Source organism: Cynocephalus volans, chromosome 16 (genome assembly GCF_027409185.1).
Source record: "Cynocephalus volans isolate mCynVol1 chromosome 16, mCynVol1.pri, whole genome shotgun sequence".
Classification (NCBI taxonomy): domain Eukaryota; kingdom Metazoa; phylum Chordata; class Mammalia; order Dermoptera; family Cynocephalidae; genus Cynocephalus; species Cynocephalus volans.
The window spans coordinates 42044045-42116133 of record NC_084475.1 but is presented as its reverse complement, the minus strand read 5'-3'; the positions used below and the strand labels follow the sequence as shown (position 1 = coordinate 42116133).

The 72089-nt window shown below is 42.7% G+C and overlaps 1 protein-coding gene and 1 pseudogene across 4 annotated transcripts; both read left to right on the top strand.

The window, feature by feature from the left end:
- Positions 1–12001: 12001 nt before the first annotated feature.
- Positions 12002–34043, top strand: FXN (frataxin). 4 transcript variants are annotated; one of them, XM_063080996.1, is made up of 6 exons: positions 12002–12183; positions 20101–20198; positions 21845–21991; positions 23919–24039; positions 29629–29726; positions 32743–34043. In XM_063080996.1, the coding sequence occupies exons 1-6, from the start codon at positions 12016–12018 to the stop codon at positions 32891–32893; spliced, it is 783 nt and encodes a 260-aa protein (XP_062937066.1). In that variant the 5' UTR covers positions 12002–12015; the 3' UTR covers positions 32894–34043. The 4 variants fall into 4 exon arrangements, with proteins under 4 accessions (XP_062937066.1, XP_062937067.1, XP_062937068.1 ...); XM_063080997.1 differs by lacking the exon at positions 32743–34043 and adding an exon at positions 30902–31258; XM_063080998.1 differs by lacking the exon at positions 21845–21991.
- A 5488-nt stretch (positions 34044–39531) lies between these two features.
- On the top strand, positions 39532–39863 carry LOC134365228 (large ribosomal subunit protein eL33-like; annotated as a pseudogene).
- Positions 39864–72089: the final 32226 nt, after the last annotated feature.

Below are 72089 nucleotides of genomic sequence, written 5' to 3'. Positions count from 1 at the left end.
ACACAGTCACATTCTGAATATACTGGGGGTTACGACTTCAACATATGAATTTTGGAGGAACACAATTGGGTCCATAACACCTCTCTGTTGCTTTACCTCACACAGAGATGCAAAAAGGATGACTCAAAGCCTGTTTCTTCTGAGCAGTGAGAGACCCCAAAGGGGTTAATTTCCTGGAACCCTCAAGAGAGAGGCATTCCTTCCTTGGGAAATTAACCCCAAACTGGGGTTCTCTCCCCATATTTATTCTCCAGACCAGAAAGTTACAGAAAAGGAACATAAGTGGAGTTATGGCTAAGTATAGTTTAACAGTAGAGGCTGGTAACATCAGTGAGATAACAAAGTGACATTCCATAATGCAATTTGCAAAAGGTTAAGTCAATCCACCAACAAAAGCTTGATCTTAGCAAACATTTTTCTTTCCCTACAACAGTTTCCTTAGTATGTTTACATAACAATCAAATAACTTGTCTGTCCTTGAGCCAGCAACTTTGCTGTGTTACAATTCTTTATCTTTTTTTAGCCTGGGGAAAGTTTTCCTGTCTTTTGCAAGGTTAACATTTCTATATGTAATTTTTAAGAGTTAGACTAAACCTGAAACTACAGGGCTTTGGAAACTAGGCCCTGTGAAATACATTTGCTTTCTAAATGTGAGTGCTCTCTACACCTCTCTAATTAATCAGTCTTTGACACATGCTCACTACGTATGTGTATGAGAATTATGCTTGTAATCTTTGAAAATTATGCTTTGGAAATGCATCTGTCTAAGCCCACAAATTCTACATTTTTCTACTACACAAGGCTGCTTCCTTGAGGGCTATTAGATATATTAGTGCAAATTCCTTAATCGACATGAATGACTGTACAGGTGATATTTCAGGTACATCACATGCTTCTTTCCTCTTCTTCCTTCAGTCTCCAAGAGTTTTTTTGTACAAGTGAGAGGACTCTGGCTGAAGCTCTCTTAATCTGTCAGATCAAGGATCAAACGCTATCACACATGGCCCCAAGGGACCCTGTAAGGAGCCACTCTCAGCAAATAAATCCAAGCCTTCTTTTCTATGGCCACTGAAATTTTCGATAATTAGCACGTTATTCAAATTATTCACATGTTTAATATTTATTGTCAAAAATATTTTGGAATTATTGATCGATTAGTTTGCTGAATAGTTTATAAACTAAATGTGTATTAAGTTCAAGGCAATATATCAAATTGCATTTCAGAGTTTGGATTCAGACTCTGCAGCCACAATCAGTCTCCTGCTGTCTCTCATTCCTCATTATAGAAAAATTTGCCCTTGGCAAATGTCAGAGATGAAATCCACAGCAACTCCCATATCAATCGATTCAAGTGAATGCAATGAGCTTGCTTTTTCCCCAGCTGAAGTCACCTCCAGGCAGGAAGTTAAGTCTTTAGGCTCTTAGAATACTGAGCTGAAGCCCAAGGCCAAGCAAGAATGAGTGAAAATTTGGAAACTTAAGCTTTTATCACCTGTGGTAGACTGGGTAGCTCTCATTTTTTGAGCACCCTGGAAGCCTTCCCATCCCACTTCATTGCTGATCTGCCCTGCTCCCTGAACTGACTGCTATGGTTTGAATGTTTTCATCCCCTCCAAAAATTCTTGCCAAGGGTTTCTGGGGGATTTTTTTGGTTTGGGCAGCTGGCAGGGCTGGCCAGCATGGGGATCCAAACACTTGACCTTGCTGTTATAAGGCTGTGCTCTAAACAACTGAGTGCACTGGCCAAACCCTCCCTCCAAAATCCTTGTTGAAACTTTGATCCTCAGTGCAACGATGTGACAGTATTGAGAGGTGTGGTCTTTTGGGAGGTGTTTAGGTCAGGAGGGTGGTATAAAATGCCACTATAAAAAGGGCTTGAAGAAGTAGGTCTTCTTCTGCCATGTGAGGAACAGCTTTCCTCCCCTCCAGAGTATTCAGCCTTCAAAGCACCATCATGGAAGCAGAGCCCAGGCCCTTACCAGACACCAAATATGTCAACACCTTGGCCTTAGACTTTCCAGCTTCCAGAATTGTGAGAAATACATTTCTGCTCTTTATAAATAAGCCAGGCTCAGGAATTCTGTTACAGCAGCACAAAATGGACTAAGACATTGGCCAATCGTGTTACTCTTAGCAACAGTGATTGCTCCAAGGGGTAGGCACATGATCTCAGCAGAGCTAATCAGAGCCCTTCCCTGGGACTGATATACTACAACTAGGGAAACTTGTTGTCTATGACTTTGATAGGGTAAGAGCACTGAACTAGAAATTAGGGGACCTGGATTCTAGTCCCATTTTAGTCATGGGCATGTCACTTAAACTCTCTGGGCCTGCATTTCCTCATCATGTGCAGATCTAAGAGAATTGTATCAGTACTTGCCATAAACCCATATGTGCACACAGCACTTTCCTTTGGCCCAAGAATGCATTTCTGTAAGAATTCTGGTTTTATTTCTCAGCAAGAGAAATGCAGGAAGGTTTTCTGTGGGAAATCAGAAGAAATGCTATCCCAAGGCAGATGGGACCCCTTGGATGCTGTCACCATGTGTGCTGCCCTCTTCCCCTAACCCTCTCAAGACCCTCCGGGCAGAAGGCTCTCCTGGCAGTCCCTAACTCCTTGAATTCTGATGTGTTCTCAGTATGAAAAACTGCAGTGACAACCCCAGACACTGTGACATGTCAGCCAGACTGCCTCTCAAACATGCACTGTAGGGAGGAGATCTGCCAAATAGCTTGAGAAGCCTGCTGGAGCCAGATATAATAGAGCTAATGACCAGACCCCAACTGTCAAGCTCAGTCATTCTTCATTCCCCCATCTAATCAAAACTCAGCCAGATCATTTCAGTCCCTAAGTGACACATAATTCGAGAGAAAATATTAGGCCACTGGAGATCTTAGACATAAGTTCCAAGAGAGCAAGAATTTTTGTTTATTTTGTTCGTCGCCATATCTTCAGTACTAGAATTGTGCATGGGCACTTGATAAATACAGTCGGCCGTCCTTATCTGTGTGTTGCTCGGTTCCTCCTTATTCTTGAATCTATGGGTCAAAATCATTCAGAAAAAAATATATATATTGCATCTGTCCTGAGCAAGTACAGACTTGTTTTCTTATCATTATTTCCTAAACAATATTGTATAGCAACTATTTACAGAGCATTTACATTGCATTGGGTATTACAAGTAATCTAGAGGTGATTTAAAGTATACAGAAGGGGCTGGCGGTTAGCTTAGTTTGTTAGAACACAGTATTATGACCCCAACGTCAAGGGTTCAGTGCCGGAGACCAGCTCCAGTTGAGTTGGGGGCCCTTGAAAAGGGAATGAGGCGTCGGCGAAAATAACAAACACAGGCAGAGACCTCGGTTCCTTTGAAGCACATTCTCGCTCTGCGGGCTGTCAGCGCTGTCCCAGCCAAAGCAGCTAAAGCAGCTGAAGCAGCCTTCAGGCTGAAAACAGCATTTTTATTTGTTACACAACACGGGGGGGTTAATGTGGGCATTTTAACTACATAAACCTTTAAAATTATTAAACCAATAGTTAAACGGAAACTTTTCTTAAAATTATGTCAGTTCTCATAAAATTAATAATGCACAAGATTAGGTAAAACTCGGTGGTCAGCCAATTCTTTCTGGTGATTATATCTGTTGTGGCCGATTAGTCCGTGACTCGCTGTTCTTGACCTTTTTCACCATTGTGTTTCTTTTCTTCTTGTCCTCGTATTAACCTTAAACTTATTACTACCAGCAAGCATAAATTATATGTCTGACTCAAAATTGAGACGGCAGCGATTGTGGTTACAAAGTGTTAAACAAACCTTATACATATATTTTTAACTTTGATTTAATGATTCTCATATTTCTATAGGCATGAACCTATTGTTCATTTGGAAGAGGAATAAAGGATATTTGAACAGCTTTATCATGCATGTATTTAATATAATGGCTGTGTGGCCCAATGTAAAGTGTCAAAGTGCACAGCACCATCCCTCACAAAACCAGGTGCATTCAAAATTCCATCTATAATCTTTATCTTTAGGAGGGAAAGTTGTGCATCATATGTTTTTGTCCCAATATCTTACTAAGATGTTTTTATTTAACTTAGGACACCAATGAGTAACAGGGTTTCTACGAATTCTTTCTCAGAAACTTAATTCTTCCTATAGTATCTTTTTCTATTAATTCCAACCATTCTCTTACCATTAATGTAATCCCCTGTAAATGACGTTTGCCAACTTAAGTCATATTTAGGACGTCCCCTAGGAGGGTACCAAATTTTTCCTTTTCCCATTTTATAACACATATAACCATTTACCCAGATGGTTGGAAGAGGATGGGAATTTCTATTGTTTATTAATTTTCTTCGGTAAAAACAATTGCTCATGGCTACTCATAAGGTGTTTTTAAAACATCCAGGGCCAAGCCCGTGGCGCACTTGGGAGAGTGCTGCACTGGGAGTGCGGCGACGCTCCTGCCGCGGGTTCGGATCCTATATAGGAATGGCCGGTGCACTCACTGGCTGAGTGCCGGTCATGAAAAAGACCAAAAAAAAAAAAAAAAGAAGTTTAAAACATCTGTTGGTGTAATAAATTGACTCAAAAGGGACAATTTGGAATTGTTCAATCTTCCTGGATCTTTTGTGGGATAATCTAATTTTATGACAACAACTATTTGTGTGTCATTTTTTGCACCTTTTGGAAACTCAGGAAACTGCCACGCTGACCAAAACATCAAAAGAGAAAGCAAAAGCAGCACCACTATGCCAAGGCAGAGATCTTTACAGTGAAAGCAAGTGCTCGTAGCCATGGCCCTGCCAGCAGCTCTCCCTCCGGGGCCTTGCCAACTCGGAAAGGGCAGCCCAAGCTATTCTTTTCAAGACCCCGCCATGGCGTGGACCGCACCAGTTCAGATCCCTGTACTGGTCAGCACCACCCAAAAAAAAAAAAGTATAGAGGAGGATGTGCATAGGTTATATGCAAATATTATGCCATTTTATATCAACGACTTTAGCATCTCTATAAGTCCATTTCTGTTGCTTGTAACAAAATACATGGGACTGGGTATTTTATAAAGAAAAACAAAATTTATTGCTTATAGTTTGTGAGGCTTGGAAGTCCAAAGTCCATCTGGTGGTGGTAACAGTTACCCAGGGGTCTCACATTGCAAGATGGTGGAAGCAGAGAAAGCAGAGTGAGAGAGAAAGACAGACTCTCTTCTTTTAAAGCCCTCAGAACCACACTCCTGACCACCGTTTTTAATCCATCCACTACTGCACAGTCCTGCAATTCAATCACCTCTTCAAGGCTCCACCTTTCAATTAGCATAATAGGATTTCCCACCCTCTTAACAGACACAGTGGGGGCTAAATTTCTAATACATAAAACATGGGGGATATAATTCAAGCTTCAAGGAGTTTGGGGGGAACATAATTCAATCCACTACAGCATCCATGAATTTTGGTATGCACACGAGGGTCCTGGAACCAGTATCCCACAGATACCAAACGACTGTACTTGTTGAGGGAATAAATTCTGCCAGCCCAAGAGGCTCAATGACTAACACAAGTTTTCTCAAGCTCAGGGTCAGAGTTGAGCTTAGAGCTCAGGGACAGAGAAAGAGAAGAGAATACAAACTGCTGAGAGCTTACTATGTACCAGGTGTCATTCCAGAAAATTTTATACGTTATTTCATTTAATTCCTACAATACTATGGCGGGTACCACTATTGTCCCCTTTCTACAGATAAGGCTTATCTAGTAGGTAACAGAGCAAGATTATTTATCCATCCATTCATTCGGCAAATAGTTAACCTACTATCTACGCAGCAGCATGTCTAGCATTGGCGATACAATGGTGAATAGGACAGACATCGAGCTTATATCCTGGTGTAGGAGACATGCAATTAACAAGTAGAAAACAAATAAAAAACAAGATATTTGCCTGGTGGGATACGCACTATGAAGGAAACTGATGAAGAGAGGTGTGGAGGGAAACAAGGAGTAGAAGGAGGAGACGCTTTTAAGCACAAGGGTCAGGGAAAGGTTCTTTAAGGAGGGGACACGAAGAAGAGCAAGTGCAAAGGCCTGAGGGAGAGAAGGGCAGGGCACCAGGAAGCGTGGCAGGAGCGGGTGGAGCCAGGAAGAGCGTGTGCAGGATGAACTGGGAGGGGCAAACAGAGGTCACATCAATATATACATTTATGTCTATTATATCTTCTATACATACAATTTTTATATAATTATTACATATATCTTTGTATAATTTTTATAACATATATAATTACTGTTCCTCAAGGCTAAGATAAAAAAGATAATTCTGGAACAGAAGATAATTTTTTTCTAATCTAGAATTTTTAGAAAGAGTACAAGACAAAAACAAAATGCTGTGAGAAACAAAGAAATAATCACAGAAAAAAATAACTTTTAGAAATTAAAAATATGACTGCTGAAATGTTGAAAGATTCCAATAAAAGAACTGGGACATGTATAAGTCAGTGAAGCCTCCCAGAAAAAGAACAAAATATGAAAAGGATAAAAATGAAAGAAAAGTTTCCCCCTCTGATTAAAAATGGTTGCAGAAAGAGAAAATGAGGGGTGGGGGATCAGAGGTAGGAAATTATAAACCATAATAACAGCACCACAAACAGATTTGCAAGACCTGATGAACATTCATCTGTAGATGGAAAGGATTTACCTAATGCTCAGAAAAATTAATTTTACCAGATTAATTTTACCTGGAAATTATTGTGAAATTTCAGATCACCAAGTATAAAGGGGAGATCCTAAAAACTTTCAGACCAGGAAACAAAACCATTTTCCCATGAAAGAATATGAAAGAAACTGGCCTCAGCCTTCTCCTTTACAATACTGGATGCTAGAAGGCTGTAGGCAAAGTTTTCAAAGTTCTGAGGGAAAATGATTTTGAACCTAGAACATTATTGCTCCCAAACTGTCATCCCTTTGAGACATTCACATATATTTTCCTTTCACATATACTTTCTTAGGAAGTTTCTTGAGCTTGTTCTCCACCCAAACAAGGGAGTAGCCCCAGGAAAAGGAAAGTAAGGAGTTCAGATGGGAAGTTCTAGAATGAAAATCTGTGCTCCAGTCCTAAAGAAAGTCATTCCAGATTGGAGCAGGAGGAAGGAGCCTTCCGAGGGGGATCTCTATGGGACAAGGGGGATTCCAGAAATTTCAAATAATCCCAGGGAGTTGATGAATATAAGGATGCAGTTAAGGCAGACAAGAAAGAGGAGGCAGTTAAAAATTCTACGAAAAACACTTAACTGTCCAAGAAAAAAAAGTGTTAAATATAAAAATAGGTATGCAGAGGGTAATATTTGCATAGTAATAATTTATTTATTCAACAGATGTTTGTTGGAGGCCTTCTAAATGCCAGGTACTGCTCTAGGCTCTGGGGACATATCAGGGAACAAACAAGGACAGACAAGCTCCTTCCTCTAATGTAACTTGTATTCTAGTCAGTACAGTCATGCATTAAATAAAGAATAAGAGTGGGTTTGGCCTGCATCCTTCTGAGACCAGCTTATTCAATAAACCAAATAAATATTCTTGGTGAACTGTATGGAAAGATGTACATCACATGTTTACTGTGGTAATTTCTAATAACATGGGTGATTTATTTTCTTTTTAATGCATTTTTTATTTCTTGAATTTTTATAAATATAGATCATTTGTGCAAAACATTAATCATTGCTTTAAAAAAGAACTGGCAAAAAATCAAAATTTCAAAAAATTGAGTTTAATGATCTAATTGACTTTTATTAGCCATTCATGAATCAGGCAGCATCCCATCTATGAAACAGAAGGGTGCTCCACTGAACTAGGCAGAGGGGGTTGGCTTTACAAGCAGACAAGTGCTAAACAAGGAACAAAGAGCAGACCAGTCATTTCAAAGTTACTTTCCTTATGGGGTTAAATCAGAGAGGACTTTATTATGTGGCTGTGGTAGACTGGACCCTTTATGATTGGTTGCTGTGACTCTCCTGTTTTTTGGAAAACTGGCCCATTTTAAAGTTCAGTTTGATTACGTGGTACCTAGCATGAGTGACTGCATTCTGGTCTGGTCTGTTGAGGCCTCCTGCAGAAACAAAACAATAGCCTCCCATATATTTTATTTAACAGAAGTCACACTGCCTTCTTTGTGAAGAAAGGACAGGGGAGGGGGAGAAGGGATACCAGATAGACTAGTTATGAGGCTTTACAGTTATAAAAGTCCAAGGGAATGGCCTTGGACTGCGGAATTAGAGATAGAGAAATTGGACCGATTCAGCACATATTTTGGAGTTGGAATTGACTCAGAACTCATTGGTGGGTTGGGTGTGAAGAGTGAGGAAAAGGAATGGAAAGGGTGACAAGAACTATTTGATGTTTAAAGATATTATTTACTGAGATGGTGTAGAAGTATTATTTACTGAAATGGTTTGGAAATGACGTATTATTTGTTGAGATGGAGAAATTTCAGGTTCAGCGGTAATAAGATTTTAAAAATCCATTCTTTGGGTCTTAAAAGCTTTGAGACTCCAGGTAAAATGCAAATAAATACCTCAAGGGGGATGTTACTCTGAAAATCTTTCTTGGCCAGTATCCATTAATTCCACACTATTCCTTGGTGGTGAGCCACAAGACAAGAAAGTCACTACTGAAGAAGTAGGAGGTCAACAAAGAACATCATTTATTCATTCATAGAGTGTCTATTATGTGTCAGGGATATTTGATAAACAGGAAAACTAATAATTGCACTGCAGTCTGGAAACAGAGAGAGGTTCCTAAGACACATTTGTGAGGATATGGAAGTTTGGTTGTCATAAGTTTAAGCCAGTATGTTTTGGGGTGATTTGTTACAAACCCATAGTAACTGGAACACCTGGGGCTACCTCCACTCATTCTCTAGGACTCAGGTGTCAGGTGTGACTTCCTCCAGAATCCTTCCATGAAATTCAACTTTAGAGCACATTGGAATCCCCTAGACGACTTGTTAAAACACAGCTTGCGGGGTGCCACCCTCAGAGATTCTGATTCAGGTCTGGATAGGGCCTAAGAATATGCATTTCCAACAAAATCCCAGGTGGCACTGATGCTGCTGGGGGGCCACATTTTGAGAATCACTGTCCCAGAATAAGTCCTATCAAAATACGCTAAGGGCAAAGAATGTGAATTTCTGGGAAAATTCTCCCCCACCCATAACCTGATAGGCCTGCCTACAGACCACAACCTGGCACCTGCCTTGGAGCTGAAAGCAACCAAGGGGGGTGCTGATTACCACAGGGTACCTCAACATCTTTCTCTGCACAGGCCATGGTGCCCCAGCTTCTCACCAGGTCAGTATTCCTGGCTCTCTGTGACCACCTCCAACAACTGGAGAAGGACAGGTTCTCATGAGGCCTTAAAAGTCTCTGCTCTGCTGCTCTGAGCCTGTTTCCTTGGCCAAATGATAGTGATACCAACTTTGAAGGGAGCTGGGGCATGTGCCAGCACTCTCTACACCAGGACTTGCTAAGTGCACTGGTTAATAATCAGGGAAGTCTCCAAGCACATAATGAAGTTCTGAGGATGGCAGGAAAGGCGGGCCTGTTAGTCTAGCAGGGTTTGGGGACACAGCTGGTAATCAAAATACTCCTCTGATGCCAGCTGGGAAATGATTTCTCCATGCCTGGCATATACATAACAGTGCTTAATAAACAGTTGCTTAGAACTAATTGAGGAGGATGTCTCTCATCCAGAAGAATGCCCTAGACCACCTGTCTGACAGCCAATCAGATCCTACCTCTTCTACCCTATTTTTCAAGACCCTGTGCAAATGCCACTTCTTCCATGAGGACTTCCTTGAGTCCTCTCACCCTAATAGTTGCATATAATCTCCCATTCAATGCTAATACCCAGTAGTTTGTCGGGTTTTTTGGTAAGATTTATTTTATTACACCAATGAGATTTCCTTGCCCATAAGGTGTCCCATATTTATTGCATCTTTTCTCCCCATAACTTAATTTTCCCATAAACCGACTTTAGTATAAAAGGTAACAACGCAGCTTTCTTTTCTGTGCAAATCTTTTGATATACAAGGACTGATAACTTCTCTCAAAAAGTTCATAAAGTCAATTAGCTACAGTGGACTGGTTGTGCTGTAATGCAAACAGATCACACATAAAATAGCTCAACAGAGTAAGTATTTCTGTCACATAAAGTACAAATAGAGGTTTTGAGAAAGAGGTGGGAAGATCTCTGGTTTCTTCAATTCTCTCTGTATTAAATCATGGTGACCTTCTCCCAACTATGACTCCCAAGGCCACAGTGGGGGGTCATCTGCACTTCAGTCCCAGAGGGCATGAGAAGTCAGGGGAAACTGCGCAGACATTTTTTTTTTTTTTGGCCAGGCCTGGAAGTAATGGTCACCACTTGTATTCATACTCCCCTGAACAGAGCTCAATTACATGGTCCCCCACACAATAGTGGAAGGCTGAGAATGCAGACTGTTGTGTACAAGAGAAAAGAGAGTGCGAAAATATCTTGTTTTTTTAATTTTTAGGCAGCTGGCCAGTACCAGGATCTGAACCCGTGACCTTGGTTTTATGAGGCTGCACTCTAACCACTAGCCAGCCTAATACCCATTAGTTTGTACTTCTCTTTGACACTTGTCATTTTGTGTACTAAGTATTTATTTATTTATTTATTTGTTGTTGTTGTTGAATTGGCAGTTGTGTACTAAGTATTTAAACATGTGTCTCTTCTCCACTATTCATAAAGTTAACTCACTACCCACAAAGATGGCTTTGGAAGAACTTTAGCACCCTCTCCTCTCCTCTGCCTACCATCTCCCCGATAAAAAGTAAGTACATCTGACATTTTCTAAAGAATATATAAAATGTGAAGAAATTTTCATAATTTGTACTCCTTTGCAACATGCAACCTAACTAAAATTTTCTTTTAAAATCTATTAGCAATAGCTAACATTTACTTTTTCAAGGACTAGGAGTCATCTTTTTGAATGCAAATAAGGGAGATAGCACCCCTATCTCCCAGTGTTTGTGGGAAGAGGGAACCTAACTTTGGTGGGAGCCTTGCTCCAAGTTGCAAAACTACCACCTCCCATAAAGATACGAGAAGTTTTTGTTTGTTTGGATAAAGCCACTTAGCTAACACAGATGGTGACCCGAATTACCAGGTAAAGCTAGGATAAACTATGTATGACAAATGGTACTGTCAGGTCTTCTCATTTGAGGACTAGTTATTGTTTGTATTGAAACCATGTTTGTAATGGGTTGTGTCTGCTTGGCTGTGTAAGGGGGTGAGATTTTTTTCTATCATTGCAATCTCTTAGTAGATGCCCTGTCATGCACATCACATTCTGGTTGAATGCATATTCAGTTTTTAAAAATGGTTTATTTTCCTAAAACAAAACAGAAAAAATAGCTAACATTTATTGTGCACTTAAAAGGAACCAGACCTTATCCAAAAAACTTTACAGGGGTTAACTCATTTTATCCTTGTAACAACCTTACGAAGTAGAAACTTTTATAAACTCCATTTTACTGGTAAGTCACAGAGAGTTTAATCAACATGCCCACTAGTAGCACAACTAGGAAGCTGACGGAACCCGAACTGCCGTGACCTATACCGGCAGCCAAGCAGCTTCAAAGCCCGCACCCCACCCAGTTCCCAAGGAGACTGAGTCTCCCAAACCTCTCCTGTATACAACCTCTGCAGCAGCGGTGAGTCACTAGGCTAGTGTCCCTGAGGTCAGGGGTCTCGGTTATATATTCATTATGTTGCCGAAGGATAAGCTCCGCGCTTTGCACAAAGCAGGCTCTCCACTTTTGTCAAATGCACGCATAGTGCATTGCGGGGAAGTCCTTCCTGAAGTCTAACCTCTGGCTATTTCCCCACAGAGGAGGGGACCTGAGTGTAGGAGCCGAGCCGGGGAGCCTGCGGCCCATGGCCACCAGGTGTCGCCGCAGGGTCCCCGCGCAGGTGGGCGGAGCGGGCGGCAGACCCGGAGCAGCATGTGGACACTCGGGCGCCGCGCGGCCGCCGGCTTCCTGCCCCGGTCGGCATCCCCGGGCCCGTCCCAGGCCCTCACTCGGGCCTCGCGGCCTGCGGGACTCGCCCCGCTCTGCAGCCGCCGGGGCCTGCGCGTCGGCACCGCCGCGGCCTGCGCGCCCCGCTACGCCGTGAGTATCCGCGCCGGGTCGCCGCGGGCCGCACGCCGCGGGAGGAGGTGCCGCGCACGCCGAGACGCCTCGGAACGCGCGCCGGGCACGCTCGCCCCGCGCAGGCGCCGACGGGACCCGGGACGCGCCGGACGGCGGAGGGGCCTGCGGCGTGTGGCGGTCGCTCCTTCTCTGCGGCGTGTGGCGGTCGCTCCTTCTCTGCGGCGGACCCACCGGCCTCGCAGCCCCCTCTCTGGTCCTCCTGGCTTCGCCGCGGTGGCTTCTGCTTTCTGAGGGGAAGACAGATGTTGTGTCCTGCGGAACGGCCGCGGGGACCGGGCGGGCGGGCGGGGATCGGTTCGAAGGGGTCCGCGGCTGCCTCGAAGCTCGTCACTTCTCTTTGCGAGAAGGTCATGTAATGTCACTGTATGATAGGTACTGTCATACGCATACACATGGATGTATATCGTGTGTGGATGCTGTGTGCGCCGCATGTATACACACGCACACACGTCATGGTTTCAAGTTTGGGGTTTTGTGGGCCAAATGCTCTTTGTCCAAGCGAGGTGACACTGGCAGGGCTGCGGACGGCTAGGGCCGCAGAGGCTCCTGCTTTGGGAACATGGCCTGAGCTTGGTTCCACATTCTGATCCCCACTCGGCAGAGCTCTGTGACCTCGGGGGGACGCCCCCCCCAACCTCCCTGAGGCGCGACTTCGTTTTCTGTGAAGAGGAGATAAAGGGTGACACCCATTTTGCGGACCTGCTATGAGGATTAAACTGGATTAACAAATATATCTTCCAGCATTTAAAGTTAGCTCCCCTTTCTTCCCTTGGGGATGCGAAGAAATATCTGGCCAAAGAGGGCCGTGGGGTGGAGGAGCACTTCCAGCGGGAGGGACGGGATACTGAGTCAGGGCCTGGGACAAGCCAAGGGAGCGGTGGAGGACTGGGGAGGCGGGGACGGCGCGGGCAGAGGCCGGAGGCGCACGGGAATCGGTTCCGAGTGGCCGGTACTGGAGGCGAAGGAGGCGTCCAGCCCAGATTGTGTGTGGAGCTCCGGAGTTTGGACTTTAGGCTCACACTTGTCACTGACACGTGTTATTTGGCCCACACTATGTTTGAAGAAACTTTGGGATTGGTTGCTAAAGCTCATAAATTTGGACCTAGAAAATGGATTTCCCAGCTTCTCTGGAAAAATAAGCAGCTGTGGCCATGATGGTTACACTATCCCCCCTGCAGAACTAGACCTTTAGGAGGATATTTCAAAAAGTTCTTGGAAGGATTCGTATTATCTTTTAATTCTACTTTTCCACGAACTTTTAAAAATACCCTCCTATTCCTGGGCTCCTGTGCTGTTCTCACCTGGAGCTGCAGCACTTGGGATCCCACCCCTGCCTGTGTGAGCACCACGGGTTGTCAGCAGGGTTTTTAATTAAGGAGAGTGACAAGATGTGGTGCAGTTTACTGGACGGTACCTAGTGACTGTTGACTCAGAAGCACACCCAACTTGATCTTGGCACCCGCATGAGGTGACACAGGGCGCAGACTGGGTTTAGGGATTGTTCATTCACCCACTGGGCCTAAATTAATCATATTTGTTTAACCTGTCTGTTCCAGTTTCCTTGCACATCTGGGTGCTTGTGGAGTTGGGCGCGTGACAGTGGCAACTGGGACCACCATCTTGTTTAATTATTTTATAGTCTTCACTGTCCTCAGGTTGTTCCCTAAGGTCCCCTCATACTCCAAAGTTCATCAGGACCTGAGTTCACTTGGAGACCTCTTCCCCACCCTTATGTTCTCTACTTGCTGCTTCTATGTATTCTAGGGCAGCTGTCCTGTGGAAATAGAATGGGAGCCACATACATAATTCTAAATTTCCCAGTAGCTACATTGAAGTAAAAAGCAGGCGAAATCAATTCCAACAATATATTTAACATGTAATCAATATTTTAAAAATCTTTAATGACATATCTTACATTCTTTTTTTCTTACTCATAACGCTTCCACCATATCTCAATTCAGATGGTGCATTTCCATGGAAATATTCCATCTGTATTTAGATTTTATAAAATTCACAATTGAAAATGAAATTTCACATAGTCAGGTTTCAGGTTGTTCTAAACATACTTAAAAGTTTTCCAATAACTTTATTACCATTTTAAATTAGTTAAAGTGAAATGAAGTTTAGAATTTAGCTCCCCAGTCACACTAGCCGCATTTCTACTGGGTAGTAGCCACATGTGGCAGTGGCCACCACATTGGACAGCTCTGCAGTGATGGGTCCCAGCTCTAGCTTCTCATCAGAACCTGGAATCAACAGAAATGGCTTTTAAGAGCGCATCTCTGCAGCCCCTGCCCCCAGCCTTACACTGGAATGGACTCTGGTTCCACGAGGCAGCTTCTGATCCTGATAGAAGTGGGGACAGGGGCTGCATCTTTAATGTTCACCTTTAATGTTGGAGACAGCTTCAAGGAGGAAATAACCTGGTTAGATATCTCGTCCTCTTAAATATCTTCATAAGCTTCTGCTGCAGCCACTTCTGCGTACTATGGATAGCTTTTAGATAGACACCCATCCATTTTTCTAGAGGGACACGATCATCACCTATATAACCCCATGACCTTTTTGGCTTTAGACCTGACAAGTGCTTTAATTCATTTTTAACGTCTTCCACAGATAATATGCACAGGTTTTTACACATGAAAGTGTATATAAAATATCTGTATTGCTTAAAGATTGATAACAAATGCTAGGGTCTGAATGTTTGTGTACCCCTGCTCCAATTCATGTTGAAGCCTAATCACCAAAGTGTTGGTATTAGCAGGTGGGGACTTTGGAAGGTGATTAGGTCATGAGGGTGGTACCCTCATGATTGGAACTAATGCCCTTATAAAATAGCCCAAGAGAGTTCATTCACCCCTTCCACCATGTCACCAAGTGAAGACACGACAGGAAGGCACCCATTGTGAACCAGGAAGTACGCCCTAAGCAGACACATGATCTATCTGTGCCTTGATCTTGGACTTAGCCTCCAGAGCTGTGAGGAATAAACTTCTGTTGTTTATAAGCCACCCAGCCTCTGGAATTTGTTATAGCAGCATGAGTGGACTGAGGCAATAAACAAACACCCATGTTCCTGACCCCAGGTTAGGAGATAGAATTTGCTTGTTCCTAGAAGACCCTGCATGTGTCCCATCACTGCCCTGTCCTCCCTGGAGGAATCAGCTATCCTGAATTCTGTTCACCGTCCCCTCCTTTTCTTAGAGTTTTACCTCCTGTGCATGTCTCCCTAAACCATGTATTGTTTATATGAAAGGCATTCTGCTGTGTTTCTTCTGCGCATTGCCCCTTTTGTTCAGCATTGGTTTTTTTTGTTTGTTTTTTTGTTTTTTTGTTTTTTTTTAAAAGATGACCGGTAAGGGGATCTTAACCCTTGACTTGGTGTTGTCAGCACCAAGTTCACCGAGTGAGCTAACCAGCCATCCCTATATGAGATCCGAACCCGTGGCCTTGGTGTTATCAGCACCACACTCTCCAGAGTGAGCCACGGGCCAGCCCGTTCAGCATTGTTTTTGAGCACCATCGGCATTGATGCATGCAGTTGTCATTTATTTCTTTTCACTGCTGGCTAGTATTCCCTTGCGTGAATGAATCACACTGAATCCAGTCTCCTTTGGTGACCTTCGGTTGACTGCAGGGTTCTGCTGTAAGGATTGTGCTGCTGTGAGCCTTCTTGTGCATGGACAGAATTCCTTTTGGGCGAATTCCTCAGAATGGGATTGCTGGAGAAAGGCCAGCCAATAGTCAACCCATTGGTGCCAAAAGTGGTTGTAGCAGTTCACCCTCCCCCAGCAAGGGATGAGTACACTCTTCAAGTGTCATGGTTTGACAGGGCCCAAGCACCTGTCAGGGACACCTAGGGATGGAGGCTGTGCCTCCCTGCTGGCCACCCAAGCCAGCTTCACCAGAGGGTGGGCAATCATTGGGTCATGTGGTTCCTGACTCGAGCCTGAGACTTTAGGCCTAGAAACTATCTGGTATTTGCTCAAATACATCCCATGACCTGACCCTGGGCTGAGCGCACAAATTGACTGAATGATGGAGATACGAGCTAGGCAAACCCGCCATGACATATAATCCAGGGGCTCCTGGGTGAGCTGGGATTAGAAGGAGCGGTGGCTGCTGGGAGTGCAGGGGGAGCACGGGTAGGGGGCAATGGAAAGCTTCCTCTTCACCCCTGAAGGTTCACTAAAAATCACTGACAGGTTCAGATTAATATGAAGAAATGGAGTAACAAATTTTACTTTAATGAGCTGGGAAGGGACAATGCATGGGGACTCACTAGACAGGAGGGAAGGGTGCAGAAAGGAGATGTAGACAGTTCCGTGGAGGGACAGTAAATGATTAATAGGGGATGAGCGAGAGGCAGATACTATCTTGTGGAAAGGTCTGTCCCCCTGTGATGCCTTCCCAGTCTCTCTAGTCTCTCTGGGGGTGTTTCTTTCCTGGTTATCTGATGAGATGCCTAGGGAGGGGATCTTCAGACAATTGTATTCCTTTTGGAACTCTTTCTTAGTCAGGTAAGGAAATTCTAGACAAAGCCCCTCCCTGTGCTTGAGTTGAGGGCAACATGACAAGGTGAGAGGGAACTTGATTCTGAGGCTTATTTTTGAGGCCTTTTAACTTTCTAAGCACTCGCATGCCAGAGTACCATATTTGGGGGAATAGTTTTCTGCACCCCAACACACTCATAATACGACCCTCACCACTGCGAATTCTGTTTGCCTCCCAGAGCAGAGTAGAGCAGATTCTGCCTTGCTTTGGGGCTGTAGTTTACCTCTCTGACCTCCTGGGTCTCCACACTTGTGTTGATGTCTCCAAACAGAGATTTATTAAACACCCTCAGGCCCTGTATTTGGGGTATTCCTGTTCTCTTGTTTAATCCTCATAACCAGTCTGCAAGGAGGGTACCGTGATCTCAGCCTTCAAAAGAGGAAACTGAGGTTCCAAACTGTTTAGCAGTTGCTCAGGGAATGTTAAATTGGCACAAACAGGTAAGACAAGAGGCAAGGAGTAATTATGTTAGGGGTTCTTTTTTATGATTACAAACAGCAGAATAAAGAGTTCCACTTCTGGCTGTGAATGAGTAATTTGTATTTGACAAAACCTCTCACCAAAAACAACCACCAAAGTTTTATAAAGTTAAAAAGAAAAAAACAGAAAAACAGTTGTGAGAGACTGTCCACCTAAAGGCAAGAACTAAGGCAAAAATATAAAACAGTTTATTTGGGCCAAGTTTTAGGACTTCAGCCCAGGAGACACAGATTCAGGTTGTCCCGAATATGTGTTACGGCACACAAAAGAGAAGTCAATAGTATTTACGGGGGGGGGGGGGGGGGGGGGGCGTATTGTAAAAGGGCAAGTCCAAAGTTGTTTGCCAAGAATTTACATTGGTTTGCTAAAATAACATGAGCTACTGATTGGCTATGCATTGCTATTTGCATCATAAATGCCAGACTTTGCAACTAAGAAAGAATGAAGGTCACATTCTACAACTTTAGGGTCATCTATACCTGATGGTGGTGGCGCCTGTCTACTAAAAACACGCCTATCAGCAGTTACTCCAGACGAAGGACGTGACTGGAGCTCCATGCTCATTTCTCTCCGGGCCTGGTAAATGTAGCAGACCTTCCATAACACAGATTGCTCTGAGTTGCTTTCTTTCTCAACACTAAGAGGCTAAGATCCTAGAGAGAAGGGAAATTCCCTGAGGCGAGCCCAATATTCTCAAACGCTCTTCCCTCAGTGATTTGAACCCTGTTCTAATTCCCACGTATGTGATTCTTTCCTTTATAACATGGACTCGGGGGCCAGACAGCTTGGGTTCAATTCAATCTCAGCTTCCCCACTTTGTGTCTTTGTATCTCTGTGACTTTGTGCCAGGTAACCCTTTGGTGCCTCAGTTTCCTCATGTGTAAAATACAAATACAGTTGATCCTCTTTGTTTGTACTTGTAAATTCGCCTACTTGCTAAAATGTATTTGTTACCCCAAAATCAATACTCTGGTGCGTTTGGGGTTGTTTCACAGACACGTGGAGAGCTGCAAAAAGTGTGAGTCCCTCCATGCACATGCTCCCAGCCAAAGTCAAACAAGACTACCCTGTAGTTTCAGCTCTCATAGTGTAAACAAGCGTGCTTTTCACGGTCTGTTAGGTGCCACATTATTCACAGGTTTGTGCTTTTTGTTGGTGATTTTGCTGTTTAAAATCGTTCACAAGTGTAGTGTTGAAAGAAGCAAAAGAAGGCCGGGGTATGACTTAAGGAGAAAGTATGTGGATTAGATGAGCTTCATGCAGGCATGAGCTGTCGTGCTCTTGTCTTGAGTGAAATGTTAGTGAATCAACAATATATGTTACGTAAGGTGTCTGTATTAGTCTGTTTCCTATTGCTTATAACAGAATACCTGAAACTGGGTAATTTGTAAGAAAATGAAATTAATTCTTACAGTTTTGGAGGCTGAGAAATCCACAGTCCAAGGAACACATCTGGTGAGGGTCTTCATCTAGGTGCGAACTCTCTACAGGGTCCCAGTGACCAAGTGTCACATGGCTAGAATCGAAAGAGCAAGAGATAGCTCACCTTCCCACATCAGAACCATGCCCATTACTCCATGAATTTATCCATCTGTTCACGAGGGCACAGCCCTCTCGTCCAATCACCTCTTGAAGGCCCCACCTTTCAAATTCCGTAATAGGACTCCCCACCCTCTTAACACTATTACAAAAGAGATCAAGTTTCCAATACATGAACTTTGGGGGGCACATTTAACCCATAGCAGTGTCTTTAAACAGAAATCTACATAAAGCAAGGTTATGTATTGATCGATTAGTAAAAGTGTTGTGACAAGAGGCTTGCAGAAACCTAACCTTGTATTTCCTCTAGGAATAATTTACTAATTGTTCGTGGCAACTTTATAGAACATAACTATCATGAATAATGACTGTCATAATAGCACTTTCCCCATGGGATTGTAATGGAGACTAAATAAGTTCATATATATAAGATTAAGAACAGTGGCAAGAAGATAGAGAACACTCTAGAATGTGTGATAGCTGTAACTGTGGTTATTATGGCTGGAGGAAGTCCAGCTGAGTTCCTTCACAAGGCCCGCGGCTGTCCCCGCTTCACCCCATCACCTCCACCGGCACCTCCCTGCCCCCTGTCTCCACTGTGGGTGCACCGCTTTTCTCTCCCACTCCCAACTCTCACCGGTTATTTCATCCTCCTCTCCATGGTCAGCAGAGTCTGCACGGCAGAGCTTGTGCTCATCAACTCAGAACCCATCACCTAGACTCTCAGCAGTTAGGCACTGAAAACAATCAACAGGTCACATTCTCTCCTGTACATCATGCTAAAAAGATCTGTCAGACAGCAGTCAGCAGTCAGAGCCAATCTTCTGGATGTCAGCAGACTTCTGTCTCTTGCTATTTTTTGTTGCTTTTCTTAGTGAAATTCTATGAGCGTTGCAGATGCTTCCTAGCCTCCTGCTAACCACCACGTGACCCGAATGGCACTATGCAGGAGAGCTACCTGTGTGATGGAAATGTTCTGTGTCAGAGCCACCAGCCACATGTAGCAACAGGTCACTGGGAACGTGGCTGGTGCAGCTGAGGAACTGACTTTATTTTATTTCAATAAATTTAGATAGCTACATGTGCCTCATGTGCTACCTATTGAACAGCGTAGGCTTAGAGAGAGACTGGAAGAACTCATTGTAATGCATTAAAATAACGGGGGGAAAATTCCTAAGAAATAGCCCTCAAAAACTTCAACATGGTTACTCTCACATGTAGAAGTGGCAGTATATAAACCATGCATTAATGGAGTATAATATGCTGAAAAATGGTAATGTTCTTCTTAACTTTGTCTTTTAGAGTTTGAACCTCCACTACCTCAACCAGATTCTGAATGGAAAAAAGCAGAGCGTCTATTTGATGAATTTGAGGAAATCAGGAACTTTGGGCAACCCGGGGTAAGATAAACACTTTCTACATCAGAGGTCTTGTCCTCCCTTCTCTCTCCTTCTTTTCCCCTCCCATACAGAACCCGTTTTCTCCCTGAGCAGCAACACTCAAAGGCATCTTTCCACATCACTAAGTATTCACCATGTTATTTTAATGAAATGATGTTAAATTATATGGACATACCATAATTCATTTAACCAATTTCTTGTTGGACATTTAGCTTGTTTCCAAAGTTTTGTTATTACTTTCTTCATTATCCTAGTAGTTAGAGTAGGCCATGCTGCTGTAACAAATAGACTCAAAAATGTAATGGCTCAAATCAATGGTGGTTTGTGTCTTGCTCTCTGGCCAGTCCACAGCTGACATTCCTCTGTGACATGAGTCAGGGAGCCAGGTTCCTTCCACCTTCCAGTTTGCCCCTCACCTATCAGTGCCTTACTGTCCTCTTCGCTGTCAAGACCAGGTCATCCTGTCCAATTCCCTTCAGCAGACAGGGCTGGAAGCATAGAAGGGCCAGAAATGGCACTTGTCCCTCACTCACAATTCCAGTGGGAAGGCTTATTCACATTTCCCAAGCTAACAGCAAGGGAGGCTGGGAAAAATAGTGAGTACCCTGGAACTGGTAAGCACTGCTACAGTCTACCCCCTGCCAGTTGGTATCTGCATGGACCCCCCTTCCATGCACAGATACATATACCCCCAGCCCCAATGGAGCCAACCCAAAGGCCCATGTGGTCACTGCCTCCACCTCAAAGTTCAGGGTTTCTGGGTGGCAGCCCTCTCTCTCAAGTGTCCACTCTGATAGCTTCTTCTGAGCTACACACACACACACACACACACACACACACACACACACACACACACACACACACACAAAATGATGGAGAGGGGCAGGACACACACACACACACACACACACACACACACACACACACACACACACACACACACACACAAAATGATGGAGAGGGGCAGGATAGCTGCATCGGTGACCTCCATTCAGAAAAGAGACACGGCCCTGGCACATGGCAGCATTCGAGTCTTGCCAGGCAGCACTGGGACAGCCTCTACCCTGGTAGAGAAGGACAGTCCTCAATGGATCCCTGGTCCAGCCTTCTGGTAGGTTCATCCTTGTCCATGATCCTCTTTGGCAACTTGGGAAGTGTGCCCTCCTTGGTGGTGAGCAGCCTTCATAGCCATTACTTGCCAATAACAGTGTCAGGTTCCAAAGGCTGTTTTAAGACTCCAGTAGGCTATTTTATTTTATTTTCATTTTCCTTTCTGGTTTTTTTTGGCAGCTGGCCAGTATGGGGATCCAATCCAGTAGGCTATTTTAGGCCAGACTCATATTTCTTTAATAATAGGATTTTCCCCAAAACCTAGTAGCTTCTGATCTATTTATTCCCAGTGAGTCCCATGTGCCAGTAACCACATCCAAATTTCTTGCCTGGATGGGAGCCTCAGACTGCCTTATTTTTTGCATGTCCCCATCCCCAGCAGGAACCTGAGGTCATATAAAACAATAAGATTGGGGACCAGCAATATCCTCAGCCTGGTTTTTATAACAGGGTTGGGTCCCCTTATTTGGCTTAACGAGAGGCCTTTATTGTTCAAAGTTTTAAATCCTGCCTTTGACTTTTCTACCTTTGTGCAGCCTGTCCAATTCTGGCCTCTGGGAAGCACATCTTTGTCTTACCATGAGTAGGAGGACAGCTGGACAGCTGCTTCTTCTGTGGCCCAGCTCTCTGCTGTCAGGTAGCACCTGCCAAGCTCTTGACTTTGGACTTTATACCTGTGTCAGGTGTGTCTTTGTGTTCCCCAAATTCCTCAAGACACTTATCAACCAATTTCTCTTCCCCATTCTCTCCAACTCGCTCTCAGAATATCTAGCGCACCCTACCAGGCCACCACTCTCTTTAGAGAGCACCCGTCCCCAATCTGATCAGTCCTGTAGCCTCCTCCACACTGTACCCTTGAAGTGGGTGGTGGGCTGGGTGGGGGAGGGGGTCGTATGGCAGATGTTTATGTCTTGCATTAATTGTACAGTAGCCATGGCAACTTACTTTAGGCACCTTGGACACTCAGATAATGGAGTTGTCTGGTATACATCTAATAACCTAGAGATATATCTTCACAGGGGCACAAAGGGTCTTACAAGGATATTTACTATAGTAGTATTTTTATTGCTATAATGCATATGCCAGAAATTTCACCATTTTAAAATGTAAAATTCAGAAGATTTTAGTATATTCACAAGGTTATGCAACTATCATCACTGATTCCAGAACATTTTTATTACTCCAAAAAGAAAACCCATAACCATTAGTAGTTTCTCTCCATTCCTCTGTTCCCGAACCTCTGGCAACCACTCATCTACTTCCTGTCTCTGAATTTGTGGTCATTTTTTAGAATTAAAAAATAGTATCTATATAGAAATCTCTCCAAGTCATAAGTATACAGCTTCAAAAACTGAACATACCCATGTAACCAGCACCCAGCTCAAGAAACAGAATGTCACCAGGCCCTACAAGCAAGCCTCCTGCTCCCTTCCAGTTCCTGTCCCCTCAGAGTAACTACCATTCCGATTTCCAGCGTAGATTAGTTTTGCCTCTTTTTTACTTTATACAAACTATGTCATTAAGTATAAGTATGTTTATGTGTGGCTTCTTTCCATCACAATTATGTTTGGGAGATGCATCCCTATTGTTCTTATAGCTACAGACAAGTCTATTTTGCTATGTGGTATTTTATTGTATGAATATACCACAGTTTATTCATCTGTTGTGTTACCCATGGGTACTCAGGCAGTTACCAGTTTGGGGCTATAGGATAGTTCTGCTATGAACATTCTAGCATGGCACATGTCTTGGTGAACCTGGGCATGCATCTCTGTTGGGTATACCCCAAGAGTGATGGGTCATATAGCATGTGAATGTGTTCAGTTTTGGTGGATACTGCCTGTCAGTTTTCCAAAGTGATTGTCCAGTTTACTTGCCTATCAGCACTATCTGAAAGCTCTGGTTGCTTCTCCTCCTGGCCAACTCTTGACAGCACCTATCTTTCTTTTGACCATTCTGGCCATTTTTTAAATTTGTATTTTCCTGAAGATTAGCAAAGTTGAGCACCTTTTCATATGTTCATTGGCTATTTGGATATCTTTTTTTAACGAAATCTGTTCAAGTATTTTGCCAGTTTTTTTATTGGGTTTCCTTTTTCTTATTGATTTGTAGGAGTTCTTTATATATTCTGGATGAGTCTTTCTCCAGATATATGTAATACAAATATTTTCTCTCACTTTGTGGTTGGCTCAACATAAATTTTAATTAAAAAAACAGTGGAAACAACTTTAATGTCCAGCTGTAGGGGACTAGTTGGTTAAATAAATAACATAAAATATTATGAAAATCCATACGTGCTAATATGGAACAATTTCTAAGACATTAAGTGAAAAATGCACAGTGCTTCATTCGTGTATTTTAAAAAATATAAAATTCTAGAAGGATACAAAAAAGGCTATTAATCATAGTTGCCTCTGGCGGTGGGGGCTGCATATTTGGAAGAAGATTAACTTCTCTCTGATACCTTTCATGCTGTTTAAATGCTTACTCTGTACATGTTAAACATTTTCCATCAATTTTAAAAGTGTATATAAAAAATGTGCAAACTCGATATTAATAAAATGGAGCAGTTTAGTAATTGTTTTTGGTTGTTTTGTTTTTCCTCTGCAGTTCTCTAGATGAGACGACCTATGAAAGACTAGCAGAGGAAACTCTGGACTCCTTGGCAGAGTTTTTTGAAGACCTTGCAGACAAGCCTTACACATTTGAGGACTATGATGTCTCCTTTGGGGTACCTGAATTATTTTAATTTTTCTCTCTCTCCTCCCTGAGAAGTTTAGCTCACTTCCTGCCAGCAGTTATGCATCATGCAGCATGGGGTTGTGGGTGGTACCAAAAGACTACAGTTTGGGTTGCTGCTCAGCTCTATCAGGCTTGTGACCCTGGGTGGGTCATTCAGCCTCTCTGAGTCTCATTTCTGGTTGAAAATACAAGCTTCACCTGATAGCCATCAAGGTAAATGGTGGCAGGACCTGGCCGTGTGTTTGTCCAGCATGCAGTCATGGTATATTAGTCCATGTCTGTTGGTTATAACAAAATACCTGAAACTGGGTAATTTGTAAGAAAACCAAATTTATTGCTTACAGTTTCAGAGGCTGGGAAATCTGAAGTCCAGGGAACGTATCTGGTGAGAATCTTCTTGGTGGTGGCTTTACAGCAACGCAGAGGTCTCACATAGCAGAAAATGTCAGAGCAGAGAGAGAAAGACTCTCATGTGTTCTCCTTTTAAAGCCCCGGACCACCATTATTAATCCAATCACCTCTTCAAGATCCCAGCTTTCAATTACCATCATAGGATTTCCCACCCTCAACAATAACAGTCAGGGCCAAGTTTCCAATACCTGGAACTTTGGAGGACACAATTTAAGCTTCAATGAGTTTGGGGGTGTATTGCTAGGGCAATTGTCAGAATCCTGCCAACACAGCCAATTGTATTGCTAGGGCTAGAGCTCACAGACCCTTCAAACCCGTCATACAGACTGGGTCACAGACCCCTGATATACAGGATGGGTCACCAGACCCCTCACGTACAGTTCCACAAGGTAGGTAATTGGGAAAAATCCTGGGAGCTGTTGGCAGACGACAGGAGCTCAGTCCTCAGCTTCCTCAGCAGCAGCGGCAGTGGCCTCCTGGAGGGTCCCAGGGACCCTGGCAGCAAGAGCTGGCAGCAACAGCCTCTAGCAGCAGTAGTGGCCTCCCCATGGCATCCTGGGGGGTGGGGGGCACTGTGGATCAGAGCCATTTGTCCTTTATACTTAAGTCCAATAACCCAGGACACCTGGGTGCAAGTCAGACAACCTGGGAACACCTGGGTGCACGTGCACATTTACATTAGATAATAACCAAGGAACACTTGGACGCACATGCATATTTACATCAAATGCTCGGCAAGATTCAGAACATCTGAGGGATCCCTGACTATTTTCTTTTACTTTACCTTCAAGGGGGTACATTCAATCCACAGCACGTGGTGAACACTGAACTGGACCAGTAGTTCTTAAGCAAGGAGAAGATCATTGCCCAAGAGTTATTCAGACTAAACAGGCATGGGCCCCACTCCTAGGTGATTCTGATGCAGTAGGTCAGGGTGTATTCTTAGGAAGCAAATTTTTGAAAGGCTCAGCCGGGATTCTAATGTGCATCCCTGGGTCCCACCCCTAGAAATTTTTATTTAATTGGTCTGGGATGTGGCTTGGGCAGTGCACCAGGGTGTTAAAGCTCCCCAGGTGATTTTAACGTGCAGCTGGTGTGAAAAATTCTGAGTTGGAATGATTAGCCCCGGATCCTGCAAGCCCAGGAAGTGCTGGTCTTTTTTGACTGGTCACCAGGTGGCAGACTTGAGCAAGGGTCCACCTTTGGATTTAGAATTATTGCTTAGGCCTTAGAGTAGTTCTTTTTTGTCAGTGGGAGAAAATCCTCCGCAGAGTTTAATCCTCTTGACAGCAATTAATTAATACCAGGAAATATCACAAAATGTGCATTTTTGGACTTAATCATGGAATTATTTATGGCAATCTGTCAGACTAAAATGATAGAAATGGTGTTGTATATTTGGACCAGGGAGTTCCCACCGGAAAAAAAAAAAAAAAGAAAGAAAAGAAATGATGTTGGATATTGCTGGGGAGCACTGGATACAGAAGGGACTCTGTATGATGGAGCAGGCAGCAAGGAGCACCAGGGTGGAAAAGGATCAAATGTCTTCCAAATGGATTCAGTGTTTGCTGTCAGCAGCAGAAAATGCAGCAGTGTCGGGCAGTACTTTAAAAGTGTTTGCCAACTTGACCGTGCAGGCAGCATCTTATTGGACATGGAGACAAAGGATCTGGCTTAGCATCCTGGATTTGTATTTTCTTTCAGAGTGTCCTTAAGTGAATTATCCAACTTCTGTGAGCCAGAAGTTCCTCAGCTATGAAGTGAGTGACATCAACCTCTGCCTCTCCAGGTTTCTATTAGGATTGATTAAAGTGGCATAGGTTAAAAGTACTGCATATTCATTATTCTGTTCCTTAAGGGGAAGGCAGTATCTATTTTAGGAATGTGGGTAATCAAATGTATGTAAAGTCCCTAAGTCAACATGCCATCTCATATGTGTCTGTTTCTACAAATGAGCTGGTGACAACAGTAATCGCTATTTTTGCTCCCACTGACTAGCAGGAGTCAATAAGCTTCACCAGCCCAGCCAGGGTCTGTTCTGACTGGTTAGTGCCTGTGTCTCAGCAACTGCTAAATATTTTGACTATCCACCCCCACACTTAAGTGTGCCCACACTCCCAAAATAGACTCAGATTGCCTAAGGAATAATAATAATGATGAGTAGAAAGACTTCTTCATCTGGTCTACTTGTAATCAGTTCCAAAAGCATTAAGAACTTCTGGTGAATCAATAAGGTAGCTAGGTTCTTTCCTTTTGCCACTTTCTTTCAAAAACAGCTTCAAGCTCTGTTGGAAAAAAATCTAATTACTCACTGGGGGTCGGGGGAGAAGGAGGGGGTGAGTGTTGAGATTGTCTGCCTTGTAACCTTGCCCTTCACTTTGGCAGCCAGTGTCACAGTACCTGGTCATCATCCCCTAGTGTACCATTTGACCAGTCATCATTCATCCACAAATATACCTTTCTATCTATCCAGCCCGTATTTTGCTGAAAAATGGAGGTGCTAGACACAGAAGATGCTAGGATGAAAAGACAGATCTGCTCTCAAGGTGCTTACGGTAGCAGAGGGCAGGGCCAGGGGACAAGTGAAAAGGAAGTTCTAAATGCACTGAGGAAAGTGCCAAGGTGGCAGGAAGCACCGAGAGGCTATGGGGACACGTGCAGGTGCCGACCCAGCCAAGGGGCATCGGGGAAATCTTCCAGAGGCGCCTAAGCTGGGACATGGAGCAGAGGAGTTTCAGGTCTTACCTGGGAAGAAGGTGCCAGATAGAGGAAGCAGCTTGAGAGCTATAGCACTAGAGGGGCTCACATTTGTTTATTAACATGCTCATTGTGAAAGAGTCGCCTGTTTTCTGGAGTCACTCGGAAGTCTTCAGGTCAGAAAGAGTGGCCTCTGGCTTCAGCAGTTGTAGGTGTGTCCCTGATCTGGTGTTCTGTTCTGAGGTGCGACGGTGATCAGGGGCAGGTGTGCAGCTCAGTGCTCATATCAGCCCCTCGGTTCTTGCACTGAGTCCCTGAGGGAGGCAGGCAGATGATGGGCTGCAGCCGTCAGTGATGAGACTGAGCTTGGAAGCCACATCTTTATACACATCCTCTGCTCTTTCTGCTGGGTCATGCGCCTCCCCAGTCCAGGTGCAACACACAGCGGGGACACTCACAGGCCACAGATAGGCTGAATTAGAAACGATTATATGTTGATTCCCTGAGCCTGTTATTTCTTGGAAAAATAAGGTACAGAACTGTATGTATGGATGAGAGGTGAAAACGAGGAGTGACTGCTGATGGGCGCAGAGTTTCGTTCCGAGGAGATGGAAGTATTCTGGAATTAGTGCTCTGGTTGTGGTGATGTTGAAGTATGCAGTTTAAGAAATTTTTAAATAGGTGAAATGTAGTCCTACCAAAACAGCTAAGGTGGGTTTCAGGAAATTATAAATAAATAAATAACTTATGTACAGTATAAAGCTAGCCCATTTAAAAACTTCAACCAAGTCACAAAAGGACAAAAAACTTTACGATTCCACTCACATGAAGTATCTAAAGTCGCCAAAATCATAGAAACAAAGTAGAAAGGTGGTTGCCAGGGGCTGGGAGGGGAGGAGTGTTTTTAATGGGTATAGAGTTTCAGTGTTGCAAGATGAAAAAGTTCTAGAGATCTGCTGAACAACAGTGTGAACATACTTATCACTGCCGAACTGTACACTTAAAAATGGTAAGATAGTAAATTTAATGTCATGTGTTTTTTACCATAATAAAAAAAATTAAAACAAAAAAACTGGCAGCTGACACCTGAGAGCGAATAGCTTGTTTTCACTGGTCAGTGGGCTTGGGAGAGCGCTTCACAGATGCGGAGGAGAGTGTCTTCGGACCCAGACAGACCTGGACTTAAGATCAGCTCTGGCAACTACTATTTAATCTTGACTACTCAGATTCTCTGTTTTCCTCATCTGTAAAACTGGGGTAATGATTCCTACCTGCCACAGTTAGGGTCAGGTTGGAAATAATTTACACAAAGTGCCAAACACAGTGCCTGGCACAGAGTAGGGACTGAGTAAATAGTTAATATTTTTATTGATGTTTTCCTTTTCCTTATACTGTCTACATTCCCATGTCTCTGTCATTTCCTACATTTCTTTTTTAATCAGAAAAAATGTTGTCAAAAAAATAACCCAATAGCACCCCCGACATCCCATACCTATCAGTTATCTTGTTATTGTTACTGCCGTCCAGCATTTATATAGCTCTTTGTGTTTGCGAAAGTGTGTTGTAAGAATCATTCAGGGCCCCTTGATAGGACAGGGGCTCTAGAAGGCACAGAGAAAGGCCACTGTGTGTCTCTGCAAGTCCTGCACAGGCTGGGGGACAGCCAGGCTGCCCCTGCTTACCAGTTCCAACACAGGGAACTTAGCCACGTAGCTGTTTCTTTCATATCCTGCCCATTCTAAAGAGACCACAGGCCTTGGGACTGAAGGGCTCCTTTGTGGAAAGAGTGTTTTCAAATTTAAATGAGCATTTATTGGGCAAAGATGGACCAACCAGTCTTTTTAAGAATTCAAGACTCGTTAGAGGAAAATAAAGTGCCTGAGAAGCTTGTTAGGTGCGTGGGAAGAGTTTGGAAATAAACGTAGTCCGGAGTTTCTGCCTTCTACCAGCAGAGATGGAGCTTGTCAAGCAAAGCAGGTGGTTTGAGCACTTCCTTCTTTCCTTTCCTTTTTTTTTTTTTTTCTTTCATAATGGACTTGTTGTGTCTGGTGTTTGGGCTGACATGGGACTCTAACAGAGTTGGTGTCTGCATTTTTTAACGACCTCTAGTATGCTCTGGTTGGTAGGTTAGGGCAACAAGACAGCAGTCCCATTTGCCAGCTCCGAGACCTCAGACAAGTCACTTAATGTTCCGAGCTTCATGACCATTCTCACCTTGCCGACCTCGCAGGGAATAGAAAAAGCACGAGAGGTAGCATTATTATGATTAATCCTATTCTGATTCTGACAGCAATATTCTTTCTGCACAACCTCATATTTCTAAATACTAAAAACATTTCTTTATGATGTATATTGTGTACTTGTATAAATGGAAAGTGTTGAGATAGAATGAAATATGAAGCGATGATGACAAGACTCTAACTTTGTCTTGCTTTGTTTTCTTCATGCTTTTTTCCACCTGATCCCCTAGAGTGGTGTTTTAACAATTAAACTGGGTGGAAATCTAGGAACCTATGTGATCAACAAGCAGGCCCCAAACAAACAAATCTGGTTATCTTCTCCATCCAGGTATGTTCAGAAGTCAAAGTGTGTGTCGTTAAACTTGTTTGAAATGTGACGTTGTGGACCATTTAAGAAGTGTCACTTCTTGTGTTAGTATTTGTGTAAGTGAACGTTTCCTGAAGTTTTGCAGCCTATCTCATTCTCATTAGGAAAGTATACTCTAGGTAGATAACTTTTCTGTGCTGATAATTTGGCTGCTATAAGCAGGCATTACAATATTAACAAGATCTGAAGTGAAAAGATGATAAATTTTCAGAACCCGGCCTAGGCAGTTTTTTTGTATTAAATCATTGTCCTTCCTTTAAGCTACTTTTGATACTGCAGCCTCTGAACAAATTGCACTTTGTCTTCAGAGCAAGTTAAAGTTTGACCTCCAGTTTTGGGGGGGGGGGGTTGGCAGCTGGCCAGGACAGGGATCCAAACCCTTGACCTTGGTGTTATAACACCACACTCTAACAACTGAGCTAACTGGCCAGCCCTTCTAGTTTGTTTTGAGCGTCTCAGCCAAAGGGCAGTTGAATTCCCTTTGCAGAATTGGGTTGCATCTGTGGAGGTGAAAGAGCATTTTAAATTGCTTCTTGGGCTGTTTAATCTCTCCTGCCTTTTCCATCGATGTGCTCTCAAACCTAGAGGAATAAAAGGCTGTGCTACATCTCAAAGCCTGTGAACATGCTGGAGAGACTCCCTCATCCATCTGGCTGCTGCTGAAGTGGTTGTAAGAAAGTAAAAAAGATGCCCACAAAAGCTCTCAGACAGACTTTCCTAGGTCATTCACTAGCACTTCCAAAGAGAACATGTGAACTGTGAATTGGGAAAGGCCCAAAAATACCCAGCGTGGAATTCTTTGAAAGCCCACTGGTATTTGCATTTTTTTAAAATTATAATCTTACTTCGCCCACTAACACAGACAACATTTTTAGGCAGTTAATATTACACTGTTTATCATGCTGTGATTTGTAATTCTTGTTCAGAATAAATACAGTGTTATTCCCCCGTCACCCCAACCTCATCCAGGAAGTGTGGTTAAATTCAGCAAAAACAACACTAGAAATTGCTGGCATTTCTAGTAAGGCCATACCTAATTCACAGATTGTTGTATTGCTCCTTAGACCCAGTTAGTTTACTTAAGGTTGGAGGGTTTAACCTGTGTGGCCTCATTAGTCTGTTCTCTTTGGCCTCAGTCACACTATTCATGGCCGTGCATAAGGTCTGTGCATTCTTACTCTTCATCTCTGGAGGAACCGATGAGAGAAACTGGGTGGATCAGCTCAAATCCAGCAGTCGTCTTTGCGGATCGGTGGCTTTGTGAACACCGGGCAGGGCATCACTATCAGCTGTGGTGGCTCCTCTAAAAGAATTTGCTCCGTATTTGGGGCCGGAAGAGTTCATATCGTACTTGGGCACATTGACCAGCCATATGATCCCACCCCAGCCATGCTCAGAAGCACATACCACTGGATAATAACGTCTGGAAATTCCAAGTGTCCTTTTTTAAAATCTATAATTCATATGAGAATTTGAGAAGAAAATCTTGCCAAGCAGCCATTTATTGTCACAGGTACTATGTCTCTCAAAAAAAAAAAAATTTTTTTTTCCTCTCAGCTTTTCACATTGATCTGAAATATCTCTCATAGGACTGTGTTTCTCATTTTTTGGTTTTTGTCAGTTGACAAGTTTTCAGGTCCTTGCGATCAGCAGCCTTTCCCAGCCACTTTAACCACCCTGAGAATGTTGTAGGAAAAATTAAAGGAGAGGTCTGGAGGACACCTGGGCAATAGTGCCTGGGCTCAGAGCCCCTGGAGTGACATGGAGGGGCCTGGAGGAGGTTACTCACATTCTACCTGGCAACTGCTGGGAGAGTCGGAGAACAGGGCCCTGGGTTTGGTCTGGGTTCTTTTTACACGCTGAGCCAGTCTTTTTTACATGGCTCAGATGGTTTATGTTCAAACAAAGGCCCTGTCTGTTTGGGAACATGATCTCCATTATTGGGAACATGATCAAACCCCAGCATGTGGGTGATAATACAGAAATACTTGATGCTTTTATAGCCCAAAAGATGCTTCACTTCCAAGTTTCCCCCCTTGGCAAACTCCTCCCAGCCTCAGTCTCTGGAAAAGCTCTCCCTGAGTACTCCAGGTAGACTCAGGTGCCCTTCTCGTGTGCTCTGTGCTTACCTCCATCGAGGCATGATCGTGTACTGTCATTATCTGCTGCCATGTCCATGCCTCACTAGGCCATGAGGAGGTGGAATTAATGAACACACATTGTGTGCATCTGGTATAGCAAGACGTGGTGAAAACCAGCCACAAATTTGTCCACACAATTATAGCATTCCCAGAGTGAAGTGCCTGTGCTGTTTGTGTTCAGGAGATGAGTTAGCCCATCGAGCAATCAATTTCATGGACTTAAAATAAGAAAAATATTTTTTGAATTAATAATATAGGTGGTTGCCAGGGGCTGGGAGAGGAAAGAATGGGCTGTAACTCCTTAATGAGTACAGGGTCTCCTCTTGGGGTGGTGCAGGTATTTTGGAACTAGATAGAGGTAGTGGTTACACAACATTGTGAAGGTGCTAAATGCCACTGAATTGTTCATTTTTAAATGGTTAATTTTATGTTATATGAATTTCACCTCAACAATTAGTAATAGTGTAGGTAAGCCACAAATCATGTCAGTGGCACAAAACACGGCCAAGATTTTAAAAACACTGTTCTAATGTAGCAGGTATCATATGTGAGACAGGAAAAGCAAGGGATCAGAATGTGATACCTGGAGACTCATCGATAAGGGTCAGATGTTTTCAGGACTTGAGAATCCTTCTGTGAAGTGTTCAGAGGATAAATTGTTAATTATTCCTAAATAGAAAAACCCTAAGACAAGAAATTATGTATATATACCTTATTATGTATTATCTTCTAGAGCTTCAGTCTCGTCAGTTTCTTGGTGGCAGTGTTTGCAGAATCAGTGACTCTTCTAAAGGGCTGTCCTCGTGAACTTACTATGTGTCTGTTTTGTCTTCCAGTGGGCCCAAGCGTTATGACTGGACTGGGAAAAACTGGGTATACTCCCACGACGGTGTGTCCCTCCACGAGCTGCTGGCCACCGAGCTCACTGAAGCCTTAAAAACCAAATTGGACTTATCTTCCTTAGCCTATTCTGGAAAAGGCACTTGATACCCAGCTCCATCTTAAAGACATTAAAAACTATCAGTCCAAGACCCCAGCTTCATTCTGCAGCTGAGTGTCTCTTTTCATTCCTGCTTTTGAGGACAGTTGCATTGTATGTGACAGCTCTGTGAAAAGAAAGGTCACCTCCCACCCTGCCCCCAAGTTCTGATTTTTATTTTCTGCAGAGGTTTTTTGGGTTTATTATCTGATTTCCCTCCTCACATGATGTCCCTCATCTTTTATAATGTCTTATAACCATAACTTAATATAATAACCTTACAAAAAGAAACATAAGAAGAAGGAAAAATTCCAGGAGGAGACATGAATCGTCTTCACTCTTCATTCTTTGAAGGATTTACTGCAAAAACTCCATGATGAGCAACTGGCCCAGCTTGCCATTCTGTCCCAAAATGAGACTTAGTAAAGGGTGCCCTCCAAGTGTTCCCAGGCCTCTTTCAAAGTGTAAACCCTTCTGAGCCCTTTAGCATTGAAGTGTCAAAAGCAACCCACACAAGAAGACTCTTCCCCCTTTGTGTTCTGTGACTGCCCGTTGTAGCCTGCACTGTGTGATCCAGGAGACCTGCTGCTCTTTCTTCCATATGTTCAAATAGATTTGTGTGTGTATATATATTTTTAATTTAAGTGTCAGTATAGAATCAGCTGTTGCAACACGGGTCTGAGAATGTAAAAAAATCTTTAAAATGACAAGAAGGTTGACGGGTTAGCTCAGTTGGTTAGAGCACGGTGTTATGACACCAAGGTCAAGGGTTCGGACCCTCTTACCAGCAAGCTGCCAAAAAAAAATGAGGGGGAGCCATTTCCATAAGCCGAGTGATGTAGTGTAATAAACAAGGTCATAGAGCTAAGGAGATACTTTGTAAGTGAGGGGCCTTGTAAATGAAAGAGATGTTCGTATTGATGTAAAAAGCCCTAGTCCTAGACTTGGCTTAGCCACAGAAGTAGGTGTCTCTCTGTGGGCAGGTTTTACAAACTCCCTGGACCTCTGCTTTCCCGTCTGTTCAGTGAGAGGATGGAATATGTTCAGTATCCCATCCGACGGCCTAACAGGCCAGCTTTAATTCCCACTGGGTAGATGAGAGGATGACAATGAGCAATTTCTAATGCTATATAATAAATATATTGTTATTGGTGTTGACCTGTTGGAATTTCCATTGAATTCACATTCAAATAATAGCCATCCTTTATTGTGCCTTTATTGGGTTAAGCATATTACCATATTACCTCATTTTAATTTTTTCTGACCTACACTTTACACATGAAACAGCAAGTCTTCAGAACATTAAAACTCAAATTTATGTTCACGTTCTATTATTTTCTTACTAAGAAAAGATTTATTAGTGACAAGTCTATGTGAATGTGTTGCAAAGGCTTTTGCAATGGGAAAATGCATTCCATTATTGGAAAAAAAATTCTTAGTAGAATAGTAAAAAATGCTAAATGGGTATGTAAAGTATTTCCTTTCTTCAGAAGTAAAATTATTTTTTGAGTTTGGTGGAAATTTTTAAGTGCAGTAGGTCAGTGCCAGTGAGAAAATAAAATAGTGTGTGTGTGTGTGTGTGTGTGTGTGTGTGTGTGTGTGTGTGTGTGTGTGTGTGTGTGTGTGTGTGTGTGTGTGTGTGTGTGTGTGTGTGTGTGTGTGTGTGTGTGTGTGTGTGTGTGTGTGTGTGTGTGTGTGTGTGTGTGTGTGTGTGTGTGTGTGTCTTGCTCCTAATGAAAGTTTCATCGCACCTCACTTGCTTGGGACTCAGTGAGATGGTGCTCTCATCTGTCCGGCACACAGCATGAACCTAAGAGGTATGCAGTGGGACTGCTGTAACACCAAAATAGAAATTAAGGAATCTGTGCTCTTGTGGGCTTCCTGTGGCCAGCCCTTAAGGCCTATTTATTTTTACTTTACATACATTTCTAAGTGGTTTAATTATCTAGTTTCTAAGGCAGTGGGCAATCCCCTTTTAAGAAAGGAAAAGAACTTCAAGTGGTTGACAATTGTTGGGTTGCAGAAGGCTGTCAAAGTTTTTATCAATTTAACTCTATCACAGAAAGGAAGACGAGTCTGACAGCACCCCTGGACTGACTTTTGTCACAGACCATTGCTTCTATGTAGGACCCATTCAGTATTTTAAAGAAAATCATTTACCAGTCATTGTCTGCTCTGCCAGCCAGATGGACTTTGTTCTGGGTCATTGTATGTTCCCAAGGCCCATTTCATCCCCCTAAGAATCGTTTACTCCTACACCCCCATCTCCCCTTTCCCTATGGAGATGGGTATATAAGTTCTGCACCCCAATGGAAAATTGGGACATTGTTCTCTTATGATTCCCCCATGCTTTGCCTTCTCCCAGCATGTTAAATAATAAAATGTTTGTGCCTTTTCTTCATATTTATCTAAATTCATCAGTGATTTTTATTAATGAAACTTCAGGAGTGAAGAGGAAGTTTTCCTTTGGCCCCTAAACAATATTGTATATTTTAAAATAGCTAGAAGAGAGGATTTTGAATGTTTTCATCACAAAGAAATGATGTGATGTATATGCTAAACACTGAGTTGATTCTCACACAATGTATACTTATATTGAAACATCATATTGTACCCCAGAAATACGTACAATTATTATGTGTCAATTAAAATTTAAAAAAGAAAAGCAGTTAAAGCACATGAGTAGCAGCTGGGGGAAAAATCAAAATCATACTCTGCAAGCAAACTGGGAAAGCTCCACAGTGTGGACTGCTAGCCCCCCACACCTCAGACCCCAGGAGCGTCACCTCATTTAGGGTATAGTCCAGTCACCTATGTCAAGAATGAGTTTTCAGGAAAAGGTCATTAAATGTTTGGTATACCACACTGAAGGAGGCAAGGCGATGCATAATGTAATTTTTGAAAGCTTTTTCTGTTTAACTTCTTGAATGGGTGGACCCTTAGCCACGCAGAAAATTAAACAGCCCAGGATGACTTATTTATCTCTCTGAAGTTACAGAAAAACACTGGGAGGTTGAAAGAGAACCTGAGTTTTTTAATCAGAAATTTTAATCCAAACTCTGCCTCTTACCTGCTTGTAGATATCGGCCTCAGGTTTTTTTTAATCTGTAAAATGGAGAGATCTAGCAGGTTGAGCCTGAGCCCACAGGCAAAGCATAGTCCTGAGATGAGAGGCACTCAGTACACTACTGTTGTTCCCACATGCATATCATTTCATATTCACATTTGGGGCTTTCCCCCAAAATATTACTTATGACATCCTCTACTCAATCTTGAACTAAGTCAAAACACTCATTTTGCTTAACTTGGTGATGGATTCCGATTCCCTAGACCAATTTCTCTTGTGCCCTCCCATGCTTATATTTTACTTCATCTTCTGTATACCTGCTAAAAATATTTTGGCAAATTTTAAGTTTGATAGTTTGTATTAAGTAATAGGTTTACCATATGCTTTCTCCAGCTATACCTGCCCCAAATTCTGATAAACCCCATTGCCACCTCTAAAAAAAAGACCCATATTCATAAAGATGGAATTTGTGTGGATTGACTGCAAGATTGCTAAAGAAAACTAGCTTCACACTTCCAAAGTACAAACTAAGATAAAAGTATTTTTAGATCGTGTCCAGTTGAATTTTTGGCACGTATTTATCTTTTGCAAACTCTAATAGCTACATGCCAGAAAAGGAGAATGGGGAAGGAGGGACAAAGTTATGAAATTTCATATAAATTTACTATGACTTCATGACTTTTTCTGTGCATGGAGTAAGAAAAGCCTTTGAATCCTTGGTTTGACTTAATTAGACATGACACTTGGAGTGCATCCTAAGAGTCCCAATTAATGACCCCTTTGGAATGTGTGAAACTGAGCTCACTTATATCCCCACATCCACTGCAGAGAGAGAATCCAAACTCATATGTTCCATCTTCTTTGGCTGTATCATTTAAGAAACAGAATGCACCAGAAAAGATTTATCGAATTGTTTATTAGCTGGAGATGTATTTAGACTGTTGAGGAATACATCTGCACCCGACAGCAAAATTGGCTCCCAAAGATTTTCTTCTACTGTGAAAAGATGTCGGGCCTCTGAGTCTCCATCAGGGTATAAGTGCTAGTGCAAGACCAGCACCTGCTGTCTACTTGTGTTTCTGTGATCTGTGGGAACATTCATAATGCCACATCTTCAACCTCAAAGTTTTTAGCTCCCATTTCTGCTATCTTAAGTGAAAGGTGGCTAAATTACAGAGAAAAATAAGACAATGTCATTCCCCAATTACATTTCTTTCCTAACCCCCTCTACAATGTTAGTTGAGATTTTTCCAAAAGAAAGTGGTTTAAATTAAAAGCTAAGAGGAAGAAAATTTTTTAAATTGCTAAAGTTTGGGCCGGCCCGTGGCTCACTCGGGAGAGTACGGTGCTGATAACACCAAGGCCCCAGGTTCGGATCCCATATACGGATGGCCGGTTCGCTCACTGGCTGAGCATGGTGCTCACAACACCAAGTCAAGGGTTAAGATCCCCTTACCGGTCATCTTTAAAAAAAAAAAAAAAAAAAAAGGATAAATTGCTAAAGTTCGAAAGTAACAGAAGCAGATGAGATTAGAGTCAGGATTGCTGTGTAAGGCTGCCCAGGCTGTGCACTGCACAAGTCGAGGTGCCACTATTCCCAGAGATTACAATAACTACAACATGATGTGAGTGGTGCCAGCAAGACTGTGCAGCCTGTCCAGCACATATCCACCTGATCCTGCTGGAGTTTATCTTGCTGGTCCATCAGCAGATACCCTCAAATGTTTCACCAAACATCCCTAAGTCTGTCCCCTCCTGCCTACCCTAGTTGAGGTCCTCATCATTTCTCACCTGTATTATTGCAGCTTTCTTGCTTCCACCTCCCTCCCTTTTAGCCCATCACCCACACTGCCTCCAGAGTAAGTTTTCAAAAGGACAAACGATCTCTCTCATCTGTAAAACCTTAGCAGGACCAGGTCAGACAGGATCACGTCCAAGTTTCTTAGCATGAAAAGTAAGCTTCCCTGACTAACTCTGCACTAACACTGCAGCAGAATTATGCTTTTCTTCCCCCTCACACTCAACACTATGGCTTCAACAAGTCCAAGTCCCCAGATCCCTAAACATACTGTGCTGTTTCACGTGGCTCTGAGACTTGGCCAGTGTTGCTCTCATTTGCGTCCTTATTCCCCACTTCTCTGCCTGGGGGGTTCATTTTACCCTGAAAAATGTTCTTGGCCCAGCCTTGCAGACCCCTCCACTCAGCCTCTTTACTTGGACACCCATTGTTCCACGTTCCATGTTCCAGCACCTCACATCTGTCCTTCCCGGCACTGACCGCAATGGGAATTAACTGCTCTACCATTGTCACCTGCTGGACTACACCCTTCATGAGGACAGAACTGTGTCTCTCTTGTTAACTGCTGTATCCCCAGTACCTTGCATCCAGTTACAGTTATATAAATGTCAAATGAATATGTTGTAATTATATGTTTACCAGTGTTCTCCAAATGAACTCAACTCCAAAAGTGTTAGCAAGAAATGTAAATTTTACAGAAGGATGCCTGGGGTGGGGTGTGGGGAGTGGAGGGTGCCAGTGGAGGCAAGTACCTCACACATGCACGTCACTGTCTGAGGCAAACATGGCAAGCATTATTCCCACTTTACAGGTACTGAATCCATTAAACAAAAAGAGGATGCTCAAAAATTTTTAGAGAATAATAAAGTCCCTTACCATTTAGATATATGAAACAGAAATTTTTAAAAATATGATGGAAGTACAATAGCAAGGCTCCTGGTATTTGATCCTTTTCCCCTAGGGCTGGAGCAGGCCTCAGCCTTGGAGGAAGTTTCCAAGGCAAACTTGCTGGCTAACTCCCCAGAAATAGGAGTATGTTTGTCTAGCAAAATATAAGATAAGCATAAAGGCTAGCTTAGCATGCATTTCTCTGAGTTCCCTCTTTTCCCATGGTTATTTAATATTTTGAACCTTGGTTGTGGGGTAGGATGACATTATTTACATAAGTGTAGAGCTGTTTTCTAGAGAATCTGGTCTATGAGGTTCTTGCTATGAGGCACGTAATATCCAGACCCTGAGAAGCCAAGGAAGACATCAGTCAAGCTATGCTGATTGCACTTCAAGCCAGTCAAAATCCTCCAGACCCCTCCTCTCAAAATTTACCCTATAAATGCCTACGATTCTAAGCCTTCAGGGAGTTCAGGTACAGGATTAGCTGGCCTGTTCTCCGTGGTTGGCAACCTCCAATAAATGCTAATCTTTCCTACTGCAAATCTTGGTGTACAGATGTTTTGGCTGGGACTGCACAGGCAGACAAACTCCTTTCTGTTTGATAACAGAAGGATTGGAAGACAAAATAAAATCTTTCAAAAATTACAGTAAACAGACTAAGAGATAGAGAATCGTCAACTTCCAAATAATAAGCATCTCCAAAGAAAGAACAGAGAAGATAGGAGAAAATTATCAAAGAAATAATGAAAGAAAATTGCCCCAAACTGAAGGGCATGAGATTCCAGATTGAAGGGCTCAAACGAGCAGCCAACGCATAGGGGGAAAAAAGTTCTTTCTTCCATCTCGGAGCCTGTGGAGGCCTGCCAGGAACAGGGCTTCTAAAAGGCAATATGTCTGGAAGGCTGTGGTCTAAGGCCATTTTTGCTAGCTATAAGTGAGGTCTCCAGAACCAAAAGGAGCACACAGCTCTTCTTAAAATTGAAGGTGTTTATGCCCGAGATGAAACTGAATTTTACTTGAGCAAGAGATGTGCTTACGTGTAAAAAGCCAAGAACAAGACTTGACTCCTGGTGGCAAACCAAACAAGACCAAAGTAATCTGGGGAGAGGTAACTCATGCCCATGGAAATAGTGGCATGGTTCATGCCAAATTCCAAAGCAACCTTCCTGCCAAGGCAATTGGACACAGAATCTGTGTGATGCTGTACCGCTCAAGTATTTAAACTAAAGGATTTAAATGAAAAATAAATAAATTAAAGTGGATTTGAGTTCTTCTAAAACAAAACAAAACAAGCAAACAAACAAAAACATGCAAAAATTTGGTTTATATACACAATGGAATATTACCCAGTCATAAAAAAGAATGAAATTCTGCCACTCACAGCAACATGGATGAGCTTGGAAAATATTACAAGTGAAATAAGCCAGGCACAGAAAGAGAAATACTGCCTGTCCTCAGTCATAAGTGGGAGCTAAGAAACAAAGAAACAAAGAAAGAACAGTTGTAATAATACATTGAACTTTCAGAAGGAGAGAATAGAGCTATGGTTAGTAGAAGCGGGGGAAAAAAGGGAAAGGGAGGGGGTTTAATGAAAAATTGGTTAATGGACACAAATAATAAGGTCTATTTGTAATGATGAATATGCTAATTATCTTGATCATCACATATTGTACACAAATATTGATAGTCAGTTCTGTACCCCACAAATATGTATAATCAATTGTTCATTTTTATAAATAAAAAAAATAAAATTAAAAAAAGAAACTAAAACCAAAAAATAAAATTTGAAGTAATGAAAGCTAAAAAAAAAAAAAATACAAAAACACTTCATTGTGAATTTTCATAGCACTTGAGACAAAAGAAGATAAGTCAAGTAACCAGACAGCAGGAAATATAAACAAACAAAAACAAAACACACAAAAAATAAATCATATACAAAGTAACAAGAATCACAATGGCTTCATATTTCTCAGTGACAACACTATTGATCAAGCCATTAAAATTCTGGTTGAAGCAGTTCGGGACATGCCACCCCAAAATATGCCACTTTGGCATATTGATTACTTTGAGCTGAAGGCACTTGAGAAACAACAGGCATAGGAAGGGCTTTTTGACCTTCTCTTTTCTACCTATAAAATTCCCTTGAGAAAGGTGCCCTCCCTGTTCCAGGAATAGGAAAACATCTTTATCACCACAGACTGGGAATCAATGCTGAAATGGATCTGCACAGACTCACTAAAATAACCCTCATCTTCCCCTGGTTTTTCCCCAGTGTAGCTCTTCGTCAATTCCCCACAATTACTGTAGTTACTGCTCCTTACCCAAACCCCTTTGCCTTGTCATTTCTTCACAAATTTATCATTTCTTTGTCTAAAATGTATGTATATAAACTGTCTGCTCTAGTCACTTCTTCAGGTCTTCATTTCCTTTTGAGGACTCCCAAGTACATACAAAATTTTAATAGAACGTATACACTTTTCTCTTGTTACTCCGTCTTATGTCAGTTTAATTCTTAGGCCCAACCAGAATTTCTAGAAGAGCAAAGGAAAAATTTTTTCTCCCCTACATGGTGAATGGACATTCTGTAATAAAACTAGCCTCAACACTTAAAAAATGTGATGTCATGAAAACAAAAGCAAAACAAAAGAATGTGAAACAGAAAGGCACTTAATAACACCAGGGAACACGAAGAGTTGTGCAGGATAGGAAAATGAGTCACGTTACATGGCTCAACAGTGGATACTGATTTCATCATCATCATAGTGTAAACACTAAATAGTAATTTGACCAACAGTCCAGTTTAAACATTTGAAGGAATGTGCATGTGTATGGTGGGAACATGGGGAAAATTACGGATAAGAGAGTGAAATCTCATATTCTAGGTAGGGAAGAAGATTTATAATTCCCTTTTTTTTTTTTTTTTCTAAAAGATGACTGGTAAGGGGATCTTAACCATTGACTTGGTGTTGTCAGCACCACGCTCACCCAGTGAGCTAACCGGTCATCCCTATATGGGATCCAAACCCGTGGCCTTGGTATTATCAGCACCACACTCTCCCGAGTGAGCCACAGGCCAGCCCCTAGATTTATAATTCCTAAAATAAACAACAATAACAACAAAAATCAAACATTTTATTTGGATATATTAAGGCAAATTTCAAAAAATTCAATGAAAAGAGCTGAAAATGGTTGCCTATGGGGAGAGGAGGATTGTTATTATTTGTGTTAAATAGAATTTATAGGAGCCCATTGATTTGGACTGAGCTCCGACACCAGGCCCTAATAGACCAAACCAATGGAATTGCTCATGCTAAAGTTCCATGTCACCAAACTGAAACTAAGTTGTTTATCTGACGCTCAGAGAAATCAGGAGAAAGAGGTAATAGCCAAAGCCAGAACAGGCCAGTTTTAGACTGTATAATAAGGAAGTCCTCTCTGTTTTAACCATATAAGGGAAGAAACTTGAAACAATCAACCTGCTTTTTGGTCCTTATTTCTGCTTTTTTCAGCCCTTTTCTGCTTATAAAACTAAACTCCTCTGCTCAGCTCATTGTGTAAGACTTGTGCACCGTGCACAAATCCCACACATCGGGATGGCTCACCTCACAAAGACCACGAGACAGAGACTGCTGCAATCAAGCAAGAGGAGTTTATTCCAGCATGCTGGGGTCACTCAGTCTCCTGGTCAGGAGCGACCCCGAGCTCTTAACACAAGCACTTTTTATACAGTTTTTTAGACAGACTTTGGCAACAGGATGAGTTGTTTATTGTTTACAGGTTATCAGAGGTGACCTTTGGATTTATTGGTGGGCTTTAGCGGGCTGGCACACCGATAAGGAATAGTGTATTTCCCAATCGTTTATCTTCCTTGTGGTCAGGTGGCCTCTAGATAAGGAACTGGTCAGTTCCTGGAACCGGGTGGTGATTACTCCCTTCCTGGAATTTAGCGTGCCTGGGCCTGCCTTGACTTGCCTGGCCTCTGCATATCCCCTTAGAAGCTGCCTTACTTAAAATGGCATTAGTTATGTTTTCTCGTCAGAAGCAAATTGCGCATGTTAAAGTTATATTTTATTCTTACAATTGGAGTGCCATTTCTAAATTTTCAGGGAAGATGTTGCCCTGATTCATGAATCACAAGTAAAAGCCAATTCGATCCTACCAACCCTAAGCTAATTCGATCGTTTAACTAAATTTGTTGTAATTTTGTCTTTTGACATTTGTAACAAACCTTGTAGAATCTGCTAAGCAATGTATGTTTAGACTTTCCTAAATTATAAACAAACATAAATTTTAAAATAACAAAAAAGAAAAAAGCATTTTATTGATAGTTCACTGAGTGCAGACAAATGTATAAATATTACTTATGCTTTGACTTTGGGTTGTACATTCCCACACATCATCACAGATGTCATTCATATGGGGTTGCTGGAGGTATGAGAGGGGCTTCTTCATCCCAGCAGCTTTCCAGGTGAACCCCCAGTTCCCCAAGTCCCCTTCAGAGGGCCTGCAATGTTCTCCCTTTTCCAACTACGTATCTGTGTGAGACTGGGCTTTCTTCAGATACCCGGACCAAAACAGCATATTACAAGAGATGGAACGATGAGGCATGTGTAAGAATCCAGCTGTTTCCTACTAAACCAAACATTAGAGTTTTATAAAAACTCTAAAATAATGCCATTCTTCTCACTAAATATGTTTTGTTTTGAAAACAGTTATTATAAAATATGTCATTAATATTAATAGATAATGGGTTTATGATATTATTTCTAAATTGATGAACTAATAAACATTTTGAAAACTTCTCAGTTTTACTTTTAAACATGGTACAAATAGGTATAACACACCCTAACAAAAGTGCTTTAGAGTCCTCTAGAATTCCGGCTGGTATGGGGATCTGAACACCTAACCTTGGTGTTTTAACTAAGCTCTAACCAACTGAGCTAACCAGCCAGCCCCCCGAGTCCTCCATAACTCTTGAGTGTGAGGGGTCCTGAGATAATTTTTTAAGTTTGAGATCCACTGCACATCCTACCCTACTAGGTCTCCCCCAGTCCTCCCTGGCTTTCCACCCTGGCAGGAGAGTCCAGCTCTAGGCCCTCAAGGGTCCCTCACAGCACCCCCTAGCTGTCATCAAAGGAACCTCTCTCCATTTGGGCTTCCCGTTTTTTCTTCCCCTTTCAAGGGCCCCTTGGCCTTTTCATCCAATTTTGTGCATCACCTATAGGCTCCTGCTTCTTCCAGATCTCATAGCAAATCCTTTGAAGCCCAAAGGGACCCTTCTGTGTGGCACAGGGGATGGAGGAAAGAAAGAGAGACTGGCTTTCTCATTTGTCTGTCTACCACGAGATAGTGGGGCCTTGCCAAGGATCTGCCTCTTTTAACCTAACCAGGTTTGTGCTCACCCTGGGAGGAAGCAGTAGGGGGAGGCAGTTCAGCCCTGCCCCCTGCTCTGTGTTGGCAGCATCTGGATGGGCAGGAGGGCTCTGCCCTGCTATCTTCCCTGACATTGCTCCCAATGAGGGTCTCCCACCTCACTAGGCTCGCCATTCTAAAAGCAAGAACAGCCCTAGTGGGCTTTTTCAGGGGTTTTTAGAAAAGAACTAATAAGGGAAAAGGGAAAAGATTACAGGGTGCCATAAAAACATCCCAGTAAACATCTTTCCAGATACTCATTGGAATGTAAATGGGGCTCAGCTTCCAGCCCTGCACAGCAAACCCAGCCTTCATCTTTGTGGTGTGCTGCTACTAAATCACTCAGGAGAAAAACCCCAGCTTCTGGTTTGACTGCTCTTGCCTCCCTTAGGATTTTTCACCATTGTTTAGGAAAGTTTTGTTGGGACCACCGCATGCCCCAGGTGAAAAATGCAAGTGGTACAAAAAGGTAAGAAATCATTAGACTCCTAAAAAGTATTTTTTCAACCATGCAAACCCCTATACAAACTCTCGCAGCAGAGAAGAAATCTGCATCTTTGACCAACTCTGCAGGGGGATTCTGATGTAAACTAAAATCCGAGAACCACTACAGAAGAGAAACCAAGAGTCTTAGAGATGCTAAGAAGGGCTACTTGGAAAACCAAAAAGTAGAATGAGATTCCCCTCCTATGGGGAGGAGAATCAAGACTTTTCCTTTCTTATTGCTCAGAGAGAGGGCTGATAAGGGCAATTATTTCCTGAAGCCAGTGGAGGAAGCAGACTGGGCTGGGCCAGGGAGGAAGGCGGAAGGAGGCATTAACATCGCCTGCCCCGCCCTCACCCAGACAATGACACTGGGACCCAGAGAAACTGGAAAGGAGGGAGGCTGGGCAGGCGGACGCTTCCCTTCCCAGCTCTAGAGGTGTGACAGCAACAGGGAGACGTGAAAAGAAAAGGACACCCAAGGGTAGCTTGAGGAGGGGGATCCCCAGGAGCTGTGGGAAGCACGGTTAACATTGGGAAGGCTGGAGACTCCCAATAGGTGGTGTTTAGGGCTGCGCTTGGCTGCAATCCTATAACTACATTGTTTTCTAAGATAGGATACAAGCATTTAGGAAATCGGCCTTGAAAAAAATAAGCAGTATTAATAATACTAGTAATCATGAGTGTCAGGAGTGTTGAAATGCTTCTGGAATCCTTTCCCAAGTTGCCTAATGCCCAGAGAAAGGAAATAACAGTGTTTAGTAGACATAAATTATAGCATTAGTGCAAGTAGCTATCAAGATGATGAGCCAGGGCTTGTAAATCGGTTTTGTTTTCGTGGCTTTTTGCTTCTGGCTGTCCCTGATTTAAAAAACAAACAAAAAACTTTAAAATGGGAGGAAGTGACACACACCTTGGTGGGTCTATGTTTATGTCCAAGAATTGGCTTAGTAGATATAACCGAGACAAGGAAACTGTTAAGGACTGTATTTTTGCCTTTATTTAACAATTTGTTTATTCAACCAACTTTTATTGACTGTCTATTTTGATTCAAGCCACGTGCTATGACACAAAAGTGAACAAACACGTTCTCTCCCCTCAAGGAATTCATAGTCGAGTGGAAGTAATAGAAAAGTAGATGAGGCTGAGGCTGGCCGTTATCCCAGATGGTTAGAGCATGGTACTGACAACACCGAAATCCAGCGTTCAAACTCTGTACCGGCTAGTGGCCAAAAAAAAGGAAAAGTAAATGAATAAAATGCACTGTGAAAAGAGTTATGATCGCAGCATTTACTATAAATATACAGAGACCACCTTCATATAAGCATATGTAAGACCATGTTCATAATTATAAAATTGTGCTGCACAAACTAGCATTTTGGGCTTGTTTTTTGTTTTGTTTTTTGCTGTACAATATACTCTAGAGGTCATTCCTGGTAGCTGAACATTTTGAATAGATCCCCTGGGTATAGGCAAGCAGTGGGTAAGATGAATTGGGACAGTGGTGAATGAATTACAAAGAAGGGTTGGGAAAGGAGGGTGCTATTGGAATATCTTCAGGGCTTGGTGATTGGAAGAGGGAAGCCTCCAGGCTGGATCTAATGGAGATTCACTCACCCTTGTGCATTTTTCTACAGTTTCTCTAGTACGAGAAAAAGGTGGTGTTACTGCTGGGGCATGACCTAGAAGCTATTTTATTTATGTCGCAGATATGGTAGGCTAAGGACTGCTAGCATTCAAGTCACTGCTGATTCTCCCTTAGTAATTGTGACAAATATAACTTATTGTAAGGCTTAAATCTAGGTGTGTAAGTCCGTAGGACGATGTTAAGCATCTGTATTTCTGTTACTTAGTGATTAGGGGAAAAAGTGTTAAGGCCTTCAAAACTGCCATTTTTAGCATTTCCCAGTTTGTGTTCAACTCTAAGATTTCATAATTTTATGTATTCATTTAGGAACAACTTTTATTTTGGTAGCACTAAATAAATGAATGAATGAGCAAATAAATAAATAAATAAACCCTGTTGATTTGGAAAGCGAATGTAAAGTTTCCAGAGAGGATGTCTCTTATTTTAAATTTGAAAGTTCTTTGTAAATGTTATCCATCATGCTGGAGTGCCGTAACCATACTACTTATCTAGGGAAGGCTTGCCTTTTCTCATTGAGAGGATAACATCCCAGGTGCCTTATCTCTGCCAGTACCTTCTGGGCAATCCCGTAAATTTGAAGAAGAGCTGTAAGAATGGCTTTAGGTAACCTAAGCTGGGTTCCCTGTGCAAATAAAACGTAGCACTGCTGGGGAGAGCAGAGTGGTGTGCTGGTCAATATTTAACAGCCAGTTCTCCAACGGGGGAAGGCTCTGATTAGTAGGATTTGCCACTTTCCATGGTATAAATACATCTCCCATGGTTGGTAGGGTGACCAAGCTGTTCTGGTTTGCCAGGGACTTTCCCATCTTTAGCCCCCAAAGTCCTGACTCCCAGGAAACCCCTCATTCCCTGAGAAAGGGATGGTTGGTAACCCTAGTGACGGGCTTCAGGCTCCCAACAGGACATCACTGAGCACAGAGCTGGGAAGAGATGGTCACATGTTGCAAGTCCATGGCAGGGCAGCCCCCAGCATGCCACTGTTGGGCAGTCTTGGGCCCACTAGAGGTGAAGCAGGAAGCTAGATAGAGATAAGAGTAGGAGAAGGAAAAACTGGTTATTTGCAAATGGGACAAACTGGTTCCCTGAGCAGGCATGCACATGCGCAGAAGCAGACACAAAGACAACTCCAGGCAGGAGCCCCCCACCTCGGGCGCCATTCGGTTAGACCAGTGAGATCCCACCAGCTAGGGCGCCAATCTCTTTAACCAGTATGATAGAGATCGCATTCAGGGCTCATCCAATGGCCAAATGGCACGAATCCAGCTAAGAGGACTTAAAACCCCAGAAATGTAACCGTCGGGGCTCTTCAGCACGCTTCTCTCTCACTCAAGCCCACTCCATTTTCTCTGGAGTGTATTTTTTCCTTTGCTAAATAAAACTGCTTTTACTCTTTGTTTCTGGTGTGCCTTGTCCAATTCTTTGTTCAAGACACCAAGAACCCGGATCTAGCCAGCGGGACCTGGAATTTTCCAGCAACAGAGGTGCACTGGCATGGCCAGGTCTTGCTCGTATCAGCTCTCAATCTGCCCCCACCCCTGAATTAGTTTCCTAGATCTGCCGTAACAAAGTAAAACAGAAATGTTTAAAATCTTAAAATACAGAAACATATTGTCTCACAGTTCTGGTGGCCAGAAATCCAAAATCAAAGAGTGGGTGGGGCACGCTCTTTTGATGGGTTTAGTGGGGAATCTGTTCTAAGCCTTTCCCTTGGCTTCTGGTGTCACTGGTAATCCTTGGCGTTGCTCGACTTGCAACTGTGCAACTCCAGTCCCTACTTCCATTGTCACAAGGCATTCTGGGTGTCTCTGTCTTCACATGTCATTTTCTTATAAGGACACCAGTCATATTGGATTAGGGGCCTATCTTACTCCCTTATTCTGTCTGGTTTGACCTCATCTTAATTTAACTAATGTGTCTGCAACAGTCCTATTTTCAAATAAAGTCACATTCTGAGGTACTGGGAGTTAGGACTTCAAAATGTCTTTCTGGGGAGACACAATTTAACCCCTAACAACCCCTTCCACCAATATCACACCAGCCCTGATTACTAGGTCTTGGCTCAGTGTTTTAGAAATACAGGAGTTCTAAAACAACCTGTTTTAAATTGTCGCATACATTTATAATTGAAGTCCTCAGTAAATAAATAATAAACAATTTTTAAAATGAATGTTTGCCAGTTGTAGAACACTCTGACTCAATGACAAAGTGCTTTGTTAGAATAATGTCTAAGTGGTGACAATTGGGGTAAATTTTTGTTTTCTTCACTAGTACTTTCCCGTATTTTTCATTTTTAAAAGGTCGTATCAGTTTTACATTTTGACAATTAATGATAGATCCAGATTTGCAGGGAAATGGAGAGAATGAGGTTATGCCATTTGCACTGAGAGGACGATCACTGGGAGGGGGAGGGGGGATGGGACCTGATGAGGGGGACAAGGCAGAGCACAGCCCGGCAGTCGCAGTGAGGTCAGGCGTGGGAACAGGACGGATGCTCTGGAAGGAACTGAGAGATATCTACTCCAGCATCCCCAAGTGAGTCCCATGGATTTGTGGAAATCAAAGAATTTTGTGGTCAAGCAAATCTGGGACACACAACACTCCCACTCTCCCTCTTGACAAATTCTAATGCACACATCAGATAAGGCCTGCAGCACAGAAACTTGTCCAGCCCAGAACTTCCCAGGCTTATCTGGATTCAGAACCTTTTTGGGAAGCATCTATTACACCTATGAGAGCTGGTATTTTACTCTGTTCTAGTCCAACTTTTAGATAAGAAAACTGAGGCTCAGAGAGGTGAACAGAGGTCACACAAGTAGTCAGAAGCAAAGCTGGGATGCAAAGCCAGGCCTCCTGGGCTCCTGGTCACGATCGGCCACCATACATGCTGTTTCCTGCAGTTGTCCCTGCTCAGGGTTGGCACAGCAGTCAGGAGTGTTGCAGAAGAGAAAGACAAGTAGGACACCCCCATAGGATTTAGGAAGGCAGGCATTGAGCTGTAGTTAGAGGAAAGGGAGTATATTTGCTTGGGATAGTTGTTGGGGATTTTTGCTACCTATGATCATTCCTAAGTAACTTAACAATTTTTTTAAAAAACCTTATTCTCTTAGTTGCTCCTTCGTAGTCCATGAATCAGCAGATTTTTGGGCGTGAGAAGTTGCAGCTCACACACTTCTCTTCTTTATCTCCATCTAATCTTCCCCTAGTCCCTGGAAGGACTCTGATGAGAGACAGATGTCAGTGACGATGTAGACCAGATGATAGGGTTTCCTGTGGGTCAACACAGAATGTCATGTGTTTCTGTCTCCACAATGACTCCAAACACAGATAAATAAAGCTCTGCCTTCCCCAGTTTCAGGAACCGCTTAGCAGCAGCTCTCTTCTTCCTGTGATGACACACAGTAAACACCTGCCCTGCCTACTCCCCTGGAAACTCCACCAGGCCTAAGGTCTCAGGCCCAATCAGGTGAACACAGACAGACACGGCTGGCTCTTGGCTCTGCCGATGGGCAGCTTCCAGGAAGTCACACTTGCCACCAACGTGGTCTGGCACGGGCACAGCCACGAGCACCCACGGCTAAAACTGAGAAACAATGGTCCTGATTGCCTGTCTAGATGTGGATAGTGTACGTGTCCTGGAGGCACAACGACAGAAGTCAATTCCAACAAACTCGTTTTCAGCGCCTATTATGCACCCTGTCATGCTCCTCCGCCCAAAGTTTACAGTCTGGTCTGGAAGAGATGCAGAGACATAACTGACTTTGATCCAAAACCCAAAATAGTGCTCTAAGAGAGGTTTAAGATAAAATAGCATATGAGCTCAAGGAAATCAGTAATTTGTTTTGATTTAGGGGAAGATTGGAGGAGAAGGTTAGAATCGAGCCTTGAAAGATGAGTACCATTGTGGCCGCTGGAGGGGGAAGTGCGAGTGTTCTGGATGTAGGAGAGATTTGAACAGAGGTGAGCAGGGGCGGACATGGATCTGGATAAAGTGAGCAGAAGTCTACTGTGGCTGGGGTGCAGGGAGCACGGGGTAGAGATGGAAGGAAAGACAGGTAGAGGCTAGATTGTAGAGGCCGTGAACTGGGAGTATTTCTGCTCCACGCAGTGATTTGGAAAAAGGGGAGAAATGCTTATAAATTACATGGCTTTATTAATTATGGTATGAAACTGTCACATTCAAGGAAATTAAGATGTCAGTCATCTATTAAATTTAGGCCTTCTACCCTAGTTAGTGAAAGGCCACAACTGGTTTGGGGAAATTTATTATTATTATTATTCATGATATTCATTTGTTTATGACCTAGAATCTTTATTAATTCTGATGTGAGACTTTGGCATTCAGAGAAATTAGGATATTTCACAGAGTTGATCCTACGTAATATCCCATGGTTAGCTCTCTTTTATTTCTTCTTCTCTTTGTTAAAACAGTGTTTGTTTTGCTATTTTTGCCAAACATGGAGAAGTTGGGGGCATGGGAATGATAAGAGTAAGACCAGATCTATGTTTTAAGAAGATAACCCAGATAATACTAGGGTCAGTGTTTAGGAAGCATTGGATTAGAGGGAGAGAAATTAGAGATGGGATTACCAGTTTCAGACCTAGCGAGCTGGCTCGCTTTTATTCATTCATTCAGAAAATCTTTAGGAGTATCTACAATGTGCCAGGCACTGTTCTGGCATCACCAATAAAGGAATGAACAAAACAGATAAAGCACTTGCTTTCCTGAAGCTCGCTTTCCACTGGGGGAAGAGACATACAAATCTACAGTGCCGGGTACTGATAAGTACTAGGAAGAAAAATGAAGTAGGCGGGTCAGACTGTGCTGAGTAGAGCTCTTTTTCTTTCTTTCTGTTTTTTATTGTAGTAGAATGCACATAACATAAAACTTACCATGTTAACCATTTCAGGTGTACAGTACACTCATTTTGTTGCACAGCCATCATCACCCTCCATCTCCAGAACTTTTTGGGGTGGAGCTCTTTTTGATGGGGTAGTTGAAGCCCTCTGGGACACGGTAGCATCTGAGCAGAAGCCTGAGTGAGTGAGAGAACAAGCTTCATGCCCAGCTTAGGGCAGCATGTTCCAGGCCCCAGAAACAGTTAAGACGATCGATCGCAGTAGCTCATGTGAGAGGTAGTCCAATAAGATTTGGTGTAGCTGAAAGCCCATCCCCGGAGCTTAATGGAAAACAAACTTGGGAAGTTATCTTCCTCCAGGAAGTAATTCATTTGTAAGAGAGGCCAACCCAGATCCATGAAGAGACAGATAATTCAGTGCTAAGCACAAGAATTGTGCTTTAAGCATGGAAAGGATTTTTGTATCTGTCCTGGCATCCTACTCAAAGAGCATGTGGTGGGGCTGAACCCGAACTTATGAGGTTGTGAACCCTACTGAGTTTCTTTTTTGAGTTGTAGGACTTTCATCAGATAGGAGTGACAAGTCATGAGTTTCCTTTGGAATGTTCCTTAGTCTGTTGGTACATGTTTCACCTGTGACAGGAGCAGTTAGTCATACATTATTCAGTACATTCCATTTGTCTGGGTACAGAGGGCAACAGAGAAATGCCTATTTCTCCTCTATATGGTCCACAGGAGTACCCTTAGATCTTAATCCATTCAACTAATCTAATAATTTTATTTTCCAGGAAACCTTCAGGTGCTCTGCATTCTGCATACTGCACTTGATTCTTGCTCAATAAAAGATCCAAATCATGATTTCTGACTTCACTGGATACTTGAACGATTAACTTTCTGTGGTAATACCCTACGAGAGTCACAAAACTAAACCCTACCCTACAGCCACCTAAGGAAAATTAGGCAATGCACCAAAGAAATTGAGCATGTTGTCTTCCTTTAGTTATTCTTCTAATTTGCTTTCCCTGGAAGCTTGCAGAGAAACTTGGGTATGTTTGCCCTAGGTGGTTGCTTGCTTTCTTTATTGATATGAAAAGCAGTAAGAGGAAATGGAGATGTTTCTCCTGCAGGGAGGGGCAGCCACTGTAAATATAGGCAGACCAGTGCACAATTGTTAAGGGACGCCCCAACCCCTACTGACCTTAACATATGCATTCTGCTTCTGTACAAGTCGCTTGCTAAAATAAATGGGGGAATAAACAGCATAGCATGGCCAACGCCATTTTAGGTGGCTCTGCCATTTTAGCCTGAAAAGTCCCTATGGGGAATCCAGGATGGGGAGGGCCTACAGGGCTACCCACAAAATTAGCTTATGTATCGCTGGCTTGCTTGCATTGGCTAGATTGTGTCAGGTGCGAAAAATTCCCGCCTAGCTAAAAATAAAAGCTGAGAGAGGTTTCAACTCGGGGCTGCGCACTTCGATTGGCCTGTGTAGCCCTGGCTGCCAGAAATAAACTCTTTTCCCTTTCCTATCACCCGGTTCTCATGGGCAAATTTCTTTTACCCCTCAGACGTTGGCCATAACACAATCATAGTGTTAGGATATGGGGGTGTGTATAATGATTTTGCAAAATTTTCTACAAGGCTGATACAGCATGCGTTAGGGTTAGGATTAGATATATTATAATGTATATTTGGGCAGAAAAAGCAGAGACTGTCCATTTTATAAAGGTGCTATGATTGAAATTTGACAATGCTGAATAACTCATTGATAACTGCTCAGCTCCGAGGTTTAATTTTATAGGTCCATGGTCCTTTATCTGAAACCCTTGGGCTATGTGTTGTAAATTTATAACTTCTCAGAAATATGGTCCATATCCTGTATATTATTACATAATACATCCAGGAAAGACTGGGGTGGCACTCTATAATCAAACACATGGATATATCCCAAATGAAATGTCTGACTATTTATACTAAGTAGAATAAATAAGGATAATAGACTTATATCAATTCAGGTCAGATTTTGCTGCCAAATTAGTTTGAGCATCAAACTTTTGGTCTTAGAGATAAAACACCGAAATTTCAGAATTTCGGCTAAGGGACTGTGGACGTATACAACCTTTCTCTGTGTAATTCCACAAAGCAAGCAATTGCCTGGACCAGTCTCATGAGTAATGGTGGTTCTATGAATCAAGAACCTGAATCTGGGCAGGAACGAGTTGCTGACATGACCCAGGAGGAGCAGAGGCCCTTTTGCTGCATATTATACACTGAGTAATGGTCGTCCACAACTGATGAAGACGATGGATGTGCTCTTAATGCGCACCTTCAATTCCCAGTCACCTTGCTTCTGGGTCTTACAGAGAGCACTTTCCTCCTGTTTCCTCCCAGGCCAGTCCTTCCTGTTTCCTCTCAGGCTTGTCCTCGCTGGCAAGCAGGCTCAGCATCACATCCTGCCACACACGCTGCATTCATCTGGCATAGGAGGCCCTTACTTGGGAGGTTTTTAGGGTATAATAGGACCTGAAGACACACAAGTATGAACTAACATGTCTTTGCTGGGTGCTTTTATCTGGCTGATCAGAAGGCAGAAACCCTATGAATCATATCCGGCTAGGCAGTTGCAGGCAAAAGACAACTGATATCTCCCAAGTGAGTCTGAAAGATCTTGTTACCCAGGATTGTTGCCTTAGGAACCATAGTTAAGGATAATTAACTCAGCTCCTCATTTTGGTGACTCTTCAGTTCTTGTTACAACTTCTTGCCGGCATGGCAGCCTGATCGTTGCCAGGCCCACCCTTGAGGTATATCCCTTGTCCTGGAAGGTGAACATGGTACCTGTGGCTTATTCCATCCTGAGGGAGAGTGATGACCATGCTCTCCAAACAGGCCACATGCCTGACTACCCCTGGCGTCTGTCTCCTGGGATTCCAATTAGCAAGTGCTACACAAAGCAACCCGGGCAGTGTGGCTTGTAGGATGGCTTGGGAGCCAGGTAAGTAGCTTTTTGTTTTTTCCATACTGTGGGTATATATGTGAAGCAACATACAGAACATTCTTGACAGAAACACTTAGTCATATCAAGATAAGAAATTAATATTTTACTTTTGACCTATTGATATAAGAAATCACACCTTGGTGAAGAGACAATTCAGTTTTTCAATTCAACACATATTATTTATGGAGTACATACTATGTGTCACTGTGTCAGATGTAAGCTCTATCTACAAAGAGCTGTAGTGTGTGGGGGGGTGGTATATGTGAGTGTATATAACAAAGGAGACTTCTGGGGCAGAAGAGGAAGACAAGACCCAGAGGTGTACCCTGTAGACAGAACATACAACCCAGCAAAGAAGCAAACCATGGGTACAGGGGAGAGAGTCAGAGGTTGGACTGGGGGTTGGGGATCATGCCTAGTTGGTGAGATCAGGAGAGATCTCAGTAAATTGAGTGGGTTTAGAGATGAGTCTTGAAGGGTGGACAAGGTTTTAACAGGTAGATTGGGGGAGAAGGGCACCTTAGAAAAATCATCCCTATGAGAGACCATGACCCTTTCTGGGAGAAAGGTCCAGGTTAAAAGAAGCGTAGTTTGCAGATTAATGTGAGTAGGAAAATGTATTGAATTATTATGTACTCAGAGTGCTAGGCTGAGGGCTGTCACCTTCTTCCAGGAGGGCAGAAAGAGATATACCTTGGAGAAGTCTTTCTAAGGAACTAGAGCTGGAAAGTGACATGGCCAGAGCTACAGCGCTGAGTGTGGACATGCTTGAAGCTGTTGAGATGCTCTCAGAATCAGCTGGACAAGATACGATATGAGGGCAGGGAGACGGAGACGAGGGCACTGTAGAAAACGTGCACTTGAGCCACTGACCGAACATGGGTCACAAGTGCGTCCACAGTCAGACGCTTCTGCCTGCTAGGATCAGGAAATCTCAAACTGGTTTAAACATAGTGGGCATTTACTGGCTCATGAAAATGCAAGTCCAGAAAAAAGGAAGGCTTCAGCATCAGCTTAATCCAGGGGCTCCTGCTGCATTTCCCTGCAGCTCCCTCAGCTATGCCGTCACCTGCATCCTTGGGCAGTTACCACCATGGTGGCAAAATGGTTGAAATGCCTGGAAAATTGCTGGCTTCACATCTGCTCAGCAGCTCACCCAGAAAAGGAAGGAGACTGTTTTTCCTAGTGGCTCACTCTCTTACTGTCTTTTCTAGTGTCTCATTCTCTTTTTAAAATTTATCCTTTCATCCCTGTACAGGCCAGTCGCAAAAAAAATAAATAAATAAAATAAAATTTATCCTTTCTTATTTTTTTAAACTTTCTGAATTGTGAAATGTGACACACATATAAAAAAAAAGTACATGAAACACATTTAATTACAGCTCAGTTCATTTTTATAAAGCAAATACCCATGGAACCACCACCCAGGTCAAGAAACAACATTGCCAGAATCCCAAGGTAAACACACCCTGGAGTTTCTTCCATATGAATCAGGTCCCCTGCTTAGCTGGGAACCAATTACAACCAGGAAAGGTCACTTGCTGAAGAATAAGTGGTTGAACCAATTACTAGTCAGAGGCATAGGACCCACTTAGAGTGATCATTGTCCCTGGAGCAAGGGGTCACATTTCCCTGAGACACCAGCCTGCACAGAGCAGGGCAGATACTTGAGAACAAATCAGAGCTCTGCTAGGAAAGGGCATGGGAGGAAGGAAGGCTGGGCAGCAACCAACCATGTTCACTATCTGGGGCATGCAAGTTTTACTGCAAGCCTGCAAAGCTGGGTTACTGGTTAACAGACCTGAACAAAGTCGATAGAGATATACAGTTGTCCTTTGGTATCCATGGGGAATTGGTTCCAGGATTCCATGCCAATACCAAAATTCATGGATGCTCAAGTCGCTGATATAAAATGGCAAAGTATTTGCATATAATTTATGCACATCCTCTCAAATATTTTAATCATCTCTACTTATAATACCTAATACAAAGCAAATGCTATGTAAATAGTTGTTATACTATATTTTTTGTATTACTTTTAATTGTTGTACTGTCATTTTTAATGTTATTTTTGGCGACTGGCTGGTATGGGGATCCAAACCCTTGATCTTGGTGTTAGAACACTGCTCTCTAGGCAACTGAGCTAACCAGCCAGCCCCTGATTTTTTACCAAATATTTTTTATTTTCAGTTAGTTGAATCCGCAGATGTGGACCCTGAGAATATGGAGGGTCCACAGTGATCAATTGCAAGGACTGTGTCAGAAACTCTTGCACAACTTGTAAAACCTGTGCAGAGCTCCTACCTCCCACCCCCCCAAAAAAATAAAAAGTCCAAAATCTACCATCAGAGATCATGACTTACCATTTTGGTATGTACCTGACAGGCACTGATAGTTGCCTACCCAACATCTATGTTCACCTTTCTTTCTAACACAATCACAATTTTGTTTGGGAGACAATAAACCCAGTTTAAAAAAATACTCACTTTCTGACTATTCCCTCCAAGCAGGAATATCCTTATGACCCAAATTTGACTGATGTAAGGTAAGCAGGAAAGCTTACAGGCACTCAGCTGGCATAGGCTTTTGCCTGCACTATACTCTGGATGCCAGAAGGTGGAGGAGGCATCTTGGACCCCTGAGGGTCAAAAATCACAGGAAAAGATGGCAGAGCAGGAAGACTGGAAAAGCCTTGTGCCCGCTGTAAGCCTAGAGTCGCTCTACCCAAACCGGACTGTCTGCCTCTGGATACATTGTGATCTGAAAACAATAAAGGCCTATTTTGTTCGGCCACTGTGGTTGAGATTCTGTTCTCTGTAGCCTATTGTAATCCTGATAGGATATTCTCCTAGAGTTTTTCCTGTGCATATGTAGGTATATAATTTCTAACACTATGGGCAAGTCTATGAGGCAGGTAATATCCTCATTTTTATTTTTTATTTTTTTGAGTTTTAAAAATCATGTTTATTACTCTTACCAAAAGTTGCCCATATAATACAGTGGTCTTCAATTTTTATTTTGGCATTGTTATATGGTTTGAATGTCTAGCTTGCAATCCAAGGCAGTTTTACTAGTTTTGCTCTTCAAAATGATGTTACTGTTGTAAGGGGAAAGAAATTACATTAATGAAAACAAAATCAAGAACTATCTGCTGGTACCACGGATTACAGAGCAGCTCTCAGGGAGCAGTTTTCCCATCTCTCACAGCAAAGGGGACCAAGAGCTAAAATACATTAGAAAGATCAAACCCCACCTGCAACACACTCATATACAGGCCAAGCTTGTAAACGATTCATCCATGCTGCTCAAATGTGAGAGAATTAAATACCAGGCTAAAATGTGGTGAATCTTCACATTTTTACTTCTTCATGGAATGTAATTTTTCTTCACGTGGGACCAGGACCGTCCCCTTACACTCTTTTACTTCCTGGGTCACATATGGTCTAATCACATCAGTGTCTTGAGGTAAGTGCTTTATTATGCTTTCAACAGTTGTTGGTGCAAAAACTCCATCAAGAAATACTTTTGGGCCGACCCTGTGGCTCACTCAGGAGAGTGCGGTGCTGGGAGCGCTGAGGCCACAGGTTCGGATCCTACATAGGGCTGGCTGGTGCGCTCACTGGCTGAGCGCGGTGCGGACGACACCGAGCCAAGGGTTACGATCCCCTTACCGGTCACAAAAAAAAAAAAAAAGAAAGAAAGAAAGAAATACTTTGAGTTGTGGGTCTGGGCAGCTTCAGATGCCTGCAAGGATCCCTTTCCCATGAAGCACAGGTCGTCCATAAGGAAACTCCCTGTACTGTGCCCTTGACTGTGGATGGAGATCTTATAAGGAAGTGCTCCTTAGCCCAGGTTTTCCAAGTTCCTCACTGTCACTATTCTGTCCATCAGGGCTTCTGTCTTATAAGCAGTCTCTGGCTACGGCTTTCCATGCTCTCTGTCTCGTTCTAGGCAGCAGATGAGTCTATTCTCATTTTTAAAAGGGAAAACAGGTGTTTACCTCAGTCACACAACTAGAAAGTGACAACACTGGGACTTATGCCCAGCTCTGTGAGACTCCAGCGCCCCTGTTCTTTCTCCTGTACCACATGCTTCTCTCTAGGGTTCTTGGCCTGGCAGTAGAAGAGACTCCTCTAAGTTTCTTTTAAAAGTAGACATTATTACAAGATGTTGAACTGACAGCATTCACATGAATTTCTTAAGGAAAATGAATTAACCCTGATTCTACTTCTTTTCATAATACTTTTCCTTTTTGCACAATTGATTTCAATCCCTATTCATCTGGATGCAGAGTTGCAGCCATTTATTCTGGGTTTTTTGTTTGTTTGTTTGTTTTCATCTAACAATAACATCATAACATCATTTCTGGATGTTTCTGTGCATTTCATATCATTTTAAATTAAAAAAAACACATCAACTACAAGCTGTAAAATGGTTTTAAAAAAAAGAGGAATAACCATAACAACTATCACTAGCCCAAATAAACCCAAACACTGTTTGCACTTAGGCTTCTTTTGTTCCTGTCCTTTTGCCTATGCATTTCATTTTTGTACAGTTGTAATCAGAGTGCCTGACTTTTGTATTCTGTCATCTCTACCAAATATTACATTGTAAGTGTTATACAGAAGCTCCATGAGGGAAAACCTTCTCCATCTTGTTCACTGTTGTCTTAGCACAGTATATAATGCTGGCTGTGGGGAAAATAGAATAGTTTAGTCAGGCTCCCTCCCTCAGGTCCAGTTGGGGGTGGTGCAGCACATTCTCTGTAAACAAATTGTGTGGGGGGTGGAGTTAGTGCACATGCTCCAGTGTATCCTTTTAGTTTTGTTGCTATTGTGTGTTCTTCAGTTTTCAAAGCAGAAGCTGGCTGGTAGAGCTCACGTCTAAAAATAGACCATGTTTACTCTGCTGGCACCTGCTCAGTTTTTCTTTGGACTTTGCTGGTAGCAGTTGAGTTTCTGAGTTTCTCTTTGGACTGCTTAGCTCTCTGATGTGTGTGTGGTGAATAGAGACTATTCCCACTTCAACCAAGGCTCCAAGGACCTTTTTGCCAGTTACCTAGCTCATAGACCTGCGTGTGAAGGGTTTGTGAATGGGCTCAAGGGGTCTGTGAGCTCCAGACCCAGCCTGAGCTCTACACTGGCTTAATATTTGTTGACTGAATAAATGTTGCTACAGATTCTTACTAATTAACACGTATATACCCATGTAATATTCTTAGTAGACATGCATTAATTTACTTAACTTTTACCTATTTATTGGATATTTCAGTTGTTCTAATTTTTTGCTTTTATGAATAATGTGTTGATGAAAAGCTTTTTGCATATAGTTTTCTCTGCATTTGGACTATTGTCTTAAGATAGGAGTCCCAGGGTGAAATTATGGGGTCAAATGGTTTGGGCAGTTTTACAAATTTTGATTCATTTTATGAAAATGCTTTTTAAAATTACTGGGACAGTTCACAATGGCAATAGCAATGCACCAATTTCACCACACCTCACCTTGCCTGGTTTTTGTTGTATTTTTAAGTTGCTGCTACTGATTGAAGCAGAAGAATTTTTTAATCAATTAACATGCTAATATAACCTCACTTTAATATCATAGGCACACCGTGCCAAATAAGTACTCATTAAAATGTGAGGCCATTATCTTGGCTATGTCCCTAATATCCACACTATTACCCAATGCATAATAAGCACAGTTGTAATTCAATTGTAACTCAGCCTCTAATTTCTATCATTGGCCTATACATGTAATACATGTAATTATTACAGAACTATTATATTATTGTTCACAGCTTTTTGAGCATCACAATAAACAAGTTGATTTTTACGTTAGACACTATCAGTAATGATACCCTAATTTTGTGCAAAGGCATAGAATGATTATGTCTATATCTATATCCACCTTTTTTGTTTTTCCTTGGTGGCTGGCTGGTACGGGGATCCTAACTATTGACCTTATTTTTATCAGCACCCTGCTCTTCCAAAGAAGATAATCAGCCAGCCCTTTTTTTTTTTTAATCCATCTTTTTCACTGGAAATTCATAGGCAATTCCAGCTTCAGAGAAACTATGCTTTTCTGTGTGAATTTAAAATTAGTATTCACTAGAGGCTGAACAAAAACTACAGTGATCTTTGAACTGTTAACAAACGACCAACACAAAGTATTTCTTTATGAGCTGCTTACCAAAGTCCACATAACTAACCTCGTTGAATGCCATAAAGTAGACAGTATGCTGTTTACTTTAATTGATATCTTCTGAGAAAAGCTTTTCAAAGCTTTGGCCAAAGAAACTGAATTGAGAGGTAACACCTGGCTCTAAATTACTGCACACAGAGCAGGTGGAGCTGCTGCCTGCTGAGGTTCCATGGAGGAGGGACCCAGGATTTCTCCAGGCCCAGGAACAGCCCTGTCTCAGGCTACACAGGTGTGGCTGGCACGGCGGCCATGGTAATGTGTGTCAAAAGAGCACTCAGCAGTCACTAGACCCTTGCAATCTTGGCCAGCCTGCTTCTGACAGGTGCAGCTGGCCCCATTCAGTGGAGACCTTCCCCATCCCATTAGACCCACTGCAAGTGGCAGCCAGTGGTACCTTGCAGATTTCCTAGTCCACCCCATACATTTATTTTACTTTGGCTTTTAATTAAATTGAAAACAGTACCCTCAAGTTGGTTAGAGCACAGCCTTCTAACACCAAGGTCACAGGTTTGGATCCCCGTATTGGCCAGCTGCCAAAACAAACAAACAAAACAAAAAGCAGTATCCAAAAAGTGCAGGTCTCTCTTTACCACTGACTCCCTATCCCCCTAAATCACAACCTCTCTCACTCACCTTTCAGTTCACCACAGTTACCAAGATGCTGAGCATCCTTCCAGATCTTTTTCTACTCGTTGTCCTACATATGTGTATGTATTTACTGTATAAACAGGTCACACCATCTGTATTGTTTTGCATCTTGCCTTTTTCCTGAGCAATATGTCTTGGAGAACTTTGCATATTGGTCCCTTTTCACTAGCTTACTGTTTTTAACTAATGGAGAGCATACCTTACAGTGGGTCAGCAGAAATACCTTAAAAAGTTGTGACTCCGAATCAGACAAAGCCAAGAAAGATATCCAAAATTCAATTCAATTCAATTCCCCCCTAAATTTTTATATAGGGAAAAGTTGAAACCTTCAAAATAGTGGAAAGACTAGTACAATGAACACCCATTTACTCTCCACTACATTCAAGAATTGTTAACTACTTTCATTGGCTGTCATTTTAATATCTGCTAGAGTTGTGCGGTTCTAAGATGAGAAGTATATGAAAAGCAGAATCCATCAAGTCCCAGGGTCTTAAGAACTAGAAAGAAAAGACATTTACAAATCCTAAGAGCCAAAGAGCTGTAAAATCCACGCAAGAGACTGACCCGGGTGGAAGGTACAGATTTCTATGAGTAGAAGGAAAATTAGTGATACAGGGATGTGGTCTAAATGGCTACTCCTTCTTGAAATTAGCCAGGGGCTGGCTGATTAGCTCATTCGGGTAGAGTGTGGTGCTGATAACACCAAGGTCCAGGGTTTGATTCCTGTACCAGCCAGCCACCAAAAAAAAAAAAAAGAGCAATTTAAGTGTAAATAGGGTTTAGTGAGTTCCACCAGATGTATTTTCTGCTAGCTGTGCAACTTCCAACATACTTAGAAAGCAAAACCCCAAAAGACATAGGTGATATATATGTATTTTCTTGGTGGGTGAAAAGAAGAATCACTTTTGTTGTCTACAAGATCTGACCTCACAATCAGCTGAAATCTTTTCTTCAAAGTACACTGAGAAAGTAATCATCTGTCTAGAAGGTGGGCATCTTTTTATCCAAAGGAAAATTTAGAATCAAATATGGTAATGGAATATTAAACAGCAGTGAAATGGGTGAAATACAGCTATACTCAACAACCTGAATAAATCTTAGAAATATAACTCATAGTAAAAAGAGCTCATTGCAAAAGACTATCTACAGTGTGATTCCATTTTTATAAAGCTCTAAATCAGGCAAATTCAAATGATATATTGTTTAGGAAGATGTACATGTTCTGTAAACTGTTTTGGTTTTTCTTGTTTTGTTTTTCAACAGAGTGGCCCTGGGGTGGGAGGTAAGAGGTGAGGTTTTAATTTAGGATAGTGATTACCTTGAAATGGATGGAGAAGAGGAGGTTAGGATTTGGGAGGCACTGGACGGCTTCAACAGTATTGGCAATGTTCTATCCATAAAATGTATGGTGGGCTCATGCATCCATTTTATTATACGTTCCCAAGTTTACATGGATGTTACTTATATTATTTTGTATGTATCAAGAAGTATATTATAAAATTTTGCAAGTAAAAAAAAATGCTCGTTTTATAAAATAGAATAATAAAATGTGTAAAACTAAAGCCTAAAAAAAAACTATGGTTTTAGATTTGTAACTTGAATTAATTGAATATTCATTTTGGAAACAAAGCAAATCTAAACAGTACATACAGAAAACCACTCTGAAAGTCTCCAAAATACATTTAACACATCGTATGGGATATACCATTGTTTATCCAGCTGTTCTGTTGGTGGACACTTAATTTTAATTTTTTAATATTTAAGACACACAGGAATAAGCACTTTTGAACACACTTCTTTCAATACTTGTGTTTTGTTTTTGAGATAGATAGCTAAGAATGGAGTTGCTGAGTCAAAGGGTAAGGAGACTGAAGTTGAGACTCAAAGAAGTTAAATGCATTACTCAAGGTCACAGGCTGCAGACAGTAAAGTTAAGACTAGAACAAGGGCTCTTTCCTGGGCGCCTTGGTAACCCCATCACCAGTAAGGAAAACATGGGTTCTGTCAAACAAAGCACGTGCCCCACTTTATGCTATGACTTGACTCTCTCCTGTTGCTGTTTGGCCAGGCTGTGGGTGAAGCACAGTATTGATTTCAGAACCTCAGGACACAGACACAAGAGCTCCCTGTTAAGAGAGGCAGCAGAATAGGGCTTTGTCTCCCACAAAGGCACGATGGCTTCTACAGGACTGCCTTGGTGCCAGTGGCAGGGCGGGAAGCCCAGCTGAGCACAAGCCAGAACTCAGAGCTCTTACCTCATTTTTTTTTTTTTTTTTTTTTTTGGCACTTGGCTGGTAGGAGGATCTGAACCCTTGAACTTGGTGTTATCAGACCCATGCTCTAACCAACTGAACTAAACGGCCAGCTTATTGCCCCATTTATCATAGTACTATCCCTGTGACCCATGGGGGTGTCTCATTTTATTTCTCTGAGCAGATTTTGAAATGTTGATTCCTCAGAATGGAAATGCTTACTAGCTACTGAAAATGCCATTTTGCTGACCACAGGAAAGACAAAGAAGTACATACAGCATGTACCCAGAATGAAGAGTGGGCAAGAAAAACAAAGTCAGTTCCCACCTATGCCAGCCAGATTCCGTTTCTTCCTATCTGCAAACACTAAAAAAAATCCCAGTCTTCTTTGAAATGTTCATTTCATTCAAGATACAGAAAGAAATTAAACAGGTGTGCATGCATGTATGAGGGTACTTCGAAAAGTTCATGGAAAGATTCATACTATCTTTTCATTCCCTTTTTCCACGAGTTTTGTGAAGTACCAGGCCCCTTGTGGGTGTGTGAATAACATACATAAACGTATATATATATAAAATTAATATACCACTCAAACACACATAGTAGCAACATGAACTCCATACACTAAATAAATTAAACCAATGACATGTGAATAAAGCATTTTTAAAATTTTTCCTAAGTTTTTATTAACTTCAAGAATGTAAAATTTCCTCAAGTATCTCATAATTTTTTTCCTCATAGTTTTTTTCGTGGTTGGTTGGTTTGAACAGGATTTACATATTACATTTCATGACATTACTTGTCTCTTAAACTATAGGTTTTCCCTCCATCTTTTTTTAAAGCCTTGCTACTTGTTGAGGAAACTGGGTGATTTGTCTTTTAGAGTCTCTTACATCCTGGGTTTTGTGGATCATACCCTGCAGTAGTGTTGTTTAACACATTTCTCTATTCCAGTAGTTTTTATAAACTGGCAGCTGGATCTAGAAGCTGGATCAGACTCAAGTGTGCTCTTTGGGGCAATAATGTGTCATTTGTGGTTGTATTTTTTCCATCAGATGGCACATAATGCCTGGTGATCTCTTTTTCTGTGATGTCAGTGGCCATTCCTTGATGACTATTGCCTTGATCCATTATTTTACTAGTTTTGCAAAATGCTTGTATTCAAATTTTGTCTTTTCTTACTTATTGGCTGGAATAATTTCCTCATCAACTATTTAGTTATCCTAAGATACAGTTAGTACATATCTTAGCCTGGGTCTCCCAGGAAACAGAGCCTAGAGACAAAGAAAGGCTTTTCTGGGGAGTGTGGTCCTAGGGAAAGGAGTGAAGGAGGGGAGGCAGGAGAGCCAATTCAAGGAGCCTCGCTGGGCAGGTGCTGCTTCAGGTACCTGCTTGGTTGGCCCTGTGTGACCATCTGAGAAGCTGTATGGAGTGAGTCTCAGGAAACCTCATCTCGGGGGAAAGGGAGGAATGTCTGTCTATCAGTTCCTATCTTCCACTGGTCAATGTTTAGACCATGAAACATTAATTCACCCACACTTCAGGGTGGTGTATGCGTGGGCACCTAGTTTCCATGGATCATCATACTGTCGTTAACAGAGAAGTCCTTGGAGGGAGGTAAGAGGTGAGGCTTTTTTCAAGTTGTCCTGCATGAAACTGGGCAGAGCCCACCTAGAACTTGTTGCTGCAGTAGTGGCTGTAATAAGAGGCTGAGAAGATCCGAAATGGTACCGAAGAAGTGTCAGATGCAGTACAGAAAAGGCAGGTAAAATGTGCAATTCTTTCCCTTTATTTGCCATTTACCAGCTTCCAAAATAATAAATTAGTTCTATTACATTTCCAGAGTGACCAATTAAGGTGGTTTTTTTAAAAAGTATCATTATGACTCAAAGATATATACATATTTGATATGTCTCAGTTCTTTGCAATTATTTTTCTTATTGATGCTCAAATTTATCTCACTTTGGCCAATGGGAGCTTCTGTAAGTTGTTTCTGTATTGCATTTGACATCAACCTATTCGTTCCTTATAGCTTCCTTGCTTTCTGAATTGATGTGATATTTATTTTGGATACTTTTTGCCCTAGTCCTAAAATCAGCCACTTCTCCAAGGAGACCTTGTTCCTTTTAAGGGGAAATGGTATTTAAAGATCTGGGATCTAGGGATGCCTGTTCCTACCAGGCTGGTCATTGTTTGGTGGTGTTTTCAGTGAGTAGATCTTGAAGCTTTTTTTTAAAAGTATATCATGAGTTCTAAATGCTAATTTCAATTCAAATTTTAATATTGCTTAACTTCTTTGATTTCATTTTTTATACTAAAAAATCTTAATTCCGAAGGATAACATAATGACTACTGACTTTGTAATTACTGAGAAGCAGTTTGTGTTTTTTAAAAATTCTCTTTACCCTTAGGTATATCCCTAAGGGATGTAGTCAAATAATTGTGTTTTTAAAGTCACCTGATACAATTTCCCTTTACATGGTGTTAAATAAAATCCATAGGAGTCCATTGTTTTGGACTAGCCTCCCGCACTAGGCCCCAGCAGACTGCACCAAGTCAGAATGAAGTCACTCATGCTGGGTGTCACACAATAAAACTGAACTCTGAAACAGGCCAGTTTTTCATAAAAACAGGAGATTCTCAGCAACCAATCAAAATGGACCCAGTTTACCTGAGCCAGAGGCGTGCTAAGGAAGTCCCTCTGTTTTAACCCTACGAGGAAAGTAACTTCGAGACAACCAATCTGCTTGTCATTGAGTTTCTGCTTTCTTCAGCCCTTTTCTGCCTATAAAACCAAACTCCTCTGCTCAGCTCTTAAGAACAGGCATTCTTTATAGAATGAGGTTTTACCCCATTCTAGGATGGCAAATAAAAGCCAATTAAGATCCTTCACCTAAATTTGTTGTAATTTTGTCATTTAACAATGCTTAAGCCACCAACTTGACACTTACATTCATTTGTTGCATTTTGCTATTGACTTTTTTTCTTTTACTTTCTTTCTTTTTTCTTTTTCTTTTTTGGTGTTACAAGGCTGTGCCAACCTGCCCTCCCTGCTTTTGATTTTTTAAAATTTGACTTAATTTTGTTTCACAATTATGTAAAACATTTACATCATTCCAAAGTCAAATCTACAAAACAAAGTATATTCATTTTTTTTTTTTTGTCTTTTTCGTGACCGGCACTCAGCCAGTGAGTGCACCGACCATTCCCATATAGGATCCGAACCCGCGGCGGGAGCGTCGCCGCGCTCCCAGCGCCGCACTCGGCCCACAAAACAAAATATATTCAGAGAAGCTTCTACCTTTGTCGCTTCCATCCTGTGATCCCTCCCTCCCTCATAGGCTACCATTTTATTTACTAATTTATCCTTCCATTTAAAAATATAAGCAAATGCATGTATGTGTGTTCCTGCTTTCTTAGGTAAACAGTAGTGTACTATATACACTTTTATTGACCTTGCTAACACCTTAGCTTCCAACAAATTACTCTTCATCTTTCTTAAAATTGTCCTGTCCTTTAGGCTCAATCTTCCCTCTCTTGAAATAATTTGTTGATAGGTATCTCCAGAATTCTAACCTAAATGAACTTGAGTTTTTACAAAGTACAGTTATTCATTCCATTATTTCTGGCAAAGGTTTACATGTGGGGGAAGAAAGGCGGGTTTGGCAGTCCTAAGCAAAGTTGTCTTGAATGAATGACAGCATCCTTCCCAGGGTTTATTATTATTATTATCATGGCTGTTGACCTAAAAAGAAACTCAGACCACATACACATAGCAAGGACTTATTGAGCCAATATGATAATTGCAACCGGGTAGACACATAGATCAGGTTGCTCTGAAAATGTGTTCCGAAGAAGGCCTGCAGAGCTCAAAGCTCCATTATCACAAGAAGAGGGAAGGGTCAAAGGAGAAAGAAAGACAAGCCCGCCCAAGTACTTCATCAGGTTTCCTACTGGTTGTACATAACACGGAGATTTGGGATTGTTACTAGGTTACACCCTACACGCAGGGATTGAGGGTAAGGGTAATAAGAAGTATTCTAGGTTACTTTCTGGCTTTCTGGTGCCATTATGGCTGCTTCTAAGTAACACGGTCTTATGATAACGTTTGCCAAGACAGGAGGGCGTGATTACTGACATCCCAGCTCTGTCAAGGCATTATAATTTAACTGACCTGGTCACAGCAGATCCTTTTGGTTATTATGGTAAAATACACACAACATAAAAATTACTATTTTAACCATTTTTTTTAAAAGTGTACAATTCAGTGACATCAGTATGTTCACATTGTCGTGCAGCCATCACCGCTATCCATCCCCAGACGTTTTCTTCATCCTAAATTGAACTCTGTGCTTAGGAAACAATAACTCTCCACTATCTCCCCGGGAGTTTTAGCCAGACCACGTTCAGTGGAAGGAGCACCTGCTTGCCAGGTGCAGGCTCGGGCCCCAGGACGACTCTGCCTTTGTCGTGGGGCGGTGATTTCCGCGGTGACCAAGCAGGCTCTCTGGCTGGCGCGCCCGCCCTCACCTATTGTCCCTGCCGAGGAACCGGTATTTCCGGATCGGGGCCTCAGACCCAGTGATCCCGGCTAAGGGCGAAGTCGCTGGGGGAGGGGAACGGAAGCTGATCAGGAAAATTAACTTATCACCAACATTATTAACCTGTGTCCTACCCGCACACCCCTCAACAAACGACGACACCGCCACCACCGAACACCCACCCGCGGTGGCGCACCCCTCCGTCCCGTGGGCGCTGAGGGGTCGTGAGCGGGCCGGCTCCTTGCCCAAAGCCCTGGGGCTCAGAAAGCAGCCCCGGGCACGAGTGAAGAAGGCGGCGCAGCGACTTCCTCCCGCTCTCGAGCGGGACGTCAGCTCACCTGCCGTTTCACACCGAAGGGAAGAGACAAGGGAGTGGCGTCCGGGCTCCAGGAAGGCCACCCTTGCGGCCACGGCCCCTACCCCACCGCTGGGTGGCGCGTGTGAGGTCCCCCCCTCGCCCTTCCCAACACCCCAAAGTAGCGCCGCAAGAAGCTGCGTCTCCTTCCCGGGCTCGCGCCTGCGGCATCCTGCTCCCCTGCTGCTGCTCGCGTCCTGGACATACACTTTTTCTTTCTCCTAAACCTCCAAACAGGAAATAGCTTGGGCCCCAGTAGGACACGGGAGCGGCCGCGGAGGCTCCGGCCAGGCTCTGCCAGCGACGCGTGGGGGACCGCGGAGGACACCTCTCAGCAGCTGGCGCCGCGTCGCCAAGTGCCCGCCCCGGCCGGCTGCGGGCGCCACCCGTCTCCAGGCGAGTACCCTCCTCCTTCTCCGTCCCCGGCCCCCGGAGAGCCGGCGGGGCGCCCGGGGACTGCCCGCCGCGCGACCAGGCAGAGCCCCCGGCCTGTCCCCACTTGTGCCTGGGAGGGATTGGCGGGGCGCGAAAGGTGCGCCGGCGCCCTGGCGGGGGTGAGGGGCAGCGCAAGTCAATTCGAGGCGACGTCCCCCAGATCTCCCTGTGGAGTTCGGGGTGAACGTTATTGGGCACTTGTTTTTTCCTCTCTGGGACGGCAGCGCATCAGACTTTCTCCGGTGGAATCAGGCGGTGGGTCTGAGGACGCACCTGGGGCAGCTGCAGGTGCCTGGGAGCCGCCTCATTTTCCTACCTGGCCTGGCACCTTCTCCCCCCAGGGACGAGAACTGTTTCTCTTTATGCTGAGCTCTTTCTAACCCAGATTAAAAGGGCCTTTGAGTTTCTGATGGCTCAGCCGACAGTGTCTGGAGGGGGCAGGAGCTGGTGGCTGCGGTGTGGGCGCGGAGGGCGGCGCTGGTTGGTTGGAAGCAGGTGGGGCTGCTGGGGCCGCCTGCCGGGTCCCCACCGCGGCGCTGGAAACCTCCGCGCCCCGGGGAGCCTGGCTGCACGGCCGTGGAGGTGCTGCCTGCCATGCAGCCCGCAGAGCCTAGAAAACGTTTCCAAAACCGTTTTTTGCACTTTCTGACCTATTTGTAAGGGAGGGGCCGAGCTTGTCCACATGCCGGGCATTGTCAGTTTTCCGGGACTGCGTTGCAAGGTTCTTCTATAGGGAACTCTCCGTCAAAACCGAGTGGGAGAGATCTTTATGTTGGAGAAAAGCCACTGAATTCCAGACATTCTTCGAGCTGGAGAAGGGTATTTTCCAGACTGTTTTGAAATTTGCATGAGGGCTTTCTGCGCAACGGAGACTTTTCTCAACTACCCTTAGCATCTGCGCCCCGCTTCGGAGCAGGGGTGGGAGACCTCCCAGCAGAGCTAGGCCTTCTGTCCAACTTTCTCAACACATTTTTTACTAACGGTGGTTGGTAGCTAAGTTCTTAACCAATCACTTGAAAGATACCATCTATCCTTTATGTTTCCTGGTGAGGAGAACGAGATTCTAGATGGTTAGACCGAAAGGGTGATAGTCTGTTTACTTTCAAGTGTTCTGGGGCCTTCCTACTTTGAGTAGCTCATGGTCTATGGTCCAGCAGCAGCGGGGCCATTAACTCGGGGGAGCGGTGGGAGGTCTTTTGAACTGCAGGATCTCAGGCCCCACCAGATCTGTTGAATCATTATCCACAGGGAATCCCCTCTCAGCTTCAGAGAATTCAAAAAGAAATCCCCAGGATATCCGTTTGCTTGCACCTTCCGTTTGCACCTCAACGTTTGAAGAAGCACTGGCCTAGGGTGTCTTGCGGTGAAGTTTTCTGTCCGGTGTTAAGGAGTGATTTACAATACATTTCCATCCAACCTATATTTGAATTTTCATTTTGCCCACCAGGACAAACACACTACAGATGCATGGGTCACAGGCCCTTCACCCCAAGGTGATAGGCTCCTTAGCAGGATTTGGAAATGTGGTTAGCATACTGGCCTGCGGTTGTTCCTGGATACTTATTATTGTGGTAAAATATATGTAACATAGAATTTACCATTTTAACCATTTTTCAATGCACAATTCAGCGGCATTAAGAGCATTCACAATGTACCATTACCACTATCAATCCCCAGAACTTTTTCATTGTTCCAAACAGAAACTCTATTCCCGTTAGAGAATATGCCATTCCTCCTCTCCCCAGCCCCTAGGCTTCTGGATACTTTTAAGTTGAATAAGAATGTAAAGTAAAAGCAGAATTATGTTGGCAGAATATGAACAAACATTTGGGAATTCCTGGGTGGTAAAGGCACTAAAGCTCCAGGTTCTTTGTATGCATGTGCTTTCTTTTAATAGAAACAACCATAAACCATGAGCATTTATTTTTTGTTTTGGCTGGAACAGAATGGAGTTACCCAGGCTCAATCTGTACTAATTAGCTAAGCATAAATGCCTGGTGATTTCCAACTGCTTCTTTTAACTTCTTTTATTTTAGGTGTCTTGCTGATCTTGAGCTTAGTTTTTTTAACACTAACTCAAACTCATTTTTTAAAGTAGTTGGAATAAACCTTAAGAAAAAAGTTGTTGTTTGATAAATATTGGAGGGGGTCACAGAAAAACGTTGGAAAACAGATTTGAAATAATTTTCCAAAATACTCCAAACTGGTGTGTTTCTGCTTTTTTCTTTTTCTTTTCTTTTTTTGGCTGCTGGCCTGTGCAGGGATCGAACCCCGGACCTTGGTGGTGTTAGCACCATACTCTAACCAACTGAGATAACCGTCTGTTTCTTCTTCAATGTTAAATGAATCTAAGTCCAGTGACATCACTTCTATTTATAAAAATGTTTGTATAACTTAGAAAAGCCTTGTAATAATGAAAATCATCTGTTTGCATCTGCTTTAAATCGTCCAGCCTGTGGTTTGAGGATACACTTTTCAGTGAGAACATAAATGTGAATTGTTGAACCAATAAAATATTTCATTCATCATCTAAGAAAGTCATTGTTATAGATCAAGAATGTGGTTCAGAATACAGGGATATTGGGAAGATTTAATAAATAGCTAAATAGTGGGAGATCCTTCATATTCGTCCCAGATTCTTTTTTCTCTTTCTTAAGACCCTGACTTTTTTTGTGTTATGACGTTCATCAGAATGAGGTTATTAAACTTGTAGGAAGGAATTTACAGATTTCTTTGGTTGAAAAGTCCCTTTGAAATGGTGAATGAAGGTAATTCAGATGGACAGGATTTGGCAGAAAATTAGCCTTTTCCAGAAGATTCCTACATTCACAGAATTTCAGAATTTTATTTCCTTTTAAGTCTAGTAAGGCAAAAGAGAAGAGGTTTCCCCTCCTACAGTACATTCTCTTCTGAAATAACAAGGATTCATTGTTTTATTTGGTGAACAAATACTGTTTTGCAGGCCGCGCATGAGAAAAAAATCATTAGAAAATGTCCAGTGAATAGTTTATCAGTGATTCAGTGATGTTTGGGGCATCACCTGGGAGCTTAGTGAAAATGGAAATTCTACAACTATTCCAGACTTACTAAATCAGAATCTTTACATTAGAACCTGTGCGTTTAAAAGCACTTTAGGTGATTCTGATACATAATTTATTTATATAAGTCACTAGGATAAACACACACACACTAGAATCTATGTGCAAACTAAAATATTGTAAAATTAATCTGAAGTTACAGGAGGACGCAATTTCATATTTAACATAAAATTAACAATAAGTTCTTCCTTAAAATTACACAGTCAGTTCAAGTTTGGCAAATCCAATAAACACCTTTTTTTTTTTTTTCCTTTTTCTGATCAACCCCCTGATGTTGATCACCACTGAGTTTTAGAATCCTGAGTGTCCAGAAGAACCACTGGTCTCCATAGGAGAGATCAAGTATTGTACTATATTTGATTTAGCGTCAATGCACATTTGTTGGGTGCCTATCATGAATCGAGGAGTTTCAGATATATTGTCATTAAATCTTGACAACAATCTTGAGAGTGGTATTTCTTTTTTTCCTCATTGAGAAAATTGAGGCCAACCTGGCTCTTTTTGGTTGAAAACATGGTCCT

What these genes read in the sequence shown, in the direction of transcription:
- FXN (XM_063080996.1), top strand. Translation starts at nt 12,016, where the DNA reads ATGTGGACACTCGGGCGCCGCGCGGCCGCCGGCTTCCTGCCCCGGTCG. An exon ending in ACTATGATGTCTCCTTTGGG is followed by an intron (nt 24,040 to 29,628) that starts GTACCTGAATTA and finishes CTGATCCCCTAG; the next exon opens with AGTGGTGTTTTAACAATTAA. An exon ending in TGGTTATCTTCTCCATCCAG is followed by an intron (nt 29,727 to 32,742) that starts GTATGTTCAGAA and finishes TTTGTCTTCCAG; the next exon opens with TGGGCCCAAGCGTTATGACT.